Source organism: Cibotium barometz, chromosome 54, assembly GCF_041138505.1.
Source record: "Cibotium barometz isolate CiBa-2024 chromosome 54, ASM4113850v1, whole genome shotgun sequence".
Lineage (NCBI taxonomy): Eukaryota > Viridiplantae > Streptophyta > Polypodiopsida > Cyatheales > Cibotiaceae > Cibotium > Cibotium barometz.
Window position 1 is genome coordinate 35,055,225 of NC_141099.1, and position 60,997 is coordinate 35,116,221.

Sequence of the window (60,997 nt, forward strand, 5' to 3'; positions counted from 1 at the left end):
GAGACCAAGAGGAGGTTCCCGCAAGTGCGCGCAAGCGTAGAAAGTTCAAGCTCTTCAAGCCAATGAAGTCCCAACCTCGCCAACGCACTAACACAACACAGAGAGCTCCAAGGAGAAGGATGCGCCAAGGGCATAGGGCTCTACAAGAAATCAAGTTTTATCAGAGGAACACTGAGTTGGTGATAAGAAGAGCCCCTTTTGCTTGCACAGTGAAGGAGATTTTCCAACGATATAGAACAGAGTTCCGTGTGTAGGGGATTGCCCTTGAAGCATTGCAAGAAGCCTCTGAGGCTTACCTTGTTGGGATTTTTGTTGGGCTTTTTGAAGACACCAACCTCCTTGCAATACATGCAAAGAGGATTACCATATCTGCCAAGGACATGCAACTAGCTCGACGTATTCAAGGCGAGCGAGACACGATCTAGAGATCTTAGATGTTAACCTTTTTTTTGAAGCAACTCTTTTGTTTCAAACCCCCCTTTGTAACAAGCCTATCTGGCTTTCATTTGCAACCTTTTGATAATTAAAATTTTAAGTTTCTCTTACAATGTCTCGGTGTCATCATGTTTGTTTAACATGGAGTGTCTATCATGTGCCAGTTGTCACCCGAGGCATTAGAAATTCTCCTGGAGGACTGAGGAAGCTGTGCCAGAACAGTGCGAATTTGGCCTCTGCAATGGTGATGTAGGCTCAAAATTTGCACTGTTCTGGCACTTGCAAACTTTGTGAGAAATAGTAGTTTATAAGATAAAAACACCTTTAATCATGTGTAAAAATATAGTGTTTATCATCCACCAATGCATCCGAATTGCTCCTGGAGGACTAGGGAAGGTATGCCAGAGAATAGTGCTGCGAATTTAGGCTCTGCAGCGGCGGTGCAAGCTCAAAATTCGCACTGTTCTGGCACTGCTCCCTCAGCCACCCACTCAAGATCATTTTTGATGCATTTATAATGAAGTTAAGTACACTAATTGTGAGAAACAATAGTTTATAAGATAAAAACAGCTTTAATCATGTGTAAAACTACATTGTTTGTCATCCAATGCATCAGAATTGCTCGTGGGAGGACTGGGGAAGCTATGCCAGAACAGTGCAAATTTAGGCTCTGCAGCGGTGTAAAATTAATTGTTTGTCATCCAATGCATCAGAATTGCTCCTGGTGGAGGACTAGGGAAGCTATGCCAGAATAGTGCAAATTTAGGCTCTGCAGCGGGGCGGCGGTGCAAGCTCAAAATTCACACTGTTCTCGCACTGCTACCCCCAGCCACTCAGGATCATTTCTGATGCATTTATAATGAAGTTGAGTACATTAATTATAAAAACAATAATTTATAAAATAAAAATATCTTTAATCATGTATAAAAATACATTATTTGTCATCCAATGCATCAGAATTGCTCTTGGAGGGCTCGAGAAGCTATGCCAGCACAGTACGAATTTAAGCTCTACAGTAGCGGTGTAGGCTCAAAATTTGCACTGTTCTGGCACTGCTCTCCCAAAATCATTTTTGATGCATTTATAAATCAAGTGAGAAACAGTAATTTACAAGATAAAAATACCTTTAATCATGTGTAAAAATACATTATTTGTCATCCAATATATCAGAATTGCTCCTGAAGGGCTGGGGAAGCTATGCCAAAACAGTGCAAATTTGGGCTCTACAGCAGCGGTGCAGGCTCAAAATTTGCACTGTTCTGGCACTGCTCCCCCCAGGCTCCCAGGGTCATTTCTGATGCATTCACAAAAACATTGATGGTACAAACTAGAAAAAACAATGATATACTTGATGAAAATAAGTTTGCAAAAATTGTATTGTATTCATAAATAAGAAGTGATACATCATCTTTACAAAAGCTTTCTTACAATATTGAGCTTCCTTCTCTTGTTATTAGGGGCAGAGTGTGCTCTCAACGAGTGATTGGACTATTTCTTGAGGATCCTCTGAACTATACATTTGGTGCTCTGTGCGCCATAGAGGCTACACAGAGCACCTTAGAGAGGGCTTTCAAAAAGAAGAGAGTGAAGGCAGATTGAGAGGGGTGTAGTCCCTGCGGATAATGGCGATGCCATCCACAAGAAGTCGACCAAGATAGTGCGCCAACGTAGCATCATGTCCATGGACCTTGGCCTGGTCTCTGCTACCGCTGCCTCTCCCACCAAATGCGTCAATTTCAACCACCCTCTGCAATGAAAGGAAAAATCAAAATATTTTCCTATACATAATTACAAATGTTTCTAGGTTGTAAAAGGTTGATTATTACCTCTTCTCAATGTCTTCTTTTGCCAAAGTACTAGTGGGGGCGGAGAGGTCAATCGAGGACTTAGCCTCATCCTTTTTTGGTGCTTTGGTCTCCTCCATCACTCCAGCAGCAAGGGTATCCTTTTCAGCCTCTAGTTTGTCTTCTTGTAAGGTTGTGAATTCCTCCTCTGGAACTAGGGCTTGCTCTACGGTCTCAACCACAATTTCCTTGACCAAAGCAAATGTCTCTGCGATAGATTCTCCAAGGAGTAATATAGCACTATCTAGGTGAGGACCGAGGTTGGACGTATCAAGGTCCACCTCACATCGCGTGCACATAATGCCCAAGCATTCATCCATTCTCAAGCCAGCTGCCTTTTCAAGGTCATGACGAAATAAGTATTCTTCACCTTCTTCAACCACAATGGTGCTCAAGAGATTGATCTCAAGCTCTGGCAGCACCTTGCTCTCCTCGTGTGGGGAAGATGGCCCTGCATCTTCTACTACAGTGGGCTGTTCAGCTGTAGATTGTGCACCCTCTGAAAAGTGCTCTGATGCAAGCTGCTCTTCTACACCAACACTTGTTCCTACTGCCTTCACTTCCTTGTCATCCCTCAAATACCCTGCCACAACTGCAATGCAGGCATCTCTACCTCCTCATCCGAATCCTCATCTCGCTGATGAGGAACGCAAAAGTGGAGAGCCACGAGAGGAACCTAGTTCCTAAATTGCCCTTCCACAACCTCTTCACCTCTCCTGCTTATTGAAGGTATAGTAAGCTCTTGCGGGGATGCAGATGTCGATAAAGCGTTCAAGGCGCTCGATGTAGGGGCGGGCATATTGTTGAATGTACTTAAGTAGCTCAACAGGCACCCATCGATCATTGGGGCAATGGGGAAAGGAGATGAAGTGGGGAGCCAAGTATTGCTCCATGTATGCAATCTGCGTCTCATAATGTTGGGACGCAAGGGAGAGCGACTTTTCAAAGTCGACTTCACGAGAGAACATGACAAAGAGCTAGCTCTTGCCGCCCACGGGGTGGTGGAGAGGAACTCACAGAAGTTGTCAAAGTGGGTAGCCACGTGAATGCAAAGAGATAGTGTGAGCTCGTGCTTAGTTTCTATCACGTGAAAATGAGAAAGAAGACACCTTTGGCTACTTATAGTAGTTAAAATTTAAAGTTTGGCCTTTTCACACTAGACTGCTAGACAAAAAATTTACAGTTTGCAAAAATATTAAGATTTCCAATTAAATAAATATTGGTTAAAAAAGAGCCTGATACAAAATTACAAGCATGTCATCTAATCAAAAATTGTTATAATGTCTTCATTTTTTGCCCCTCTTGTGACATTTACTTCATGTTGATCTCCATCTCCTTGTTGACTTGAAAGCTTGTCATTGCCTTCACCTCGATCCTGAAACTCTTGCCCCTCACGTGCATCAAAATAGAGGCTATTTTCCCATATACTCAGTGAAAAGATGCAGGGGAGAAGAGAGCTTGAGCTCTTGCAAGCACACACACACACTCACAAAACCCTAAGAGAGAACACACAAAGTGAGAGGCTGAAAATCTTCTTCTTCTTCACTCAACACTCAACACACCATATACAAAGATAAGAGTACACACAATATGAAAGGTACTCAACCAAATACATACTAGGGTTCTCTATAGTGTAACCCAACTAAATGAGCTGGCGCTATAACTATGCCAGTCTCTAGAATGGCTGTCACACACAGCCTATCATCCCACTGGCCGCATATCACCCATGGTCTCACCAACCATGTCAGTGGTGTAAGTGTGGGGCCCATCCTTCAGGCGGGTCATCAATGTCCATTGCCTCACTAAATGAGCTCGATATCTCAACACTCCCCCTCGAGCTCAACTCCATCTCATGTACACCAAGCGAAGCCCTGAATCTGCGGAGCTTCTCTGTACCCAATGATTTGGTGAAAATGTCAGCTACCTAATCCTGTGTGCTGACATAAACAAGGTCAACGTCTCCTCCCAAGACCTTCTCTCTGACAAAATGGTAGTGGACCTCAATATGCTTCGTGCGAGCATGAAAAACTGGGTTCCTGGCCAACTCTATACTTCTAATTATGTTGTCACAGAAAATGACAACTTGTGTATCCACTGATAGACCCAAATCTGCAAGTAGCTTTCTCAACCAAGCTACCTCACATGCTGCCATAGCAGCACCTCTGTACCTCGGCCTCTGTACTGGATAGAGAAACCATAGGCTACTTCTTGCTACTCCAAGTCAGAGCAGCACTCCCCAAAGAAAACATGAAGCCACTAGTAGATCTTCTATCTACCAGCCCAATCAGCATCTGTGTATCCATGTACACATATCTCTGTCCCAGTTTCATAAAATAGTCCACAATGCAAAGTAGACCTACATATCTCAGTATGCATCTCAATGCATCCAAATACGGCTTCTGTGAGGAACCTGCATAAACTGACTCACCAACCCAATAGCATAGCTCAAATCTGGCCTGGTGATCGTCATGTAGATCAAGCTTCCTACTATGCACCTATACATAGTAGGATCCTCCAAAATCTCTCCTGAATCTGCACTCAACTTGCCATTCTAATCCAATGGCACTGAGATAGGCTTATAGCCTGTCATACCATACTTGGACAACATGTCCAAGCCGCCATACTGTCTCTGCAGTAATCCAATACCATGTGGTGACCTAATCACCTCAATGCCCAAGAAATATCTGAGCTCCCCCAGATCCTTCATCTCAAAATTCTGTCTAAGCAAGATCTTTATATCAAAGATCTCTACATCATGGTCCCCCGTAATGATCAAGTCATCTACATAGATGACAACAAGCACAACCCCTCTATCACTGTGTCTCACATACAGCGAGAAATCTGCCTTGGCTACATGAAAGCCAATAGTGACAAGATATTCAGAAATCTTGTCAAACCATGCTCTTGGTGCTTGTTTTAAGCCATACAAGGCTTTCTTCAACTTGCAAACATGCTCGGGGTGACTCACATCCTCATAACCAGGTGGCTGCAATATATACACCTCTTCCTGCAAATCCCCATGCAAGAATGTACTCTTTACATCCATCTAATGTAAAGACCATTGCTTTGATGCAGCCACTGCTATCACAACTCCTCTCATTGTTGCCATCTTGGCAACTGGGCTGAAAGTTTCCTCATAAAAATCAATGCCATATGTCTGCGCATATCCTTTGGCTATCAATCTAGCCTTGTACCTGCTTATGCTTCCATCATTGTTATGTTTTACTTTGTACACCCACTTGCATCCAATGGCTTTCTTGCCTTCAAGCAATTGCACTAAATCCCAAGTCTCATTTCCATATAGTGCATCCATCTCCTCATCCATAGCTTTCTCCCAACACACATTTCCAAGAGCCTCATCAATGCATGTGGGCTCCACAACCTGCACAACTTTTGCCATGTATGCATATAGTGATGTGCCACATAACCATCATAGGTAAACCTCTGCACAGGGTTCTTCACTCTCCCAGATCTTTGCAGCTTTGCATTCATGGCTTCCATAGCCTTCTTTACACCAGGTGTTCTCATAATAACTGGTATCCCAAGCTCCTCATCAAGGCTCATCTCTGAGCCACTAGACTCTCCATCAACATGAGAATGCCCTGCAGAAATGTCAGGCATACTAAGGGGCTCAACCATTTTCTCTTTGCCTTTATGTGATGTACTAATCACATTTGCAAGACTGGTATTATGACACGCAACCTGCCACCCCATGGTCTATCAACTTTCTCAGCTCATCTAGCACATGCACATATGTAATGCATCCAAAAACTTTTAAATGAGACAAATCAGGTTTTCAGCCAGTAAACCTCTCCTCTAGAGTTACATCATGTATGGCTGCAGTTGAAGTCTTGTTCATGATGTAAACTGCTATAGAAATAGCCTCAGCCCAATAGCTATGCGGCATATACTTCTCTTCCATCAATGCTCACGCAATCTGTAAGATTCTCTAGCCTTCGAGGTATACAGGAGTAAGAATCTCCCTTTTTTATCTTATAATTATTCCCTCTCTAAAATAAAAGAAAGATTCTGTTTAAAAAAGGAAGACCCTCTCCCTAGAATACTTCTCAGGAGTCACGCCTGTTTTAAGGATTCAGAAGAATGAGTTCAGAAGTGAAAATTGGTGTTTTGGATACCAAGGTTTTGGTTTTAGTCCGAGTACGGCCCAAAAGAAGTTCTTTATCTCTTGGGGAGTATAAGAAGTTATCCCCCAGATATTGTGAGCCGTATATCTGAATTCAATGAAAGTAAGTGACTTAGCCTACAAGCTTCTTTTACCTCCTCATCTCAAAGTTCTTAATGTATTTCATAGAAATATGTGCCAAACCCAAATCATGGAAAGATGGTAAAACTTCAGTGGTAAGATACCGTTGGCTTCTAAGTTACGCTAGCTCCTTCCTTTATATAAGTCGTAACTTTTACCTGTCGCTCACAGTAATCTTACTTCCATCGATCTCCCTTCTTCTTAATCTCCTTCATGGCTTGGCAACAAGAATTAGTTTTATCCATGATGATTTCTCACCTTCAAGACGCAAGCGAGTCTGTGTGAAGAAAGATTTTATAGAACAGTATGAGGGCTCACTTTTTCCTCACTTGGGAACTTCTGTAGCTCAGACCAAATGGTGGACCTATCAAGACATAACTAGGGTAACACCCTGGGAGGTAAGCAGCACTTTCGTAACAATGTCCGCTTGGCCATGGTTATTGAAGCCTTGGGTTTGGGTCCCTGATACTACTGCGTCATGAGATCAAGGCATTTTGGGTTTTCTGAGCGAGTCTTCTTACTGGCGTGTTTTCTTCCTCATCAGAAGATATGCCTTTACCCCATTTTTGGCTTGCCTCTCTCAGAGGTCCTTTTGTTAGATCGCCTCATACCACTGAGATAGGTGCGGCAATCACCAATAGAATTATTCCCATAGATGAGTTACCTTATACGTGCGCAGCTTGTGAGTGCTGCTTTTGTGATCATATGATGGACGGGCTTATGGAAGTGTAAAGAGTTCTTCTATCTTTGCTGTATATGTTCCAAGAATGAATAAAGTTTAAATCTTATTCTTGTCTTGACCCTTACTCTCTTTGAGACTTTTTTATTTGGTGGTTAATCTTAATTAAATCTTTCTCTAAGTCGCATGTTCGTGCATCTTGTGAAATTATCCCAAGTTTGCGAGATGAGGACATCTCGCGTTTTTCAAGTGGGAGAGAATGTAAGATTCCTCCCAGCCTCTCAAAATGTCCAGCATATTCCCCTGTAAAATCAATTCCCTCTTCAGAAATATAAGAGATCTCGTCTCTGCCTGTTTTGACATAGAGAGAGAAATATTCTAGAGAGAGAATATTCAGATTATGAATATTTTTGGATAGAAAAATAACTCATCTTATTAAAATAAGTTCCCCTGAAACAGAAATTCAAAAAGAACTTCCCAATGTGCAATTAGAATTAATTGAAAATGGATATGAAGGACCTTAGCCTAAGGGTCTAGATTTTCAGAAATTTTTGGATTATGGTCCAATTAAGGTTCCTATGGGCCAATAGCATCAATCCATGTGTAGGGAGGAGATAAATCCAATTTTGTAAAAGAAGATACCCAAAAATGAGTAAATGCTCACATAAGATGAAGAGTTGACTATGTACAAGGTTTATTAGTAAGAAACTATGAGTAATATCAAAAATATGAGATATTTTGGGTATCCAAAAATGAGTAAATGCTCACATAAGATGAAGAGTTGAAAATATACAAGGTTTATTAGTAAAAAAACTATGAGCAATATTAAAATATGAGATATTTTGGGTATCCAAAATTGAGTAAATGCTCACATAAGATGAAGAGTTGAAAATGTACAAGGTTTATTAGTAAAAAAACTATGAGCAATATTAAAAATATGAGATATTTTGGGTATAATGATTCCATTTTGACACATATGTAAGGAAGGGGAGTCCACTAAAAGAGGTGCATATTTCACATGCTTGAATGAGTTTTAAACTCAAAAATAATGTGATATTTTTATCTCTCCTCTCTCTTGAACCAAACCAAATCAAAATGGAACCAAACCGAATCAAAAAGTAACCAAATTAGGTCCAAATCTAGTACAAATTCAACCAAACTGAATTTAGAAAATTCTAGAATTCACTTAGCTTTGGTTAGAGCTTCCCTCTCCTATAAATAGAACATGAGTCCTTTGAAAAAAAGGAGAAGAATTTAACTATACTAGAGTTATGATGAAATAATGCTAATTTCTACTATTCTCTAAAATTCTCTCCAAATTGAAGAAATTGGAGCTTCCCTCTTTCTTCAATCCCCATTGGTGGCTCCATCAACATACTTAACCAATTGATTGGTTGGGGGCCTCTACCGTGAACAAAGAATCAAGCAATTTGTAAGGTAAGTGTGGTGAATTTTCATCTTTTCTATATTTTCTCAATGTTTCTCTCTTCTCAACCCCTCTCAAGCTTGAGAAGCTTAATTGAAATGGTTTTTTTTTAATGCTATTGAAGTAATTAATGAATGATAGTAAAGAATTACATAAATTTTTATTTATGCTTAATTCTAATGGTTTTTATGTAATATCTCTCTCACACTCAAGAAATGGTCATACTCATGACCTATTCTCAATCCAAATGAAGCTTTTCATAAAGTTTTTTCTTAATCCAAGATTAATCTATGCTTAAGACCAAATTAATGGCTTTCTCTATGCTTTTAGTTTATGTATTTCATGCATATTGATGATTCAATCCATTATGGATTAATCATCCAATTGGGGATCATTCTAATTATTTCCTTTATGATAAGCTTTATCCCTTAGAAAAAGTGAGATTTATCAGTCATAGCAACGGAGCTATGGCAAAATTTTTATAAAAATTACGCATAAAATAATTTCATTCAAAGCATGAAAAGAGGATTTCCTACCATATTCTAGGAATTATCATTCTAGATTAATTGAAAGATATTCATTGTAATCCTAGAGAAATTGATTTTTATATTATGCATAATAGATTTTCATGCATAGAGGTATGCATAGAAGATGATTATTTTATTATAAAAGAGTTACTTTTAGCATAATTGAAATTCATGCATAGAGGTATGCACAAGAGATGAATATTTTATCATAAAAGAGTTACTTTTAGCATAATTGAATTTCATGCATAGAGGTATGCATAAGAGATGAATATTTTATTATAAAAGTGTTACTTTTAGCATAATTGAATTTCATGCATAGAGGTATGCATAAGAGATGAATATTTTATTATAAAAGAGTTACTTTTAGCATAATTGAATTTCATGCATAGAGGTATGCATAAGAGATGAATATTTTATTATAAAAGTGTTACTTTTAGCATAATTGAATTTCATGTATAGAGGTATGCATAAGAGATGATTATTTTATTATAAAAGAGTTACTTTTAGCATAATTGAATTTCATGCATAGAGGTATGCATAAGAAATGAATATTTTATTATAAAAGTATTACTTTTAGCATAATTGAATTTCATGCATAGAGGTATGCATAAAAGATAATTATTTTATTATAAAAGTGTTACTTTTAGCATAATTGAATTTCATGCATAGAGGTATGCATAAGAGATGAATATTTTATTATAAAAGAGTTACTTTTAACATAATTGAATTTCATGCATAGAGGTATGCATAAGAGATGAATATTTTATTATAAAAGTGTTACTTTTAGCATAATTGAATTTCATGCATAGAGGTATGCATAAGAGATGATTATTTTATTATAAAAGTGTTACTTTTAGCATAATTGAATTTCATGCATAGAGGTATGCATAAAAGATATGGGAAGTGATAAGATGTGATAAGATGCATATGAGATGAGTTAAGAAGTGATAAGATGAGTTAAGAAGTGATAGGATGTGTATGGGATGAGGTAAGAAGTATATGTGATGGGATAAGATGTATATGGGTTGTGATAGGGTGAGAATATGGATGTAAAGGTGGATGTGTATGTATGGATGTATGCATGTAGATGTGAATGTGAATGTGGATGTATGGATGTAAATGAGGATGTGGATGTAGATGCATGGATGGAGATGTGGATGTATACATGTAGATGGAGATGTGGATGTATACATGTAGATGTAGATGTATAGATATGGATTTTAATGTGGAGGTGGATGTATGCATGTAGATGTAGATGTATGGATGTGAATGTGGATGTGGATGTGGATTATGCATGGAGATGTGGATGTATGCATGTAGATGTGGATGTATGAATGTGGATGTGGATGTATGCATGTAGATGTGAATGTACGCATATAGATGTGGATGTATGGATGTGAATGTGCATGTAGATGTGGATGTATGGATGAGGATGCATGAATGTGCATGTAGATGTGGATGTGAAAATAGATGCATGGATGTAGATGTGGATGTATGGATGTGAATGTGGATGTGGATATATGTATGGATGTGAATATATGATATGTGATGTGATGTGAAGGAATATATGATATGTGATGTGAAGGAATTTGAAGTGATGAGATGGAAAATGATGTGATGGGATGAGTACACATATAAATGGAATGTGGAATAAGTAATGTGGATTGATGAGGGATAATGTGGAAAAATAAGAGTTAATATAGAAACTGTATTTGTAAACTGTTTGTAAATGCTGTTTGTAAATGACTGTTTTATGTCAAGAATGCTGGGAAAGCATTTTGACCGTCTTGTGATTAAGGTCGTGGAGACCTAACTGATAAAGTTGCAACTGCTAAACGAAGAGTCAATGGAGGACGTCTCGCGTAGCAAGGTCGACCGAGGTCTTGACCAGCCTCGGTTCGATTAAAATGGTGAGCTTCCGCGCGGTACGGTGGATGAGGGACCAAGGAAGCGGCCTATGAGTGAAGCGCTAGGTCACCTGCGGCGGGCGGCGAAGGATCCTAGAGGGTGCTGACCATACGGTGCTCGGGCTCTGGGTCGCCTAGGATACCCACGCGTGCGTCGAGAAAGATATTGGAACAAGGAGTAAGAGTTGTTTTCTGAAACCGGGCATGGATCTGGTTGATTGACCTTGCTAGTCTTCAATGATGAGTCCATGGCTCTTTTTTATGGATCTGTTGGTTGATCTTGCTGATCTTCAACGAGAGTCCATCTTGATTTTTATAAGTGAATATATTGCCGAGTATTATGGGCTAGGAACTATTCAAAAGGCCCCTGAGTGGACAGGTGGTGAGCGTTCTAGTTGCCAATGATGCCATAGATACTCTGATGAAGGAATGATAGGAAAATTGAGAATCAACCAGATAATTTGGAAGACTGTGATCAGTGGTACTATGGTTTCATTAAAGGATTGTTTTAAAGTTAGCTGATGGTGTGCCTAATTTTATGTTTGCATGAACTTCCGGCTAGGGGGCCTTGGAACTCTTTTCCTTGGTACCCGGGACAAAACCTAACCAAATTCCAAATTGAATCCCAATCCAAAGTGCTCATGGTGATGGCGCCTATACAGTTCATCCCAGTGAAGTAGTTGAGAGCTCCAGTGGATGACCAGATGATGGCGGCATGGCTGTGACAGATGCGCCTATGGGAGTTCTCTATGTTGGATTGGGCAACAATCCTTGTGCATCCCCTGGCTATTTCGTTCACACAGGACCTAGATGTGGGTGATGAAGTACACATCTGAGAGGGGAGCGTCGGTTTACTGACAGAGGAGTGGGTGCACCACACCTTGTTCCTACCTTTCGATGGCACCACAGAGTGGCCCACACTTCTCCTGGGGGAGAAGATGGAGATAGTTTTTGGAGCCAAGTAGTAGGGGTCAGAGTACAAGCTTATGGGCTCCTCAGAGTACGCCAAGGGTATCGCTGGTTCTTGGAGAACAGTCGGTCATTTGAAAGTACACCTAAACCGCCAAAACTACACCTCATTTTTTATTCTACCAAAAAAACTCCAAAAATGCTAGTTTTTGCCCAAAAAACGTAAAATTTAGAATGAACCTCTTAAAAAATACAAAAAAAACTAAAATTTCATACTTAAATACTCAAAATTAACTTTTTGAACTTCAAAAAGTCATGCAAATTTGGACGTATAAAACCATCATTTTTATTGAAAATAAAATACATTATCAAAAAGTGACATCTAAAGATCTAGCATTCCTTGTTCAAAAGATCCTTCACTTCCTCCCATAAAATTTGTATGGTTTGTTGTCGAAGGTAACTAGATTTCTTTTGAGTGAAGCCATAAATAAGAATTTTCACATCATCTTGATTGATATTATGTGTCATGGTGACTGTCCTCTATTTTCTTTCCCTTTGGGCTTGCCTTAATTATCTCTAGGTATACTTTCTTGTCAGTGCATCATCTCCGCTTGTTTTGAACTAGTGAACATCAATTGACTATACCCTTTGATTCTCTTCTTGAATTTTGATGATCTTTGTGAATCAAAAGGGATATCCACTCTCATCATTTTCTGCTACGACAATAATTATAATCCCCATTGTGAGCTGATTAACATTTTCTTTCCACATTTTGTTCTCTTATTGGAGTCATTTGCTTGTTTTTCTTACACCAATATAAGCTTCTTGAGTCTCTCCATACATAAGTCTCTCTAGCTCTTCAATTAATTCTAGAGATTATTCTCTCTTCTTCGATAGCTTAGTGATGCACATGCCAAAGAAATGCTGCTTATTTCAAATTGCTCTGACACATTTTTCAAGTTCCAAAATCCACTCAAAATTTTACACTTTCATGTCAAAATAAATTTCACCTTAAAAAATCTTAAAAATTTGTTGTAAAACCATCATTTGTTACTACTACCAAATCAATGGAGACTTCAATTTGCATCAAAATTTCATAAATAAAAATGATTGTTTTTTAAAAACAAAGATTTTCACATCTTTAAATCAAATTCTTAAGATAACTTCTCTAAATTTGAATTGAATACTTTTAAAAAAAATATTATAACAAAAAAATCTCTTAAAATAATGCGGGGGACTAAATGTCATTAATTATACTTTTCACCATGTCCTTTTTATGATTATTGATTGCTTTTGATGAGATTTATGATGAATTTATAGTAATGAAGACATTTCCATCACACAAATAACCATGCTTTCCAAAAACTAAATGTGGTTTTTTTAATTTTTTCAAAGAGGACAAGATCTTGATCACAATTCTATTTTTTAAATAAGAAATTTGACTTTGTTAAGTGCTTGCTTTTCACAATTTGAAGATTTGCATGTTTTTTGGTTATTTAAAGAATGAAGGAAAGCAACAATGCTTAATTTGACCAAATTAAGCATGGTTGCTTTCTTACATGCTTTAAATAACAAAAAAAAATACAAATCTTTAATTGTGAAAAACAAGCACTTAAGCAGTGAGATTTCTTTTATGATCTCATCCTCTTTAAGAAAAGCACAAAAAACACATTTGCTTTTTGAAAAGCACGATTCCTTTTGTGATGAAGATGTCTTTTATAATATAAGTTTATCAAAAGCAATCATTAAATGAACATAGTCCCCCCCCTACACCCCTTTTTCCCCTCCCAAATATGTTACTAACCATCTCTTTCCTCCCAAAAGTGCCACATCTGTCACCAACCACCCATCTCCTCCTCTAAAAATTGAGAAGGTCTAGGGAAGAGTTGTATTCCAGAATAGAGTCCCTCCCCCTTCGCCCAACCCCCGGCCTTGCATCCCCTCCTTTTTCCCTCCAAAATGTGCCATTAACCACCCATCTCCTCCCAAACGTGCCACCAACCACCCATCTCCTCCTTGCTCCTCCTCTAAATTTTAGGAGGTGCAGGGCAGAGTTGTATTCCAGAATACAGCCATCCCCTTGAGCTCGAAAAAATGCAAGATTTGGAGTCACTATCTCATTTTGAGTTCCGAAAGCTGCCTCCTTCCTGTATTCCAGAATACATCCCTCTAGAGCTCGTATTTCAGAATACAGGAAGGAGGCGGCTTCCGAAACTCAAAATGAGATAGTGACTCCAAATCTTGCATTTTTTCGAGCTCTAAGGGAGGGTTGTATTCTGGAATACAACTCTGCCTGCACCTCCTAAAATTTAGAGGAGGAGCAAGGAGGAGATGGGTGGTTGGTGGGACGTTTGGGAGGAGATGGGTGGTTGGTGGCACATTTGAGAGGAAATGGGTGGTTAATGGCACATTTCAGAGGGAAAAGGGGAGGGGGAGGGGGGAGGAGGTGTGGGGATGCTTTTTTTTATTGGGGGGGCAGGGGGGGATGGAGGTACAGGACATAAATGGGAGGGGTGGGGGTGTGGGCGGAAGGGGCGGGGAATGGAGGGGGTGGAGCAAGTTGGGGGGGGGGATGGCAGGGCACGGTGGGGTTGCATAGCTTTTTGGGGGGGGGAGGGAGGGAGGTGAATTAAGTTGGGGGGGAAGGGGTGGAGAATGGAGAGGGTGGGACAAGTGGGGGGGCGAAGGGTCGGGGCGGGGCGGGGCGGGGCAGGGTGGGAATGCGGGGGTGCCGAGTTAGTGGGGGGGGAGGGGAGGGGAGGCAGTGTAGTGTTGGGAGGGAGCCGTGTGAGAGGGGAGCATGCCGGGGGCAGAGGGGGGTACAAGGAGCAGTTGGGGGGGCACAGGGGGAGAGGAGGTGCAGTGTGGATTGTGGGAGGAGGGGGTAGGGCGGTGGGGGTGATGTGGGGTGGGCAGAGGGAGCGCAGGGGGGGTTGGTGTGGTGGGGAGCAGGCAAGACTTTGATTTTTAATGAGTTCATAAATTTATATTACAAAAGATATATTCATCACAAAGGCAACTGATCTTTCCAAAAAGTAAATGTGCTTTTCATGATTTTCTCGAAGAGGATGAGATCAAATAAGAAATCTCAATTTGTTCAGTGCTTGCTTTCCATAATTAGTGATTTGCATGCTTTTTAGTTATTTTTAGCATGCAAAAAAGCAACCATGCTTAATTTGGCATGGTATGCTATAAATAACCAAAAAATACACAAATCTTTAATTGTGGAAAGCAATCACTTAACAAAGTCAAATTTCTTATCTGAAAATAGATTCTTCATTAGGATCTCGTCCTCTTAGAGAAAAGCAAAGAAAGCACATTTGCTTTTTGAAAAGCACTTTTTGCTTTTTGGAAAGCACGATTGTTTTTGTGATGAAAATCTCTTCTCTAATATAAATTTATCAAAGATCTTGTCAAAAGAGGTCATAAATAAAAAAACACGTGGTGAAAAGTATAATTGATGACGTTCACCCCCTGTCCCACATTATCTAAAGATATTTTTTTGTTATAACAATGTTTTTGTAGTATTTATATCTTAAGAAGATGTGAACATCTTTGTTTTTTAATTTTTAAAAAATAACAATCATTTTAATTCCTAAAATTTTGATTTAAATTGAACTCTCCATTGATTGGTAATAACAAATGATTGTTTTAGACCAAATTTGTAAGCTTTTTTAAGATGAAAATTAATATTTGTCATGAAAGTGACCAATTTTGAGTGGAGTTTGGAACTTAAAAAAGTGTCTGAGCCATTTGAAACAAAAATGTCACTAAAACTGTCTAAAATAAGGTTACTAATTTTTTCCCACATAAATTATTAATTTTTTTCACATTTTTAGGTGATTTTAGGTGTTTTTTTGGAGGGACCAAAACTACACCTCACGCCCTGTTGTATTTTGAAACGGTTATATGTTGGAGGCGATCTGGATGCATGCAAAAACTTATACAATTTCTGTTAAGTCTAAAGGATACTTGGATATAGTAGAGTCTAGGCTTGTGGCATGGGCCAAGGTGTTGAAGCTGAGGATCCGACAGGAAGCAGCTAGGGTTGCCGCGTAGATAGCCAGGAATGCCACTTGAAACTCCAAGCTGGGGTAGTTCCTTACAGTTATATTTCTAGACCTGAAGCACTTCGTGCCAAGCAGTAGATTGGCAGACCCAATTCCTGAGGTGGTAGTGGCAGCCACAATTAGCTCAGAACATCAGCAGCAGTGCAGGTGGAGGTTGGGACGCCGCTGCAATCCAAGGAGACCCTGCAGTCGTCCGTATACAGGAACAAGCTGCGACTAGCCGAGGTGCAGAAGCTGAGGCAGTAAAAGTCCCAGAAAGACCGGCCTCAATAACCCTTCTTGAATTAGGGAAAAGAAAGATTTCAGAGACAAGATCTTCTGCCTATAAAAAAGATGGAGTCTGTGCACCTTGCACCCGACACCGACAAAGGCAGAGGCCGCACAAACTATGGCAACAGTTCCGATGAGGCCTAAACAACCCGCAAGGGGGTTTCCTTTTGGGAAGCCTCAGATTTCACAGTACATGCAAAACATTTTTGGGCATGTGCCGAGTTTCTGACTAGAGCAGCAAAGCAGTGGCCTCTGCAGTGACATATGATAGAAAGGTCCAAGAACTCGAGGTTGAGTTGGCCCGAGTGTAGGCAGATAATGAGCGGCTACAAAACAGACGGGCACAAGCTATTCATTAGGAATTTTTTGGACCCAAAAAGGGCCTCCTAAGGATTCCTAATTTTAAGGGATTAGAGCTTAAAAAGCTGGGCTTAAGGGAGACAAAGGCTATGATGACCCCTATTTTTTACCTTGCCACATCAGCCATACACCCCTAGTTTCACTTTTTAAAGAGAATATTCTCATACTCTCTCTCTTACTTTTTGACTTTTCTCATACTTTCTCTCTTACTTTTTGAATTTTTTATCTTCACTCTCTATAAATTGAATCTATCTTATCAGTTTGAAATCTCCTTTCTCATTAACTCTCACCATATCTCCCTTCCACACATCAGCAAAACATTCTCGTATTTAGGTGGGCCCCAAAAAGTGAAAATTTTTTATTTTTTATTTTTTTACATTTTGAGGTGGAAAAAACACCACCCAACCAATATGTGTGATGAAAATAATTTTTTCCCTCCAAAAAGCTTGTAATTCAAGGGTCACGTCAGAAGCCTATCAAGAGCCAGTACATCCATAACTAACTGTCAGGTCCCCACAACCCCATAAACATATCTAACTGTCAGATCCCGAAATTGTGGGGATCCCAATAATTATTATTTTTTAATTTTTCTCATAAATGTAATTTATTGATGAAAAACTCCATGTTAGTATATTTGTATATCAAAAATATCATTTTCTACTTAAAAAAATGGATTTGTGTTAAACCTACAACAGCAAAGTTTTAACAGTCTCTCTCACTCACTCCCTCTCTCTCTCTCTCTCTCTCTCTCTCTCTCTCTCTCTCTCTCTCTCTCTCTCTCTCTCTCTCTCTCTCTCTTAGCTTCTTCCCCTGCTAAGCTATGGAGCCTTTGCAAGCTGTGTGTATAGCCCCTTGTGAAGCTAGAAAACTTAAGGTTGATTTACACATTCGTATTCCTGAAGAGTATGTATGGCAGCTCTAAAAAAACCCATCCTACTGATACACAATCCGTCCAAGCTCATAGGATAGCTAAGGAGAAAAATGTAGATCTTTGGGTTGATGGGCATCTCTATCCAGTTGACCCTCCATTAAGAGCAAACCCTCCTTTCCGCAATTTATCATTTTTATGCAATTTGTTGGTGAAGGAGAGCTTGGCTTGTTAGGATACTGCAGAAGATTGACTACAAGTGGAGCTTGGCAAACCCATATTCTCCAATCTCAATTGCAAGCATCACAATTCAGCCTTTTACAATGTCAAGAAGGACTTAAAACATCATCAGATAAAATGAAAGAGATCCTCGCACAGAATGTGGAGAAGGATGCAAAGATTCAAAGGCTAGAGGAACTTATCAAACGACTCAAAGAAACGCCAAATGGTGCTCGTGAATGCAAAAATACATTGGCTCTGGTATAGAATCTCTTGTGTTTAAAGGTGGAGCACGGAAGAAAAGGATTCGTATAACAAAGTAACATAAACTTTGAGTGATTTAAACAAAATAGTCATGATTTGTGTTCTCCCAGGAATTTTCTGCAAGAGGTGTGTGGTTCTAATGAAGAGGGATGGAAGGATATTCTCTCAATTATTACTGACCCTCATCATCCTAAAATACGCCAAGCTGTTGTCAGCAATGTAGTGAGTGAGATTACCACCTCCATCGATTCTTCATTAACTCAACATGCTTGTGATGCAGCTAGAATCAACATGAAAGACTACCAAGCAATCCGTCAGGTTTTTGTGAATACATCAGAATTGCTCCTGAAGGGCTGGGAAAGTTGTGCCAAAACAGTGCGAATTTGGGCTCCACAACAGCGATGCATGCTCAAAATTCGCACTGTTCTGGCACTACTCCTCCCCCAGGCTCCCAGGGTCATTTCTGATGCATTCACAAAAACATTGATGGTACAAACTAGAAAAAACAATGATATACTTGATGAAAATAAGTTTGCAAAAATTGTATTATTGTATTCATAATAAGAAATGATACATCATCTTTACATAAGCTTTCTTATAATATTGAGCTTCCTTCTCTTGTTATTAGACAGAGTGTGCTCAAGGAGTGATTGGGCTATTTTCTTGAGGATCCTCTATGCCTATGCTTTTGGCTATACCTATACGAGCAAGAAGCTTACCCCTAAATCCAAAACCAAAAACATCGAAGGCAAGGGATTTTTTAATCAAAACTATACATTTGGTGCTCTGTGCCATAGAGGCTACATAGAGCACCTTAGAGAGGGCTTTCAAAAAGAAGAGAGTGAAGGAAGATTGAGGGGTGTAGTCCCTGTGGATAATGGCAATGCCATCCACAGGAAGTCGACCAAGATAGTGCACCAACGCAGCATCATGTCCATGGACCATGGCCTGGTCTCTGCTACCGCCGCCTCTCCCAACAAATGCGTCAATTTCAACCACCCTCTGCAATCAAAGAAAAAATCAAAATATTTTCCTATACATAATTACAAATGTCTCTAGGTTGTAAAAGGTCAATTATTCTCTTGCTCAATGTCTTCTTTTGCCAAAGTGCTGGTGGGGGAAGAGAGGTCAATCGAGGACTTAGCCTCATCCTTTTTTGGTGCTTTGGTCTCGTCCATTATTCGAGCATCAGCAAGGGTATCCTTTTCAGCCTCTAGCTTGTCTTGTAAGGTTGTGAATTCCTCCTCTCGAACTAGGGCTTGCTCCGCTGTCTCAAATAACCACAGTTTCCTTCACCAAAGCAACTGTCTCTACAATAGATTCTCCAAGGGGTAATATAGCACTATCTAGGTGAGGACTGAGGTTGGACGTATCAAGGTCCACCTCACATCGCGTGCATATAATGCCCAAGCATTCATCCATTCTCAAGCCAGCTGTCTTTTCAAGGTCATGAAGAAATAAGTATTCTTCACCTTCCACCACAATGGTGCTCAAGAGATTGATCTCAAGCTCTGGCAGCACCTTGCTCTCCTCGTGTGGGGGGAAGATGGCCCCGCATCTTCTACTACAGTGGGCTGTTCAGCTCTGCAGATTGTGCACCCTCTGGAAAGTGCTCTAATGCAAGCTGCTCTTCTACACCAGCACTCGTTCCTACTGCCTTCACTTCCTTGTCATCCCTCAAATACCGTGCCAACTGCAATGCAGGCATCTCTACCTCCTCATCTGAATCCTCATCTCGCTGATGAGGAACACAAAAGTGGCGAGCCACGAGAGGAACCTAGTTCCTAAATTGCACTTCCCCAACCTCTTCACCTCCCTGCTTTTATTGAAGGTACAATAAGCTCCTACGGGGATGCAGAGGGTTAAAGCATATCACACTTTATAAAAATATTCAAGTTCAAGTCTAAGCTTGATAAATCAAAGCTTTCCAAAATAAATCAAAATGTGCACAAGCTATCACATGTATATACAAACCTTGTTTACAAAAACATGTGCCAACAAATAATATTGTGTGTATTCTCATTAATCTTTTAACTTCACCTATAAAATAACCAACAACAAATTAGTAAACAAATATTTTATAAGTATACAAACCATCACCATACACATGTTTACTAGGCGTAAGTAACCCAAGAATCACCCTTTCATACAAACCAATTGTAACAAACATTGGAGGCTCCAAACATACATCAATGTATACCAAACATATTAATATTTATAATGGCATCACCCATGATATTAACATGATTTGGCTTGACACAAAGCTAATCCAAGCATCCTCGAATTATCTAAGAGAGTAGAATAATATGTTTAATGAGATCTTAAAATATATTCTCATCGCATTCCCTCTTGCTTGAGTTTGCAATTTCCCTCAATTGTGGGTTTGTTTAAAAGAATGGAGGATCTCATGGAAACCACGAAAGTATTTGTCAGGCACCCATCTTGCATCTTCTCCTCACGAGGATGATTTTGGAAAGTTACCAAATATTTGATATATTGATTTTCAATACGAGTTGATATAATCTAATAATCAATGATAGAATACATGCCTATATGATAGAGCAACCACACTAAATGAGCTTGCGCATCTTTTGCATCCCATCGGAGTTGTTCCAAAGTAGGAGGAATGGGTGCCGGAGGTGCAATGCCACTAGAAGCATTATCACTACTCCCATTGATAGTGATAGTAGATCCCCTTGCTATGACAGCTGTAGCATCAGGTGCAGGACTAGCACAATACATAAACCCACAAGTTATTTTCTACTTATATATGTTTTATCACGTATGCAATCTTGGGATAGTTAGTGCCCTCAATGGTGGACAGCATGCCAAACAAATCACTAGTGTTTCTAGACACGTTTCTAGACACATTATGGGAAATTTGGACTCAAATTGGGCCCTTTTAGAATATGTACACATTCTCTCTCTACAAAAATGGGCTCATGGTAAAATTTTTGCAAATCAACTCAGAAGTGAGTGGAGTTTAGACATTTGGAATCTACTCTTCGAGACCTTTCCAATGATATATATCATAAGGGAAAATTTTGCATATTCAAGAATTCCCCAAATTTGGTGATGACATGGCATGTAATGTGCCACATCATCACCAAATTTGGAGACTTCTTGAATATGCAAAATTGACCGTCATGCTATATGTCATTAGAAAGGTCTCGAAGAGTAGATTCCAAATGTCCAAACTCCGCTCACTTTTGAGTTGATTTTTAAAAAAATCACCATGAGTCCATTTTTGTAGCGAGAGAATGTGTAAAAATCCTTAAAGGGCCCAATTGGAGTCCAAATTTCCCCTAATGTTATGCACAACAAGGCAAACTGAATCAAATTTAGTGCAAGCAAATTCTACAACTCAATCACATGACCACAAATGTCTGCTCAATATATATACATGTGCCAAACAATCTATACTACAGAAATATGTTACAAAAACAAATAATGCATTGCAAGAAACAAGGGCAAATGTGTCTAGAAAATGCAAAATGTCCTAATTCTTATGTGAAAACCTATAGAATTCCACAATGTGTGTACATAGACCCATAAAATGCCCAAAATTTGATAAAGACCTGTAAGCCTATAACCTGTAAAACATATATGGGGTCCTTCTGTGCCCAGGTACACAAATACTTAAGAAAAATATTATTTTTTCATACCTGAATAAGTTGGGACTTTGCATGTGATTAAACTAATCTATGGAACTACATTCCTGGGCATCATTATGTGTTTTAGCTCTGAATATTGCTAGATCAAAGCTTTGTTTTATTTTTTCTACATGGTAATTATTTGAGAAAAATGAAAGAGTGTTACTTTGAATTATGAATACACATGGTTATGAACATAGGTTCATTTTGGCCATGATCATCACTCTGTTTAGACTAAATTTGGTCATACTAAAGATACAATACAGATGGTTATGAGTTGCCCAGCCCATGGCACATAATAGATTCACAACTATCCTCTAAATCTCTATTGATAAAGTCTAACACCTTACCCTTCTCAACTTGAATCAAATGATCCTCTAAAATGTCTGTTTAGGTCAGATATGAATCTAAACAACCCTGTTCTTCAACCCTATCTCCGCAGCTGACCTTCTCTATCAACGTGCTGACCTAAACTGACCCCAGTTGACTCTTATATAACCATTACCTGATTGTAATAATCTGATTCAGTTAACTACTGCTACTGACCTCTGTCACATTCTTGTCCTCTACCCTTATATTTTCCTTCAGAACCAGCAATCTTGAATCCTAAAATCTCTACTCAGATCTCCTTAAATTTGTTTCCTTTGACACTCACAAACCTTCAAAAACTTCAAATCCTACAAAGATTGAACACTACAGTCTCTCACCTCACTTTAGCTGACCTTCAGCTATGATGACTGCAACAGTCCTATCTGGTTTAGTTGATTGATCTAACTAGGATCTTTCCACTTATGTATCCTCTAAGGCTTAAAAACCGTCCAAAACCTTGAATCTCGCAAAGATTCATCCTCATAACCCCTAAACCGACATCATCTATCTTCCAGGTGACTCTGTTAGTTATCCTTCAGACCACAAACTATTTGACTGACTTAGATTAACTTCTTACTGTCAAACTATTTGACTGACTTAGATTAACTTCTTATTGTCAAACTAGAACCAAAATAGCTTCCTCTCAATCCAAAAAGACTAACTCTATTCTTCCACACCCTCAGCTGACGGGTTCTGGCACTCACCTGACCATGTCATACACTGATGACTCTCAGCTAATGCTATCTAATTCAAACCTAAATCAACATACTTCAAATCTTCACTCACAAGTGTTTTTACAGTCTTATTGAGTTTTGACAGTCTATTTCAAATTATAACATCTTATTGAAACTTACAGGGTATAGCTCTAAGGGTGCTTCTCCTTAGAAATCGTATGCAAATTTTCTAGGTATATAGCAATTAATACTTTGCTATCATCATCTCACTTGGTCTACTCTTACTGAGAGGAAGTACACTCCCCTTTTATCTAATTTATTTGGTTCTATTCAAGCCCTCCTTCTATGTCTATAGAGCAGGATTTCAAGATTGATAGAGACATAGGCTGGCTCATAAAAATTTCATAATATTTGTAAGATATTAATGAACTTGCTAAATGGAGGTTTCTTTCAACATAAATTTAATAGTGAATGTTGGATAAACAGGTAACAACTGGATGTATCATTACATGCAGTGTTAAGTGCTACTTGGACTTACATAATTTAGCTTGGTTAGGCTTTTTTATTTTTAACTTGCAGAGATAGGGTGACATGTATAACATGTGGATAGGTCCACTAACACCTGTAATATGCATTCAAGCTAACAAATTCTTTTGTCTGTCTGTATGGATGCAAGTAACATGACCTACCTTCTCTTCTCTTCTTGCAGTTAATTTCAAAAAAGCTTCCCTTGCTATTTTAATTATATTTCCACTAGATGCAACTTGTCATCATTGACCCTAAAATGTCCACGAGAGAGAGAGAGAGAGAGAGAGAGAGAGAGAGAGAGAGAGAGAGAGAGAGAGAGAGAGAGAGAGAGAGAGAGGCACACAAGCGCACGTGCACGCACAGACACACACACACATAAAAAAACAAAGAAGCAAAAAGAGAAATGTGAGCTGCTGGAAAGGAGGTACTTAATAATGATATTAAAATGAGTGTACATGAGTATTGAAGTACCAAAAAATGTACTAGATGTACTAAGTGTCCTAGGACCAAAGCCCAACACATTGAGGTGTGTTCACAAGGGGGGAAATCCTTTTCTAGCCAAGGTAAAAAGTGCCTGTGAGTGAGACAGATCACAGCAGAAGTTCTCGAAGGATAAATGGCTAACACTCAAGAAAAAACATTTTTGAACCTTTTGTTAAGCGTTGCATATCTCCAAATGTAAGCATAAAAAATGATGCATACAAACTTCAAGATCACATTCTCATCTATTATAACAAAGTGTGTGTGGCATGCTCATCCTCTTGGATTGTAATTAGATGTGATACCCATTTTGGAAATGTTCCACATCATCTCTTATCAAGCATGTACATCAACAGCCCATTCATCTCAAACCCATTCATCTCAAGTATAAGAACCATGTCCTCTTCAAATTTGGGTAAAGAAATGGATCTTTTCTAGATTTTGACATGGAGGATGAGGGATACCACCATGGCTCTCACATTAGTGCCATCTGCACAAGGATAGCCCTTGTGTACATTGATGGCCCATTCATGTCAAGTTTTGCAAAAGATCTTTGCCAATTTACTAGTGGGGAGATGTAAGAATACCACTATGGTGCATCTTTAAATAAGAGTAATCACCCATTGTCTCCTCCACTGCTCTTATGATTAATGGATAATGTTGCAGCATCACCTTTGTTTTCAGCCTTCTCTAGAGTCTCTAGAGTATTCAAATCAATCTCTTCACTCCCTTCACCTTGCTCTTCTCACTACTAGAGCCATGTGATTCATATTTGTGCCCCTACTCCCTCACTTCATTCTCCCCATCAATTTCTTTGAACACATCCATAAGCCAAGGTCTTGATGCTCATTTTCCTAAGACAACGTCCATGGAAGTCCTATTTTGCTTCCAACAAGCCAAGTACATCTTTGTCCATAGTGCCCTTGTGAAAGGAACCATGCAATTCTTATTTGGCATTGTTCTCTAGCTGCATTGGAATAAGTTTATGAGATGAGCCAGCTTAGGAGAGTGCTGCAAAAAAAAAATGATTAATAAAGCATCAACATAGTAACTAACACCATTAGCAATCACATCTCCTTATTACTAATTATTGATGTGCTTTTTGTGTTGCTTTAAGTATGTGCACATTTCACTACTTTGCACTACTTGAAAGTGATTTAAGTAAAAGCAATCAATAGAGCTAAAAAAATAGTCTTAACACTTGATAAAATAATAAATGCATAATAAAAATTTTGACGCCTCATTCAAAAGGAGTTGGGTCAAAACATATTACAAAAAATAATTTTCAAAATAGACCATAAATCCAACGCTTATATGAGGTCCAACATTTGAGTACTGTGTAATACTAAAATTTTGTCAAAAGAAGCTTGAAACTAGTATAAAGTACCTTTGGACTACTTTGCATTGCTTTTTAGCATTCACAAACAATGTGTAGTTAGTACCAAAGTGCTCCCAAGACTAGTAGACAATTGAAAAGTAGTCAAAGTACACTAAACCATTATGTAGTGTGGTAGTGGACTACTTTGTAATGCTTTTTATCAAAAATAATGCTAAAAAGTAATCTATAAGCAGTTCAAATGTATTCCTTAGACTTCTAAGAAGCATGAAAGTAGTAAAAAGTACTTAAAACTAGTCTCATCAAAATTTTTGAACTACTTAGTACTGCTTCTTAGCATATCTATAGCTTAAAAGTAGCGCTCAAGAATATTCATAAGACGTATAGAAAGCAGTATATAGTGCTTATTAGTAGTCTCAATTGCTTTCTAGTTAAAGCACTAACAAAAAAATTTACTCCATAAGTAGCATGAAAGTATCCCTAAGATTATTAAAAAGTAGTGTAGATTGTTTGTTAGTATTCTGTATTGCTTTCTAGTAGAAAGACTAGCAATAAGTAGTCCATACTTAGCAATAAAGTACTTATAAGAGTGCTAGAAAGCAATGTAGACTACTTTTGTTAGTAGTCTATATTGCTTGTTAGTAGATAGACTAGCAAAGAGTATTCCATAAGTAGCATTAAAGCAGTCCTAAGGCTACTAGAAAGTAGCATAAATTATTAGTAAGTAGTTTATACTTCTTTTAAGCATACATACTACCAGAACACAGACCATAAGGAGTATTATAGTACTTCTAAGACTATTAGAAAGCAATATAGACCACTTAGACTTTTGAGAAATAGGTCATAAGTTGTCCAAAGTAGCCTTAAAATTGTTAGAAATCAGTATAGTGTACTAAGTAGTAGTCAAGATGTAAGTAGTGCTTGTAAGTAATGGGTGACAACATCATCGAGCGTGTTGAGGGGGTGTTGCATTGGAGAAATGGGTGATTAACTTACATGTAAATTCTTAATCCAGATTTGTCATTACGAAGATGCTTGTTTCTTTACATTGTGATTAAAGGAACATTCAGACTAATATAGTAAATTTACATTCTTATATATACTAGTTTTTCATTATTTATAAACTAACTACCTTATAGCACATCTTAACTATCTTATAGTGCTTGTAACTAATTTCTAAGAACTGCTTAGAAATTAGTTACAAGCACTATAAGAGTTAAGATGTGCTATAAGGTAGTTAAATGTCCTAAAATGTTAGAGAAGTAGTTTACAAATAATGAAAAACTAGTATATATAAGAATGTAAATTTACTATATCAATCACAATGTAAAGAAACAAGCATATTTGTAATGACAAATCTGGATTAAGAATTTACATGTAAGTTAATCACCCATTTCTCCAATGCAACACGCTCGATGATGTCGTCACACTAAGAGCAAGTTCCCTCAACATCTCCTTTTGAGTTTCTATTACAGCATAAGTTTGCATATGGCACACTAGGCACCAGTCCACTAGACCCTATTAAACACATTTTCTAATTTTTTGGCCTCTTGAACAAGATTAATCACCCTTAATGACAAAAACCAGTCCATTAAGAGAAATTAGTCAAATTCAAGGATTTTTTTATGGTTTTAAGAAATTTTTTGAAAGATTAAGCTACTCCTAATGCTTGCTAACACTCTAATCCAAACAATTTCAACAAAAAATACACAATTAAACTCAAATTAATGATCTTAGATTTATGCTTAAACTAAAGAGAGCTAACATTCACTAAGAATTGCATTGTTTGATGCAATGGATGCAAACTAAGCCTAATACAACTATGTGCAAGCCCTAAGAACATGAGAAACAACAAAAACAATAAATTTTCAAAAACAAAAAAGAGAGCTATTCTACACCAAATCTCACACAAATCACCATCAAATCCACATCTTTTTCATGGAAAACCATTAATCAATCTTTGCATAATCTAAGGTACAAAACAAACCCCTTGCGCAAAGTGCAATGTCAATTCATGGTTTGGGGGAGTACACTAATACACCTTGTGGTAGAAAGAGAACACTCCTCATACAAATAAAGTCTAAGTAACTTCAAGCGGATTTTCTCGTCGTTATCGTGCATGTGCATCCACACAAAGAACCACACACTAGCACTCACATCTTCATCAACCAAGCGACTGATGAAGATATCAATGGATTCTCTCGTTGTTATGCAAGTTGTGCATCCACACTAAGACCCATATGCTAGCACTGTAAACTAAGCATATACTCTTCATAAACTTCTCTTTTGTCATGATAACGTGGGTTTATCAAGGATATTCACACTTTAGCTAATTGTAAGTATCAAATAGTATAGGAAGCATGCCAATCTACCAACAATTGAAGGATGAATTTTGTTTGCTGATGATGAGCCAACAAATGTTCAAGATGTAGACGAGGTAATGCACGAAGACCCATGAACAATACATAAATGGGCAGGAAAGAAAACTTGATGCATCTCTTCATAGAAAAACTTAATCCGACTCACAACTTACAAGAGAACAAGCACAGATTGCATGTATGGATACTCTTTGTGATGCAAGGAGCTTGACTCTTGAATCATACTTGGGATCTTGTGGACTTGCCGAAAAGCAAGAAGCCTATTAAATCCAAGTGGGTATATAAAGTCAAAAGAAAGTCTCATGTTACATGCATAAGGCAAGACTTGTGGCAAAAGGTTATGTTCAATGGAAGAACATTGTTATATTTAACACTAAATGTAGATTACATGCTTGGCATTGGGAATAATAAAGAGAAGATGTATCTTTTAAAGCTAGGTTTGAAATGTTTGACCTTGATTTGTTGCACTACTATTTGGGCATTCAATTTGTGTAAATCAATGAAGGCGTTTACATGCTTCAAATCAAGTATGTGTAAAGTTCTTGCACAAAAATAGTTTTCAAGATTGTAAGCCGATTTTTACTTTGATCTGGTTAGGGCTTAAATTGAGCATGTATGATACTAGAGAGCCTTTTGACATAGGTGTGTGTGATGCAATAGTTAGTTTCCTTATCTTCAAAAGAGGCAACAAATGTAGAAACATATAGGTTTTGATTTCCCGATCAAGCAAGCTTAATAACCTAGGTAGAAAGCATTAGCAAGCAATGAAATGGATACTTCACTATCTTCAAGACGCTCTAAATTTTGACTTCAATTATGCCAAGGGAGATAACATGTGCAACATCAACTTGTAGCTTGCTGGCTACAATTATTTAGAGTGGGCTGGTGACTATCATTGAAAATGGTTTCTTCTTATGCACTTCATGCAAATCTTGGTTAAAAGCACCCCATTATGAGTGTCCAAAAACAACCACTACCATTCTCACTAAAAATTAGATTGCTATGTTGGTTGCACAAAATCCGGTATCTCATGCTCATACCACGCATATTGAGGTTCACTATAATGTCTCGAAGAGACTACATGCCTAAGGAGATCACTTTGACATATTGCCCTACGCATGGTAACAATGCAAATCTATTTATAAAAGCATTGCCTTCAAAGAATTTTATAGCTTCTAGCAAAGCTTTGGGCTGCCTCTCATGTAGATACCTTGTATAAATTTATGCTACCTTTATAGGGCGGATATAAAGACATGTAGTTGTGTAGTAGTGTATGTGAATACAAAGCATATGAAGGGTCTTAACCCCTAGACATTTGGTGTGAAAAGACAACTCATCTTCTAGGGTTTTGTAACTTCATATATATCATATGAATGGACTAGAGTGCATACTACTACTGTTCGCTTTTCAAAAGCTTTTGTGTTCACTTCTCCTCTATCTCTAAATCTGTGTTTTATTGTACTTCTACCTCGTCCCCTTCCTCCTCCTCCTTGGCATTGCCCTTCTTTTCCTAGTCAAGAATGCTCTACATGTGACGATCAAGTTTTTCCAAGGCCAAATTACCCTACTTGCTGCCCTTCTAGCTTAAGTACACTTTTCAATGGAGGACTCACTTGAAAGTTTACAAAGCACCAATGCATATATCTAAGGTACTTGAACTGCACCTATATCTTATCTAAAACAAGCACCCAAATAATAATTTTCATAAAAATACATAATTTTCAGAATTTGCCTAGTTTTAGAGAATTTTTTGTGACCATATACTATTGCTAATGATCTTTTAATAATTTCTAGGTGATTTAAAAAATTTTGAACACACAAGAATTGACTTTAAAATCAACCCTACTTGCGTAGTCATACAATGCCAACGACAAGATTCTCTCTTTCTCCACATTGATGAGAAGCTCACAAAACTAGCCCTTCCATGCCTTCATCTGTTTCAAATCACCAGAAACTTGATTGCTCTAACTTGCTTAGAAGAAGGGGTCTCAAATCAGGCTCTTTAAAGAAAAAACAGCTGTGCAAGAGCAACACAAGAATACAAATGCTATTTAGATGTCCATTATACCTATGCTACTGTTAGGGGAAGCACTGACTGTAACAAAAGAAAATGCAGCCAGAAACACAAGCCTGGGGCAATGTCAAGTATCCACTGACAAAAGTGGGTGACAGCATCACATTTGCGGAGTAAAATCATGCTTATCTCCTTGGGAAAGAAGACATGCAACTTGAAATTTTGCAGCTTTCACTCAAATGAGTTAAACATGGAAGATTTGAAGAGCACAACAACGAATAAGGTATCACAAAGGAATTCTGGAAATGAAGTGACACTGAATCCAAATTTGTCATGGACTGTGCTATAAAGACACTTCACAAGACATGCTTAAACTCCTATACTCATCGTATCACCCATAAAAGAAACCTACAGACAATAAACCACAAACCTCACCATAACCGAGTCGCACCGCCTTCGTGAGAACAATGGCAAAAAATAACCGTTTCAAAAGTGCACCAATATGATAAGGACCTGTCAAGAACCAGCTAAAACATAACAAAAGAAAAGCATTTCTCCTTTTCTTCTTTCTTGAGAGGGGAAGCCTTCTTGCTAGATGCCTGGTAGGAGACCAAAACTTCTTGCCCATTGGCTAAATAACCTAAGAGATGGCAGACTAGTCTAGCATGGTCTTTGCTCAAAGAATGGTGGAATATTTTATTTCTGAAGCCAGAATGTCAAGACTACTCAGACCTTTCCCTATCTGCTGCCAAAAACTCAACCAAAACTGTCTACTTCTGTTTTTGATAGAAGGTCACCAGGCGTAGGAGGTCTTTGTTTGGGATTTTGTCTGGATCCACAAAATAAAACTTGTTCTTCACAGCAAAGGTCACAAACGGTCTGTTGGTTTTGGGTGGCCGTATATCCTCAATTGGAATTGTTCTGCGTTCATATGTGGCCATCCAAGTCACCATTTCAACCTCAACTTCCTTAGCTCCCGGTATCCAGGTCATCTTGTGTACATATGGCCCTACAAACCAGTGTAAGGCAGCAGTTGTGGAGGCACTCAACATCATTACAGCACCTGCAACCCCACCTTTCAGAATGACAGAGAGATGAGGCGATGTGAGGAAAACGATTGCAGGGCCAGTCATCACTGAAAGACAGCAAGATGTGAGAGAAAGGAGCTTGACTTTCCGAAGAGTGTCAGAGAGTGGTCCTCGGTAAATTACTGGCTGCTGGACCTTGTTGGCTTTAGAGCTCGAATTCACCTGGGTGGCAGCTGCTGTGCCTGAAGCCCAGCTCTTCTGGTCTTTTGCAAACCAACCCTCTTGCATGGGCTGTTGTCCACACCATTGCCAGATGTGCCAGGGTGGGAACGCTTTCAAATCAGAGTGAATCCACCGTTTCCATGAACTGTTACAAATTGATAGCTGCTCCCGTGCAAAGAAGCCTCCCAACAGCCTCGCCTGCTGGGCAGCACACCTCCTCAGACTGTTTGAAGATACACCTTGCAAAATTTATAGAACAGGAATCATTTATACTGTTAATCAAGAGTCTTCTTTAGTGTTATATAGACAGACCATGTGAAAAGCTAACACCTCAGCCAAACATAGTGTATCGTCACATCATAAACTGGAAATAGCATCCATAAAATGCATTCCACACTTGTGACGCCACAAGCATGGTTGTAGTGTGCCATTTGCAAAAATGGTGCATGTCCCACTCAAATCAATGGTGGCAAAACCTCCCACAGGCGTAACTTCTTAAAACAGTGCAAGGGTCGAGGAAAATTCTAGACCTTGCATAATCGTCTAGCTCCAAGTTCATGTCAACAGGCGCTTTCCAACCTAGCAACTTGGCAAACAAGCATCAATGGACTTTGTAACACATGCTAGACCCCAGTTAAGATTAACTCTAAGGGGTTCTTTTGGCATCTTACTAGGCTAGCATCTGCATGAGCAGGAAACCAAGGACTTTGTGCCAGATTCTATATCCAAGTTTAGGTCTAGTCCAAGGTAAGTGCCTAACATTTTGCTTTGATACCTACACTACACATACTTCATTCCAAGTCCTCACAAGTTAGACAAATTCTTCCAGCTCGCTTGTGCTGTGAGGTACAATATATATATATATATATAGATATATACCATCACAAGGCCAGAAGAATCTGAACTTAAAAATAATCAAAATGAAGAGGAGACAAAATAAATCACTTCAAGAAGAGAAGAAAAATAGGAAAAATAAATAGAAAAGACACGCAAGAAATAATAATAACAATGACATGATCTAAATGCCTTTGTCCTGCATGTATAACGCTGGGCTGGCCTTCTTGCATAGGTACATTCTCATTTACAACTTCGGGAGGGGGGTGGGGAGGGCGCATGGGGGGCGCATGTGTTGGGGGTGGGGTAATTGGATTCTTGCAATTTCAGCCCAAAAGCCATGAAACGTTGACTTTCCATGCAAATTTTTAAAGCAAAAACAGCCTTTGCTGGAACCACAGATCTCCATTTTTTTTACACCACTTGTATTTTCACGGAACGCTTCCAAGCTCCTTGGTAGTATTCCAGCAATGTATGAAGCTTTTTCCACAAACATACGTCCTCGCTCTTTTTTGATAATGCTCACGTCACTGCCCTGGCGCAAAAAGATATTTGCTTATGTTTTGCCCAAATGCATCTTGCTACCAAGAGATCCTCCAACCCAATAATAAGCACCACAAACCTTAAGTCTCAAGTTTGGTTTTCAATCTTAGCAATCATAGTTGCAAGAGTTTCAATAAAAGAGTTCATAAACACATTTCATTATAAAATATGGTAGCAACTTTGAAGAGACAAGAAAGTGGACAGTTAATAATCAAATCAGCCTCCATTGCAACATGACAACTTGGAGAAACTGAAAAAGAATAAAAGCAATACAGCCAATAATAGTTTGCCTACATAACCTTGTACTCTTCCCCTGTCATTGTTAGGTTCTATGTGGAAAGAAACACTCACTTCATTCGGGTATCATTCGTCAAAAAAATGAATGCACCTACATGAGAGCACCTGTACATTGGCACTAAACTTAAGTGGTGTATGAGCATTTTGAAACTGACCGGCTTCTACCCTCCCCAGGAGGGTTGTTCCCAAACATTCCAGCTCTGTGAGGATTGTGTTTTCTAATTGCATATTGTTGATCTTTATATATTATCCAAAATACCGTGTTGCATCTTCATGACTTCACTTCCTTTAGTCAAAAGAGTGTACAACTAAATCTTGCAATCTTCTAGCTTATCCTTGACAAAGATCGTGTCAACAAGGTTTCTGATGAAACCAGACAAGTCAATCCATGAACAAGAGGATCATTACTTGTGCAATGCATACTGATGTATGTTTGAATTTCTTTTACTTTGTGTGCTGTTTTTCATGTGTGGACAATGCTTGGATTTATGGCATGTGATAGTCCATTGGCTCCAAACTACCTGGCCAGTACCTAGAATACCCAGTAGACGCGAATGATACGTACCTGTTTGTTGACTAGCTTCAGTCTAGTTTTTGCAAGATGTAAGTATGAATTTATTTTATCTAACACATGTGACAAGCCAAGTATGAATTTACTTTATCCAACACATTTGACACGCCATGAAGAACCATCAAGAAGACAGCTCGCTGAAGCTCCCCCCCCCCCCCCCCCCCCCTCGAGCTGCCTTCGCCCTTCCCCGCCTGCTCGCACCCCCCCTCCCCGCCTTCGAGCCTTCGCCTCTCCCCGCCTGCTCGCACCCCCCCCCCTCCGCGCCCCTGTGCTCTTCGCGCCCCGCGCCCATCACCCCTGCCCGCCTGCCCCTTCTCCTTCACGCCCCCCGCTTCCCCCTTCTTCTGCGTCCCACCCCCTGCCTGCCCCCCCCCCGCCCCCCTTTCGCGCTTTCCCCGCCCCCTTTCGCTCCCCGCTGCCCGTTTCCCGCCTCTTGTCTTCCGCCCCTTCCCCTCAGTCTTCCGCCCTCCTCTGTCTTCCGCCCCTCCCCCTCTGTCTTCCGCTTCTTCGTGCAGCTTGGTTCTTGCAGGACCCTCCGTCTTCACTTCACCCTCGACTCAGCTTCAGACTCTGATGGAGGTTCCTACCTCCCCACCTCAGAGGAACTCTTCCGCAGCCCCCTCGCCCGCCCCTGAGGATACCCCCAAAAGGCTTTCTCTTTCGCCAGAAGAGGAAGCGAGCCTCGCCGCAGAGGTGGAACGCCTCCAGGCACACTCCACCATTTGCCGTATAGTTGACACTCGCCCCAGTAGAGGGGAGATCCGGGATCTTCACCAGGCCCGCCTTCTTGCAGATGTGCACAAGATCCTAGACGTTCAGTTACTGGGCCGCGGACACTACCAGATTGAGTTCGAGACAGCCCAGAGCGTGGCCCAGGTCCTAGCCATGAGTCCCCTTGACATCAGGGGCGCTCGGGCCTTCTTCAGACATTGGAAACATGGTTTCGACCCAGCAGCGGCCGAGCAGGGAGAGCGCCTATTCCATGTCATAGTTTGTTTTCCTGGACTTCGCCGCGAGTTCCTTTCGCTCCTTTCTAGGATAGGATCATTGGTGGGCTCGGTGCTTGAGACTGGCCCCACAGCAGCTTCAATGGTGGCTAGAGCAGCTGGCCTTCCTTCGGTCAGAGTTTTGGTTCCTGACATCTCCTCCCTTCCGAAGGTCATTCAGTTACCTAGGATAGGGGGGGGGATGGATCGATCAGAGAGTGGAGTTTTCGGGGCTTCCGAACCAGTGTTTTATATGCAGGCAGGTTGGCCACTTGGCCAAGGCCTGCCCTCGCAGGAGACCCCGACCTTCACTGCAGCAACAGACCTCCGATGGCCCGCCCACAGATGCGGCTCGGCAGGCAGCCTCCGGGACACCTACTCAGCCCACAGCGACCTCTAATTGGCAGCCTAGACAGGGGCGCCGTAGAGGGAGACAGCCACAACAGCATGCCCAGAGACCGACGCAACAGCAGACACAACCTCAGCATCATTGGGTTCCACTGAGGAACAGCTTTGCTCCCCTCCAAGAGGAGACCCCAGCGCAGACTGAGGATCAGGAGATGCCAGCACCCCCCCCCCTTTTTTTCCTCCACCCCCCCTCCCCCGCCCCCCCTCCCCGCCTCGCTTCTACCCTCGCCTCCTCCCATTCCCGCTCCCGCATTTTCAGCATCTCCTTCCCCACCCCCCTCTCCCCCCCCTCCTCCCCCTCTGCTCGCCTCAGCTCCCCGGGAGGCACTGGCAGTACCCTGGCGCTCACCTGCAGTCTGGCGGGCACTGAGCACCGACCTCGCTCGTGCACCGCAGAGGAGACCTACCATGCCGATTCGTGCTTCACGGATATCCTCTATCCGCAGTCGACTGAGTAGTCTTGACACTAGACAACGCTCGGAGGCTTTCGACTACTCCTTTACACGCCTTTTTTGTAACACGCGGAAGCTCTGGGAGTCTTCTTTCAGCCCTAAACACTCTTGGAAACCTTCTGATGCAAAAACGCACCATCTGATGCAAAAACGCAGGTAGAGAGAGAGTAGAGAGAGAGAGAGAGAGAGAGAGAGAAGTGCTGGAAATTCAGTATATACTATGGTACAAAAAGGTACATGTCTGCAGCCCTAGGCTGCCTTCTAGAAAAGGTGGTAAAACACCCAAGATTCTGCCCTAGACTAGGATCCTACTGACTCAAACCCCTAGTGGGCTGAATGAGTTCTATGATGAGCATCATTGCTATTTATAGTCACTTGTATGGCTGGAGGAGCTGGCCGACTGCTGTCGGACCAGCCGACTGGCATTAAATCTTCATTAAAATATTGGGTGCTTGCAGCCGCCTTTACCAGGTACAGCCGACTCCATTTGTTCAGCCGACAGTCCCCTTATCTTGCAGCCGACAGCCTTCTGGTCTTCAGTTTGCTCTCCACGCCTGTCTCCAGTCTACACTGCCCAAGGTGCTCTGTGCTCTATCATTCTGGTTCTACCTATCTTCTACTGGTTCATGGTCTTTATCTGTTTGCCTATTCTGGATCTAGCCCTGAGAATGTCCATGGCATCTGTGATGCACATGACATCCCCCTCTGCTAAACTTGATGACGGGAATCCAACCTGCTCTTGGATGACTGTCATCATCCCAATCCTGTCCCGAAGTCCCTCTATCATCATCCATCCCTGGCAAACCCTTTTCTCTGAAAACCCCGCCTATTCTCCAAACCACTCTGTCTCTGATGAAGATCTATGCATCTGGTCTTCCTCTAGTCCACAATCCGTTCCTACCCTGACTCTGAACACCATCTTGGTCTTCATTCCTGGAACTAAGTCTGGCACTCTCACATCACCCTTGGAGGATCAACCTCCCTTGGGACCGTTACCTGAGAACCTATCTGGCTCACGGAACTGCCATCCCCATCTAGCATTGTGGAACACCACCAACAAACCTCCTGGGAGTTCTTCCCGATTTGTGTTCCCGCCTTGGGCTTCGAATCCGTGTACTTTCCTGTACCTTGGACCTGTACACCATCATATGGGACTGAATCAGTGTTTAGCTTTGCTGAGCCTGATGCTCTGATACCAATGTAACACGCGGAAGCTCTGGGAGTCTTCTTTCAGCCCTAAACACTCTTGGAAACCTTCTGATGCAAAAACGCACCATCTGATACCAATGTAACACGCGGAAGCTCTGGGAGTCTTCTTTCAGCCCTAAACACTCTTGGAAACCTTCTGATGCAAAAAAGGTACATGTCTGCAGCCCTAGGCTGCCTTCTAGAAAAGGTGGTAAAACACCCAAGATTCTGCCCTAGACTAGGATCCTACTGACTCAAGCCCCTAGTGGGCTGAATGAGTTCTATGATGAGCATCATTGCTATTTATAGTCACTTGTATGGCTGGAGGAGCTGGCCGACTGCTGTCGGACCAGCCGACTGGCATTAAATCTTCATTAAAATATTGGGTGCTTGCAGCCGCCTTTACCAGGTACAGCCGACTCCATTTGTTCAGCCGACAGTCCCCTTATCTTGCAGCCGACAGCCTTCTGGTCTTCCGTTTGCTCTCCACGCCTGTCTCCAGTCTACACTGCCCAAGGTGCTCTGTGCTCTATCATTCTGGTTCTACCTATCTTCTACTGGTTCATGGTCTTTATCTGTTTGCCTATTCTGGATCTAGCCCTGAGAATGTCCATGGCATCTGTGATGCACATGACATCCCCCTCTGCTAAACTTGATGACGGGAATCCAACCTGCTCTTGGATGACTGTCATCATCCCAATCCTGTCCCGAAGTCCCTCTGTCATCATCCATCCCTGGCAAACCCTTTTCTCTGAAAACCCCGCCTATTCTCCAAACCACTCTGTCTCTGATGAAGATCTATGCATCTGGTCTTCCTCTAGTCCACAATCCGTTCCTACCCTGACTCTGAACACCGTCTTGGTCTTCATTCCTGGAACTAAGTCTGGCACTCTCACATCACCCTTGGAGGATCAACCTACCTTGGGACCGTTACCTGAGAACCTATCTGGCTCACGGAACTGCCATCCCCATCTGGCATTGTGGAACACCACCAACAAACCTCCTGGGAGTTCTTCCCGATTTGTGTTCCCGCCTTGGGCTTCGAATCCGTGTACTTTCCTGTACCTTGGACCTGTACACCATCATATGGGACTGAATCAGTGTTTAGCTTTGCTGAGCCTGATGCACTGATACCAATGTAACACGCGGAAGCTCTGGGAGTCTTCTTTCAGCCCTAAACACTCTTGGAAACCTTCTGATGCAAAAACGCACCATCTAATGCAAAAAAGGTACATGTCTGCAGCCCTAGGCTGCCTTCTAGAAAAGGTGGTAAAACACCCAAGATTCTGCCCTAGACTAGGATCCTACTGACTCAAACCCCTAGTGGGCTGAATGAGTTCTATGATGAGCATCATTGCTATTTATAGTCACTTGTATGGCTGGAGGAGCTGGCCGACTGCTGTCGGACCAGCCGACTGGCATTAAATCTTCATTAAAATATTGGGTGCTTGCAGCCGCCTTTACCAGGTACAGCCGACTCCATTTGTTCAGCCGACAGTCCCCTTATCTTGCAGCCGACAGCCTTCTGGTCTTCAGTTTGCTCTCCACGCCTGTCTCCAGTCTACACTGCCCAAGGTGCTCTGTGCTCTATCATTCTGGTTCTACCTATCTTCTACTGGTTCATGGTCTTTATCTGTTTGCCTATTCTGGATCTAGCCCTGAGAATGTCCATGGCATCTGTGATGCACATGACATTTTTGGAGCGGAGGGCCCCCATGAGCCAGCACCCATCAGAGTTCATGTGGTGATACCTTGCAGACAGACTGTGTGGGCCCATGTGCAGAGGAGGGTCACAGATCGTATGCGCACAGTTTTGGGGGAGCCCCTTTCACAAGATGAGCTTGTTGAGGCTTTGAGGGTCCTTCCGCGTCATAGTTGCCCTGGGGAGGACGGATTGACGCCTGCTTTTTTTATGCGCTATTGGGACCTTTTGTTGGGGCCAAGCCTCCGCAGGGGTTTTCAGTATGTTTTGGGCACTGGGGTGATGCCACAGAGTTTTTCAGAGGGCTTGATCTTTCTTATCCCCAAGGGGGAGGGAGTATCAAATGATATTCGGCATTGGAGGCCTATTACAATCCTCAATACAGTCTACAAGGTCCTAGCAAAGGCCTTGAGTTTGAGGATCTAGCCCTTCCTTGGGGATTTGATTCATGCTACTCAGACAGGATTCGTCAAGGAGCGCAGTATCCTTGACAACATCTTCACCTTCTGGGAGGCGATGGCCCGAGCTAGATTTCTCGGTGAGGACTTGGTCGTTATGCTTCTCCATTTGGAGAAGGCATACGATAGAGTCGACTGGGGTTTTCTAGAGGGCACTATGCTTCGCCTGGGTTTTGAGCCAGACTGGATTCGAGGAGTGGCGGCTCTATATTCCACAGCTCGTAGCCAGGTGTTGATGGCAAGAGGACGGGGGCCGAGTTTTGAGTTGACCAGATCAGTCCGTCAGGGATGCCCTCTCGTCCCGTTCCTTTTTCTTTTCTTTGCAGAGGCTATGAGCATGTATCTGACAGCAGAGGAGGTTGGTTTGAGAGGACTCCAGCTTCCAGTCCGGGGAGAGGACCTGCTCGATTCTGAGTTTGCCGATGACACGGGATTGTTTCTGCATGGCCAGGAGGCCAATCTACAGAGGGCAGAGCAGTCGCTACAGGTTTTTGGTGTGGCTTCGGGAGCATTGATCAATTGGCGCAAGACGGTGGCTTTTTGGATCAGTAGCGCTACCGCTCCAGCATGGAGCCCAAACCCGGGTTTTAGATGGATTCCTCCTGGCACAGCAGTGCGGTATCTGGGATGCCAGATTGGACTTGATTTGTCACCTGAGCAGCAGATCACCCCGCTTCTTCTGAGCATTCGGAAGAAGCTTTTATATTGGAGTAGAGCTCGGCTATCCTTGGCTGGGCGGGTTGGTGGTGGCAAATCAGGTGCTTTTAGCGACTATGTGGTATATCACGTCTTGCTGGATTTTCTCGAGCTCATGCATCAGCCTGGTATAGAGGCTGATCAGGAACTTTCTTTGGTCTGGGCGGGATGGTCAGCCGGCCCGGGCTAAGGTTGCTTGGGCAATTATTACTCTTCCGCTGGCCCAAGGGGGCTTGGGCATTATAGATCCAGCTGATCAGAGTAGAGCCTTGTTGGGGAAGCTTATTGTTCGGGGGCTTCTTCCAGGCGATGAGCCTTGGAAGGAGTTTCTTTTTCAGCGGCTGCTGCTGCAGGCTAGAGCTCCCCCATTAAGGGGCACTTGGGCACCAGAGATTCGGTGGATCTTCACAGAGATGAGGAGGACAGGCCTCAGTAGAGGATGGGAGGACAGATTTGCCTTGAGTATCCTGCGAGCTTGGGAGCTGCTAAGACCGGGACTTTCTCAGAGACCTCCCACTTGTGATGAGGAGCGGGCCAGACAGCCACTCATCTGGAGCCCCGCGGTACGCACAGAGCAGGGTCATATGCTGGGGTCTCGGCCTCGTCTAGCCTGAGGACCATTGGCAGCAGGCCCAGCGCGCAGTTTTGGAGATTGGCAGGCCTTTTGCAGTCTCCCGGAGGAGATCCAGGCGGAGAGGCTGAGTCACTTCAGAGGGGGCTGATTATGAGGGATGACATTCAGGAGGCACTCACTAAGGAGTGGTTCACACCTTTCGAGCTAGCGGCCCCACGGTGGATGGGAGCCTTTACACAGTTGCAGATCCTGATTGCTATCAAAGCTTGCACTAAGGATGGTAGATGCCTCTACTATGAGATACAAGATGAGGGCAGACTTCAGAGAGTGGAGGCGGAGTCGCCTTTGGTTGCAGAGTGCATCTTTCAGAGGATACGGGTAGAGGCCGCCGCTTCTCGGAAGTGGCATATTGATCCAGACCCTGCAGATGTGGACTCTGATTGGCGCATATGGGCATATGTTGCGCGCCCCTTGGCCCGGATCCAGTGGGACCCTAGCGAGTACGAACGGCATGATCCTTATGCGTCCCCCCAGGCCACAGAGATCACCTTTTTCCAGTACACTGTTCGGTTGGGGAGGCATATTTTGACTGCGAGGAGGACGGTCTCTCCAGCTGCATCGGAGCATTGGCAGCTACAGGGACTCTCACAGGAGTTCCTGGAGGATTTTTGGACTAGGCTCTGGGCTAGCAGACAGGCACGCAGGATCTCGGCTTTCCAATTGCTCATTGCCCACAGGGGCTCTACAGTTGGCACCTGGCTTGTCTACAGTGGCCTTCCACCAGCCTACGTCCAATGCGGCCACCCATTGGAGACACAGCGACATTGCCTATGGGACTGTCCACAGGCGCAGCAGATTTGGCTGAGGATTCTGCGCATTTTGGCCCCCCTCTCTCCAGAGGGAATGTATACGTGGGGAGCCGCTGCTTGGTTGACTTCGTCAGGGCCAGCTCTGGGACGAGACGGAGCAGGACAGCCAGGCCATCAGATTCATTGGGGGCCAACCTTGCCTTGTTCCTTCACCGGATTTCTCGACAGCCGGCTGGACACCGAAGAGGGGTATACGATGGGAGCTCCTCAGTAGCCTCACCATGTCATGTGCATCACAGATGCCATGGACATTTCTAGGGCTAGATCCAGAAGAGGCAAGCAGATAAAGACTAGGAACCAGATAGAGTCAGACTGTGGAGCACAAGATGCAGTAGTGGACAGGTTGGACTTGGAGAAGCACCAAAGAGCTGTCGGCAGCAAACTGGAGTGGTCGGCTGAGCCAGCAGATAAGGGCAGCAGAGCAGGCGCCAAAGTCAGGACCAGTCGGCTGATTTAATAAGCATTTAATGCTTTTAGAACTGGCCGACCAGCAGTCGGCCAGTTTCCAGCAGCTCCTACCTTGTCCAAAGAGCCTATAAAAGGCATCAAGGGCTCATAGCATTACTCATTCTCTCCCACTAGGGGATTGGATCATAGGAGGTCCCATAGGGGACAGATTCTAGGGATAAGAACCTTTTTATGAAGGCAGCCCATGGCTGTAAAGATCTGTACCTTTTTTGTACATAGTATATACTGAAATTCCAGCACTTCTCTCTCTCTCTCTACCTGCGTTTTTGCATCAGATGGTGCGTTTTGCATCAGAAGGTCTTCAAGAGTGTTTAGGGCTGAAAGAAGACTACCCAGAGCTTCCGCGCGTTACATTGGTATCAGAGCATCAGGCCCAGCCAAGCTAAACACTGATTCAGTCCCAGATGATGGTGTACAGGTCCAAGGTACAGGAAAGTACACGGATTCGAAGCCCAAGGCGGGAACACAGAAGCGGGAAGAACTCCCAGGAGGTTTGTTGGTGGTGTTCCACAGTGCCAGATGGGGATGGCAGTTCCGTGAGCCAGATGGGTTCTAAGGGAACGGTCCCAAGGGAGGTTGATCCTCCAAGGGTGATGTGAGAGTGCCAGACTCAGCTCCAGGAACGAAGACCAAGACCGTGTTCAGAGCCAGGGGCAGGAATGGATTGTGGACTAGAGGAAGACCAGATGCATAGATCTTCATCAGAGACAGAGTGGTTTGGAGAACAGATCGGATTTTCAGAGAAAAAGGTTTGCCAGGGATGGATGATGACAGAGGGACTTCGGAACAGGATTGGGATGATGACAGTCATCCAAGAGCAGGTTGGATTCCCGTCATCAAGTTTAGCAGAGGGGGATGTCATGTGCATCACAGATGCCATGGACATTTCTAGGGCTAGATCCAGAAGAGGCAAGCAGATAAAGACTAGGAACCAGATAGAGTCAGACTGTGGAGCACAAGATGCAGTAGTGGACAGGTTGGACTTGGAGAAGCACCAAAGAGCTGTCGGCAGCAAACTGGAGTGGTCGGCTGAGCCAGCAGATAAGGGCAGCAGCAGGCGCCAAAGTCAGGACCAGTCGGCTGATTTAATAAGCATTTAATGCTTTTAGAACTGGCCAACCAGCAGTCGGCCAGTTTCCAGCAGCTCCTACCTTGTCCAAAGAGCCTATAAAAGGCATCAAGGGCTCATAGCATTACTCATTCTCTCCCACTAGGGGATTGGATCATAGGAGGTCCCATAGGGGACAGATTCTAGGGATAAGAACCTTTTTATGAAGGCAGCCCATGGCTGTAAAGATCTGTACCTTTTTTGTACATAGTATATACTGAAATTCCAGCACTTCTCTCTCTCTCTCTACCTGCGTTTTTGCATCAGATGGTGCGTTTTGCATCAGAAGGTCTCAAGAGTGTTTAGGGCTGAAAGAAGACTACCCAGAGCTTCCGCGCGTTACACACCATATGGTTCACCTGGAGAGCCCGTTGTTTCAAGGCCTTTGAGGGGAGACTGGAGCCACCAACAGAGATTGTTCGGGCTATCTGGCAAGAGTTGATTCACACCCTGCAAGGACAGTATGACCGCATCCGGAGCGACTCGGATCGAGCGATCTTGCGGCGCCAGGCCTTCCACACCACTTGGCGCAGCGGCCCTTTCTATACTCTACACGCGGGTACCCCTCGCTGGCACTACATGCCACCTGTTTGGATTTTCCCCCCTCCTATTGTATGGTATAGCCTCTCAGCTATTTGTACTTTTCTGCACCTAGGGAGAGTCTCCCTAGCTGCCTTGATTGGATCTCTGCTCTGCCTTCTTATGAGCAGGAGAGGGGTTTTGTAGCCCAGTGGGTTTTTATAATTAATGAAAGGATCTTTTCTCGAAAAGAAAAAAAAGAAGAACCATCAAGAACAAAGCTATTGGTCAAAGAAAAGGCATTGAGATGTTACTAGATGAGCAGATAACACCACAGATATAGGGAAAGACAAGATGCACAAGCTCACCAGATGGGGCTAGTACCTTGAAACATATGGATGTACATGATGTATTGGGAATATATGGATGTACTGGGAATATATGGATGTACTTGAAACACATGGATGTAAGTGCAAGATATGGATATGTTTGGAACACTTGCAGTCCGCTATTGAGGAGAGAATGTAAATATTTGGCCCTCCTAGCTCTATTTCACATGATGGAACACATGCTCAAACACATGGACTAGTTGATGAAAGCATGGGAATAGGGATCATGAAGTTGGCTCAAGAAAAAGCACCAATTTTGGACAAAAAGCAAGAAAAAACAAAAAGTCAAACTAAGTTGACCACGAGCTAAGGGCACCACTCCCAAGAGGAGACTGAGCTAGACCAAAAAGCTAAAAGCCGCTTTTTCAAAAAGCAGCTCTTAGGCCAAAAGCAAGGCCCTTAAGTTAGAAAAGCAAAGTTAAAGAACTTTGACAAAAGTGAGTAATATTTTATTATAAAGTGGAAAGCAAGCGAAAAAAGGCAAAAGCAAAAGCTTGGTTAAGCTTTTGGCAAAAAGCAGAGCCCTCTTCAAGTATAGAAACGCTTGAACCTCTCTTGTACCATCATGAAGGAGATTGTGGAGCGTGTGAAGACCATCTTCATCGTTATCATCACCATCATCAAGCTTTTGAAAGGCGCCCTCTTTTTGTGTAACTTGCACCTGTGCGCACTGCCTGCATCCACCAGAACTCTCATCTTCTCCTAGCGGGTTTTCAAGGCTGATCGCTTGCAAGGAAAGCGCACATGTGCTGATAGTTGATATCTGAGGCTCCCGGGCTGAAAAGCATCTTTCTTACATGCTGTTTTTGACTGAAGCACTGACCCATAGGGCTGGACAGAGCTGTAAACAGCCACCTATGGTAGCGTGCACACCTACATAGGTTGGTCGCATGTTTGTACAAGTTTCAAGACATCATCATTGATTCTATGGGCTGCCCAGATGCTGAAAACACGGAATACAGGTCTGGACAGCAGGTATATAAGAAAAGCAACAAGGTTTATCGCGTGCTTTTATGGTGCTTTCCATCTCATAACTTATATAGGGGTCGCCCTCTATTGGACAAGTGGATTCAGAGATGTTTTGGACAGTTTGGTCGTGGAAGCAGTTTGCTTTTGTGGACCAAGGGTGTTTTCCATATCCATATGTTACTTCGGAGAGTTCTATCGCAAAAAGAAAATTGCTTTTATGGCTCAAGGTTGCTTTTGTTGGTAGTCATCTCTTGTCTATACCATATTACACTGTAGGGAGTGAGGGCCAGTGTTGCGGGTGTGCCCGCCCAGTGTGAGTGTTTTTCCATTTTTCCCCATTGTCCATTTTATTCTTTATGTGGGGGGCTGTTTTCTTTTTCCCTGGTCGGCTGTAGTAGATTGCTGCCAGGAGGGCCCGATTGTTGCTGGCCGACCAGGTGGTGCTGGTCGTGGGTAGGCATTTTGCTGGCCGACTAAGCCAAGCCTAGTCGTGGGCTTCCACAAGGGATGTCGGCCCAATTCCCACTAGCCAACCGGCTGCCCCTTCTTGTATATATACCACACTTGCCCCCCACACCAATTTGTATCGGATATTGTATATACAGCAGAGTTTATACAGCGCTTCTCTCTCCGGCACTTCTGCGTTTCTTTTCTCTCAGTTGTTTGTCTCATTTCCGCTGCTCATTCCGACATGGTATAGAGCTCCAGGTGGCTTGAAGCTTTGGAGACAGTGAGACCATTCAGGACTGCTGCGTTTGGTGGTGATTGGAGTGTTTTCGGGCCATACGGGACGTGGAGAAGCAGGTAGAAGGTGGCCATCATGGTACAGCTCGTACAGTGGCTGGTACAGTAGGTACACCAAGTACAAGTGCTGGTACAATGGTTGGTACAACAGGTACAACAAGTACAAGTACAAGTGCTAGTACAGCCTTCAAGAGAGAGAGAAAGAGAGTAGCCATCATTAGGGCAGCCTGTAACGGTGGTAGAGGCTAGTGTGCAGCAAGAAGAGCCTTTATTAATGAAGAGAGAGGGCTCCAATTTATAGATTTGGGGCTCCCATGAGCTAAAATGGCAAGAGAAGGCTACAATGACAAGTGGAGAGCCACACAATAGCTGAAGTGACAAGTGTGAGGCCACTTGTCTCACTTTGATCCACTTTCTAACAAGTGTCAGGCCACTTGTCTCACTTTGGTCCACTTTCTTGCCACATGTCCCAATCTAAGATATGGGTCCTTCCATAAACTTTACCTCTAAAAATATCCCAACTAGTAGACATTCTGTCATAGGCACTTTGCCAACTCTTGGTATCTGCTCAATTCCAGATGTAATGACACGAACAGAATTTCCATCGGAGTCGGGCCAAAAATAGCAACTCTCCTAAATTTTAGGAGTGTGGTCCTTTGATATTCTAGGATAATCCCCCATTCCCAAAGCTTGTACTTTCCAAATATTTAGACATCCTGGAGTCCACCAGACCCCTTTCATACTAGAAAATGTCCCGACTGGTGACATCGAGTCTAGTGGTATGAATCGAAGTCACTTGTCCCTTCCTGCTCAAAGCATCAGCCACTGGATTGGCCTTTCCTGGAAGGTACTCAGTCATACCACCGAATTGCTGGAATATCTGACTCCAACGGTGTTGTCGATCACTCCACTGTGCACTTGGCATTGTCTGAATCTAGCTTAATGCCTAATGGTCAGTGCGAACCTCCAAGTCACGACCATAAAGAAAATGTTTCCAATGTTTCAAGGCCTATATAACTACTAGGAGTTCACATCATAGACTGAGTAATTTTTTTCTGCAGGCAGTAACTTACGAGACATGTTACCAGATGATCATTCTGTTGTAACACACCGCCAATTGCGATGTTACTCGCATCGGTGATCACCTGAAATGGTTCGTCCCACGAGGCAAGTGTTAAACAAGGGCGCTTCTGATAAAGCCACCTTGAGGTTCTTGAATGCCTCCAACGCCCATGGAGTCATTCGAATCTTTTGCCTTCTTGTCTTCACACCCTTTAGCAGATCAGTGAGATCCGCCGAGAGATCAGAAAACTTGTCTATGTGGGTGGAGTATGCCTGGCATATACCCACAAAGGATCTGATGTCGTAGGCTGTCTGAGGTACTTCCCAGTTGACAATCTCGGCCACTTTAGCTGGATCAAGTCGAATGCCTTCTGCACTAATTATGTATCCCAAGTAATGCACCTGGAACAAATAAAATTCCGACTTCTTTTCATTGACGTGGAGCTCGTTGCTTTCCAGCAACTTAAGAACTTTCTCCACATCGATGTCATGCTGCTCAACCATAGCTGAAAATACCAGTATGTCGTCTGTGGACTCGTTCTATACGGAAGGCTGTCTTGGGGATGACCCCCTCCACAATCCGCACCTGGTGGTACCCACTCTTTAAATCAAGTTTCGAGAACACCTTTGCTCCATTCAGCCCCTCGAGAATATAATCAATACGAGGCATCGGGAATCTGCTCTTGATAGTCAGCTTGTTGAGTCCACGATAATCGACACACAAACGGAAAGACCCATCTTTCTTCTTGACAAATAAAATCGGTGCTACAAATGGCGACACGCGGAGTCGGATGAAGCCAGATTGCAGCAATTCTTGGAGTTGGCGGTCCAACTCCGATTCCATTGCCTTGGAAAGGCGATACGGAAACTTGCTCGGGGGTTCCGAGCTTGGGAGGAGGTCAATCTTGTGGTCCTCCAGTCTAGACACAGGAGCTGGGGAGGGAGGCTGTCCCGAAGAAAAATCTTCTCGAACTTTTCATGGAGAGCCAAGTACTTCTCGGAAGCACTGGCCACCGTCTGGGCTGTCTGGATGTATATCATTGCACACTATGCACCTTTCCTGACTGCTCGCTTAGCCTGCAAGTGGCTTATGAGCGGAAAGTTCGGAATTCCTAGCTCACACTTAATGGTCACTGGGGCGTTTGACACATTCCCATTGATCTGGAGCGTGTGCTTGTCCCACTTGACATCTGGAAGAAACTTGTGAAACCACTGAATACCCAAAATTATGTCTGCTCCTACAAGAGGGGCAACCATAAAATCACGCACAAATTCTGTGTCCTGAATAACTAACTTAGCACCTAGAGCTTCATACTTGACGCTCGTTGTCATGCCTGTGCTAAAACCCTTATCCTGTTTGTCCACCGAAGTCAGATCGAAACGGACACGCCTAGAAGCCTGTTCCGTGACCACATCCTCCGTGCTGCCGCTGTCAAACAAGACGACGACTCTCTGGCCACCTATGTAGCCAAAGGACTTGAGCAATTCATCGCGCTCATACTCCTGGTCATGGGCGCCCTTCTGCTTATCTTCGAGCTCTCGGCTAATAATTGCTCCAACTGAAGCACCGGGATTTGAAGAACTAGGGGCAGCCACCACTGGGGTCTGTGTGGGAACTGAGCTCACCACGGAAGCTGTGGAGGCAGCGGCGGCGGGCTTTGGAGGCTTCTTAGAACACTCCCGAGAAGTATGTCCTTTTGTATGACAAAAGAAACATCTACCCTCCTTCTTGTACTGAGAAAGCTCCTCAACACTCAACTTGCCACCTGTCTTGCCTGCCTCTGCTTTTTGGTCTGAAGTAAGTTTAGACGCATTGTTCGAGTTCTTGGAGCCAAAGGCTCCCGGGATCTGTCCTGGGGAAGACCCCGTCTGGTTCTGGGCTTTGTCCCCCGAGGCGGTAGCCTTGGGAGAAGCTGGCTGGGAAGTCTTGGGCTTGCCACCATTATGTTTCATTTCTGCACTCTGCGCAAGCGAGAGTGCATCTTCGAAGGTGGCTGGCCTAAACATACGCACCACCCATTGGATTTGCGTGTCAAGACCATACAAAAACTGCCCTTTCTTGTCCGAATCAGATAAGCCTAATTGCAAACATAAAGTTGAAATTCTATTACCAAACTGAAGGACTAGTTGCGCGTTTTGATGTGCTCCCCTGAACTCGTCTTCGAGTCGCTCAAGGTAGCGGGGCAGTAGAAACCACTGCTTAAGGTCGCGGACAAACTCGTCCCACACATAAGCTGCCATACCTAATCTGGTGTGGGCATGAGCCCACTGAGTCCACCAAGGAATAGCCTCACCTTCCAAGTACCAACTGGCTAAGATCACTCTGTCAGTATCTATCTTTCTAACTGCGACAAAGTAAGCTTCAAACTGATGCAACCATGAATAGAGAGTTGTGGGATCGAGTTTACCATTATACTTACTGAAGTTCATTTTCTCGAGAAAATGATTCGAGGGCGCCGTCGGTGTCAATCTGGCGTCCAAAGCTGCTAGGTAACGCTCGTGTTCCACGCGTCGCATGGCTTCGTCTTCACATTTTCGGATCTCCAATGCACACATCTACAACTCAAGCAAAGAGCTCGACTGCGGTCGTGACCCTGCGAGAGGGTCCCTGTGTCGAGGATCTGGAATCTGGGATACGGAAGGAGAGGGAGGAGAAGATGGAAAACGCGACGCTGGAGAACGGGTACGTTCTTCCAGAGCCTCAATCTGCGCCTTCTGCTCTTCCAACTTGGTCGTCTGGTCTGCGCGATTGCCCGCATCATCTGCTGGAACATCTCTGCAACACTCAAGCTTGGTGTCCTAGTTGGGTTGCCTGGTGCACTCTGGTCCCATGGTTCTTGGTCTCTCTCGTCGTCGAAGCTCGCCATAGCAGGGAAACGCACTTCCTTTCCGGAGCGCAATCTGACCATCCACTGTGTGTGTGGGAGACGTCCGGAGGCTTCCGGAGGCTGAAAACCAACCGTCCTTCGAGGGACACGAGTCACTCCGAAAGGGGTAGTCCACCAGCGTCTGAAAACCAACCACACGAGCGAGAAAAAATTATGGTTTCTTTGTTGAATCTCTACACTTGAAGTAGGCTCTGATACCACTGTAACATGCGGAAGCTTCGGAGAAGATCGGTAACTTCAATGCTCAGAAATCAGCACTCCTTTCGCGACGGAATTAACGCACAAAACTGAATGAAGATGTGCAGAAAATAGAGAGAGAGAGAGAAAGAAAGAAAGAAAGATTTTATTAACGTCTTCCAAAAGACCAAACTCGGCCTATGAGACAAATCGGAGTACCTGTATGGGGTATCCTCTGTCATAAAAATACTGAATAAAAAAAGCTGAATCTGGGTGTGCAGGGGATGGAGCTCTACTACTAGGAGAATGCAAAGCTATATGCATGGAGTATACAATCATGATATGCAACCTAGCTAGCTCCATCCTGTACCATACTGGGGGTATAAAATGGTATACATCAGTGAAGGGGGTGTCCACAGCTCTCTGAAGAGAGAGGGAGAGACCGTGTCTCCAAGACACGAGTGAGGCTTACGGATCACGAACTACAGATCGGTGGAGAAGGGATCCCGGGAGAGGACACAGTATTGGGTCCCAAATACCCTCTGTAGGGCCCCCACCATGGATGGTGCATTTGCTTTATTAGAATGATGTAAATCTGAAAAGAAAATACAAAAATCTTGACCTTTCTTGGCTGAGAAATCTCTGCCCTTGACCTGCAGTCCTCCACCCCTTTGCTTTAGCAACTTCTTGGCTGTCCTAGCCCTTGTATGCACAACTGAATTATGGCTCACCTATTTATACTCTTCCACAACAGCAGTCGGCCAGCATCATATCCAGGCGGCCAGCAATAAATTGTCCCACGACTGAATATTCAGCATTTAATGCTATAAAATTCACATAAAAAACTGCGCTTCTTTCCCTAGTTGGCTGGGCATCATGCGCCCGAAACACAAGGGCTGGGCACTGATTTTGCAAGTACACTAGGGCTAGGCAGCCTGTATGGGCTGCCCCATACCTGCCCTACAGCTATATAAATGCTTCATGTACTGTCGGCTGCCCCTGGCATGCCCCTGGAGCTGTCCTACAACCCCTCCATGGCTGGTGGGTTCAGCCAGGGCCTTCGTGGCCCTCATGGGGGTGGTTTCACACTATCCCCATGCCCACACTAAGACTTGGGGTAGCCCTATGGGCTGGCCCCTATTCCTAAAAATCCGGTACCATACCAGATACACCGAATCACTGACATCATTCCAGAGGGAGACTCACAGCGCGGACTGGCACTGTTTCATGTGCAAGACAGTGCACACCTGACCTTGGACTCCTATGCAGGACAATGCACACCTAACCTCGGACGGCTGAGATGCATCCCTGGCTGACTCGTCCCGGACTGGGCTCACATGGGACCAGTTTACCATCCCGGTCCTGCACCTTTTGTACAAATATGTCGACGTGGCATCCAAGTGCGGGATGCACTTGACATTGTCCCTCTTTCTCCCATTTCATCTCATTCTTTTGCATCCACTTGAGGTCATTAGCAGCTGCTTCTGCTGCTTATCATTGTACAACACCTACGGGCTTCCCTCGTGCTCAGTTTTCAGCAATTCTAGCATTTACAGGTCTTGTACCTGGGCCTACATCTATGTTTTCTATTTGCTTCACTTTCTTTCAGCATCATGCTGCAATGCAATTGCGTCCCAACTGTGGAGAAATGATATCCTTCAAACTACCTATGTCAAACAATATCGAAAACTGATGGGTCTCGTTGCGCCCTCAGGCAGTAGCAACGTGGAGGAAGTCTAGTTTGTGTGGGTAGCAGGGGAGAAGGGATTTACTATATTTTGTCCACAAAACAGGTTGACTGCCTTTACAGCTGGCCAACCAACAATCTCAACATATATATAAGCATGAAGTTATTCATTCATGGAATCATTCAGTTCCTTCAGCATTCCTTCATCTAGTCATCGTAGAAACATGTAGAAAGGGGCTCGAAGGTCGGGGTTGACCAAGGCGTAACACATGTACAAGCAACCATGCAACCTTTTTGTACCATATAAATAAAGAAAACCCTGACACCAATCTCTCTCTTCTCTCCCTCCTCTATCTTAATTATCTCAGTAATTAGCATCAATGTTCTTAATCAAGCTTAGGACCGTGGATCAATACAGCAAGACTTCCGCGCATCCAACACTTCTCACCTAGAAGCATAGTTGTCACAGTACGAAAATACGATACCGTACGGGAATTTTTGGTTCGATATGAAATTTTCGGATACCGAACGATAAAAAACGGTTTTTTTTTTCACTTACAACCTATGGAGCTTCAAGCTTGAATGTGAGGGAAGGTTGGGAGGGGAGGAGTCTACAGTGCTTAAGGAACCAAAACATGGATATGTGTCTCTCCCAGTTGGATCTCCCGACTGTCTCCAAAAAAGAACCTGGATGGGTAATGCAATACCAAAGGTCTCCAGTGTAGCGTTTATGACTAAGGGACCGTCCTTGCACAAATACGAGCAGTGCATCTAGGGTGATAGGTTTAGGGCCTCCTCTCTAGATCAAAATGGCCATGTCCAAATCTTCTCCCTCGTACATAACTTGAGAATCTAACTGTCTAGCCTACCTATACCAGGGATCTCCAAGTGATCTAGCAAGATTCTCTCATCCTACCAATCAAGTGTACACTACCAGTCCACCTTGCCAGATTTTTTAGGTCTCTCAACAACCCCATATGGAATACTGAGTGGACACAAAAGTTGTGAAGTATTGTGGGCATTTGGGATCTTCGTTAAGCAAGGTTTCTATATTTTTTTAAAGCATTTGGAATTTTTTTTTCCAAAAAGTTTTTTTTTGGGGGGGGGGGGAACTCGTACTGTACGATATTGTACCGTATCATACCGTACGAACCGTACGGTATGAATCGATTCGTACAAGTACGAGAAACAACTAGCCTAGAAGAGATCAAACTTGTCCACCTCAAAAGGTGACCCCCACAAAGCTTCCACTTGAGGACGTGGCCCCTAGGTAGCTTCCCAATAAACTTCTCCTGTTGAAAAGGTGACCCCTAGGAAGCTTCTCACTTGAGGAGGTTACCACTAGAGGGAGGTGCCACCCAAGGAGGGGCCCTATAAAAGGACACCCTAGGCTTCCTCCACCAAAAGTTGCAGAGTTGCAATGTTGTAAGTTGCAAGTGCATGGAGCAAGTTGAGAGCTCATCACTTAGCAATGCCTCTACCTTGTTAACCACTCTACCTCCTAGCATTTTCTAGTAGCCATCTAAGCTTGTCTCACACAAGTGCGCGGTGTGGAATGCTGCCATCTTTGTATTCGTGCTTTGTGCATTGAAAATACATCATTCTCTCTACCTTGTCTACTACTTTTGAATAGGCTGCTTATTTTCGCATCAAGATCCTCGTTGTGTGTGTGTTCTATGTTTTCTCCACACTAAAAAGTCTTCTCTTTCACTAGTGCGGCTTTTCCAACCTAGTATCAGAGCCTTGGCTAGTTCTTACCTCTAAATGTAACTTCTTTGCTCTTTGCAGTTGACCCTAGGATCTTAAGAAATGGATATGGAAGCAAATGATAGACCACTACCACCATAGTTGTTACGAGGTGCGCCTCTAACAGTTCGAGGCGTACGACTGCCTGATCGAGGCGTCCACCCAAAAAAAAAAAAAAGTTAGTTTGAGTCTTTAGACAGGGGCTTTAAGGGCCCAAGGCAGCCCCTCTCACACACTCTCTCTCCCTCATTCTCTCCCTCCCTCCCTTAAGCCTTTCTCAAGACCCAAAGTTCAAACTTCAAACTTCAAACACAGTAGGATGATGATGTTTTTTATACCCACTTTTGGAGCTATCTCTATACTCCACCGGTTCATTTCAGTTCATTTCATTTTACTTTGTACCCTTGAATCTTGATGATGTATCCAAATGATGAGGATGGACTATTTTGGTCTCATAGGTCATTTTGTCCTTTTGCAGACGTTTAATACAGCTTTCTTTCTTTCACACACACTCTCTCTCGCTCTCTCATACACACCCTCTCTCTCCCTCCCTCAAGGCTGCATACATACACACCCTAGTCTCTCTCTCTCTCAACTTTCACTATATATCTATCTATCACTATATATACATATATATATATATATATAACAGACGCCTCTAACACGCCTCTAACGTCTCTAAAAAATACAAGTCTTTCGAGGCACGTACAATACCCGCCTCGTACCAAACGCCTCTGACGCCTCTAACAATCATGACTACCACCACAATTGGCTAACAACGAAAAGCTAGATGGAACAAATTACGACGACAGGAAGCTGAAAATGAGGAAAGCCCTTGACTCCTTCAATTTGCTAGATATGGTGCTTGGCAACGACATGAAGCCGACAACCATTGAAGATGATGACGGTAACAATGTTCCAAATTCAGCTCTTCTTCTTGCTTGGAAGCAACAACAAGCCGATTCTCTTTACGCACTCACAAGTAACATCTCAAATGGTGTGTTATCTTCAATACAACATCTAGATTGTGCTTTTCATATTTGGTTTGCTTTAAAAAATAAATATGAGACTGACAATCCACCTAGAAAGACAAGACTTGAGACAAGCTCAAGTCGCAAGAAGCTTTGGAAAGAGGTCATCTCACATCCTTCTCTTAGGAAAATCAAGGATCATGACCAGATAATCTTGATTAGTGAGAGCATCACCAAGGAAGGTCTGGCATCAAGGTGTGTCCAAAATTTGTTCACAAAGCACGACAACATGGAGACTATTTTTTAAAGAAGAAATCAACCCAAGCTTGTCACTTCTAGGGAGTTCAGCAGCATAATCCTTGGGGAGGAGACTAGGTTCAAATTGGAGAGTGATGGAGAGACAGCTCTGCCTGCCAAAGCAAAGGAAGGAGGTGAAGACTTGACATCCTTTCTCATCAAGAAGAGGCATGTTGCAATGGAGTGCAGCAAGACGCATCGACATGCTAAGAGCAACACCCCAAAGACAAGTCTACCAACAACGCAACTTCATCGCCAACACGAGTGGAGCTATTTCCGGCTATCAATGAAGGCATGGCGGAATCAGCTTATGTGTTGATGGGCAATGATGCATCGATCATGGAGCGGCATCAACATCGACTTGGCATTGGGGGGGATACCTATCTCTTTTCGGGAATCCATTGAGGGTGGGTATTGGAGATCATTGTCCACCCTCACTCTACATTTGTATGGATATAGCTAGCTCATGTTTGTAAGGCCCCCTTTATGAGGACAATCCATGTTTGAGCAGCTATGCACATCAGCCTGGTTTAGGCACTAGACAGTGGCCTTTGTGGTTGGATGGTTTTGGCAGGTTTGGGACACAACCAGATAGGCTAATCATGGGAGCCAGCCATTGAGGAGTTAACGGCATGGATCCAGGTAGCTGTGCATTGAAGCTAGGCCCTTGCCTAGCCTAGACTTATGGGGCCTAACCAGAGGCCCGGGATGAGCAGGTGCGAGAAGCTCCATGGGAACCTTCTCTAACTAGCGGGCTACATAAGCAAGCTAGCAACCCCACAGCACCAACAAGCTTCCAAACCCAACCATCATGGCGAGACCTCAGTCTTTCTCCAATCGGTTCAATTACACTCCACGCAACTCTAACCCCGGTTGAGCACCCAATCGTGAGGGCCGCAATCGTGGACGAGATCCCACCCGCAAGCTGCGTCGAGAGTTTCAATCCCATCAAACTTCTAGTAACAGTGCCCAAACACTAGGCCTGTGTACCATCTGCAATGGAAACCACAGATGGTTTGAGTGTCCAAAAAGGCCTCATGCTCACAACTCTACCCCGGAAGCCTCATCATCAGTTGAACCTATTGCAAATTTTCAAAGCAAAGGCAAGCATGTGGTGAATCTATTGCATGCTACAATGACAGTAGTGCATGCCCTTTCAATTCCTATGGAGGATTATGTTAAAGATTCTTCGAGTATGGATTCAAATGATTAAGAGCATTTGAATGCAGTATCTCCAATTGATGGTTCTTCGATGGAGAAGCCTCAACATGAAAGTGCTTTCGCCATTGGTACTTCATGAGCAAGTACTATTGAAGACAAAGTTTTTGAAGTAGATTTTCTGCAAGCAAATGACTATGCTTTCTTCCATTCCTTGCTAGATGAAGACGCGGTGTGAATGGCATCAATTTGGAGTTGAAAATGAAACCCATGTGTGGACAACCCCAAGTGTGAAGGGGACACAGATTTAAAATTTAAAAAGGTTCTATAACCTCTGGTGGCCAAAAATTAAAGTTAAAAAGGTTTTAAAACCTTGGGAGGCCCCTTCATAGGGTGAGAGGCTATGGATGGTTGTGGCAGTCCTGATCATGGGAGAAGACTTCTGTATGTAGGACTCAATGTGTGAGTCTTTTGAGGTGAACAATGGCTGGACTTGTTTGTGGATGCCGAGTGGATATGAAGCCATGATGCAGGGTATTTGCAGGCTTCAGGAGTTCTACTATGACGGCTGAGTTCCCAGCCTTATTGTAAACAAAGCTCTTATAATCAATTAAAGAAATACCGCAAGGGGCGCCACTGCGTTTTGGGACCAATCGGTGTCCGTGTACTGTTTGCAGGAGCACTCTAGCTCCCCCTGTTTGTTTTCCTTTTCTAGGTCCTCAATGGCGTTGAAGTGTTTTATGTGCGAGTGTTTGTTTCACTGCGCGTCAGATTTCTGAAGGCCGATTTCAAGGTTCCGTTTGCCGGGACATCGTCGACTTTCTCAAGGAGGCGAGCCCGTGGTTGTCACATCAAAAGCTTCAACATGAGGAAAGTGAAAAGGAAGTGCAGGAGAGTGCAGGGTTGTGTGTCTCTGCCTATATGAGGTGAAGAGCAAGAGCTGAAGATGAAGCTCAGGAGAAAAGACACCAAGGACAAGAAGTAGTCAACCAAGAGAACAAGAAGCAGTTGAAGTGTTATGGTGCAAAACATTCGACAGTTTGTCACCGGTCGTTACTTCATAGAGGCTTCATGGGTTCGGAAGACAGTTTCTTTATATGTTTAGCAGTGGTGATCTACTATGCTTCATGGAGGACTTGTGCTTACCACTTGGGTGGAGTGCAAGCAGGTTCTGGGTGCCTGAGGATGTATCAGATGAGACTCAGACGGAAGCAGAGGAACTTGACGAGGTTCTTATTCCCGAGCAGATACTGGCACATAAGGAAAGAAAGGTACAGGGTAAAGTTTCCCGTCGCTATCCTGTGAAGTTCAAGAGCTGTTCACTGATGGATGCGAAGTGGATGGAGGAGGGTGACTTAGTAGATTCACCTCAGGATTTGCAGCTTTATCTTGATGCCTTTGAGTTGGAGTCGACTCTTGTTACGGCTCATTCAGGTTCAACAGAGCATAGGTCTGGAGCATTGCCTGATGCTCAAGAGGGGGGTAGCACCTCCGCTCCCTTGTTACAGACAGGCTCAGTTGTCATCTAGGAGTCGCTTGGTGACATCTTTGTATTCACCCGAAGGTACTGAGGCTGATAGTACATCTGCTTATGGGACTTCTATGATATTGTGTACTAGTCACATGAGATGGTACAGTTGGGTATGGTTCACAGTCGGCCGCCCCTTGAACTATAACTGCAACTATGGATAACTCTATGGAGGGCATAAGTCTCGCGAGCAGTCCTAGAGTTGGTTTGGTTCATGGCTATATGGATTGAACTCTATTTGTGCATGTATGCATACACTTTCTGAGGTATTATTGTATTCTGGTGCCATTAGATCCTGGTACCATTGAGAATACATTGGGTAATACTCTGGATTGTGTCGTGAGATGCATGTATGTTGGTATGATACATCAAATACTTTATTATGTTCATGGATGTATCACTGGGTGTGGCTCCTACGAGATGGCCATGTGCAGAGTGGGTAAAGAATCAAGAGGGACATACGTGAGAAGTACTTAGTGGATGTACAGTTTAGATGCATTGAGTGCAATGCTTTTCTCTTCGCAAGTGGCAGGCTGCAGGTCCTTTTGTGCGAAGGCACATACAGGGCTACAGGAGGCGGACAGAGCTGGTGCAAAGACTGACGACTAATTGTCAAATCCCCACGGATCTCCTCGTGAACATCCTTGGTACGAGACTCGAAACCTACAAACAAACGAACAAACAAACAAGGGGGTGCAAGCCTAACTCACCTCCCAACCATGACAGCCGTGGGCGAGCCCACTGTCTTGGTTGTCCCCATCGAGCCACGAGCTGAGCTAACTAGGATGACGTACCGACCAATCTCCTCCTCACGACGTCCCATACCGCCACGAAGCTGCCCTCACGGGCCTCGAGACTGTTGCCGGCCTCGACTGCGTACAGCAGGTGCACGTCTGCACTAGATCCATGCTCCAAGACCATAGAGCTCTCACAAACTCGCGAGACTCTCTACATCCCAATAACTAACCTTGGCCACCCTTTTATAGGCTCTTGGCCGATCATCGGGCGTCCACACTTGGGCGCCCGCCCGTCCATACTTGGATGCCCGTCCGTTAGTATATCCCTAACTCAGCTCGCCAATCAACCTGCCTAGTTCCAAGCTTCCCCAAGCCTCGAAACTAGTCTTGCGTGCGTGTAGCATAGTCACAAGGGACGGGGGACGGGGACGGGGACGGGGACGGGACGGGAACAGCCATAAGTAGGGAACGGGGACGAGGGAGAGAACGGCACTCAAAAAATACTTTTTTTTTTATTTTTCTACTCTGCACTTATTCTACTTTGGAAGTACATCAAAATGAGCACAAATTTACACTAAAATGGTAAGATTTTGAGTCATATTAATAATTAAGTAGATACAAAATGAGCCTGGGGTATCTGTCTAGTGGGAGCTCCCATAATCTGTGCCAGTATGTCATTGTTTGGAAAATAGCCTCTGTCACAATCGATGCAATCCCTGTCTTCGCCCGCACAATCTCATGTGGCAGTGATGGCTTACTTCTAATCATACATGAGATCATCATCACTAGTGGCCTCTCCATCGGCTTCCACCCATCATATACATCCTCTTTGTCTATCTCAGCTTGCTCCTCCCTCCGTCTCCTCCTGTGGTATAAACTAGGACCCCAGATGGGAGCTCTATATAGTAGTGCAGGTGTGACTAGTGTGTCAAATAGCCAGAGTTTTATGCACGGCTATGCAACCGCTATAGCTGCCATCCGCATAGAGAAACACAGCCTGGTAAAAGTGATCCCAAGGTATACATAAGAGGTCACATGCTCCACTGGCTCCCCACTATATGTAAATTGTTGTGTAGATCTGCGTATCCACTTCGAGGAGGTGTTAAAGATCACAACCTTGGTCTTCCCAAGGTTTATGGTGAGGTCTCGATCCTCGCAAAAAGCCTATAATGCATCCAAGTGTCTGTGCAGCCCCTCTAGTGAGTCAAAGAGAGGGAAAGATGAATCGGTAATAACACTAATGATGAAGTCCACGCAAGGTAGTGGACGCTACCATAGGTGTAGGACTGAAGAACAATGTGTGCAAGATGCTAACAAGTGAGAATGGGCGCCCACACAATGCAAAGGGGACCACCCATTAACACAAGACGGAAAAAAATGATTGGTTGCAAAGTGCCAACTAGAGAGAACTATCCACCAAAAGAAGAAAGCATGCCAAATACCAAACACGAGAAGACTAGCATTCCATACATTTGTGCTTATGTGTATTGTTGAGCAAGTCACTCAGTGGCCATGTAAATTGAATGGTTACAAGTTGGCAAGTAGACTAAGGCAGCACCACCTTCAATCACGGCTATAAAGGAAGACCATGGGCAGTCAGTAAAGAGCATGTCTAAGCAAGAGGCTCTCATCTTCATCCAAGCAAGTACATCTAGAGCACATGTGAGATTTGAAGAGGCAACCACAACAACAAGTAGGGCAAGTTCACAACAACATTTCACACTTTAGGCATATGCAAGAGTCATCTTATAGGGGTACGAGGTAGCATGGTAGCATCTTTGAGACTGCAATGGCTTGGCTGGCTCGGTCCATTTACACTTATGACTTACTCTTAAGTTATCACACACATCGCTCGTAGAAGACCTCGCCTAGTGGCCTACAAGACAACTACAAGGATGGGACAACATTGCGGAGGTAAGGATGTAGGCAAGAGGAGGTGCCTTTAAGGGCTGATCTACATCTTTTTAGAGCAGCCATGCAAAACTATTTTGAGAAGTTTGTAATCCAAGGCCGCAATCTGTCATTCCACCTGTTGTTTTGGAAATACTACAATCACCATATCTACAAAGGCCAGTGTAATTTTAGCATATGTCGACAATGGCAACAATGTGGAAAGTTTCTCGATTTTCGGCCGCCTCCTTTGCAACTCAATGCACTTACAAATGGAATTTGTAGAAGTCTAATGAAGCAAAGGCAGCAAGCCAAGTGGCATATAACTAGTTGATCAAGGCGGCGAAACGCTTTTTGGATTTTGCTTCCAGCAAGTTAGGAGGGTAGAACCCAGAGCGACTGGTGGACAACACTGGCTTCTTCATGATGGTCATAAAACCTCCTCGTAACTCACTCACACACTTGCTGAGAACTCCTCATAACTCACTAACACACTTGCTGAGAACTATTCCTCTTCTCAACAAGTATGTGAGTGAGTTACGAGGAGGTTTTACAACCGTCATGAAGAAGCCAATGTTGTCTACCAACCGCTCTATTGCTATGCAAGGTTCTACCCCTGCTAACTTGCTGGAAGCACAATCCAGAAAGCGCACCGTCACCTTGATCAACCAGTCATATCCCACTTGGCTTGCTGCCTCTACCTCATTAGACTTCTGCAAAGAACCCTGCATAACAACAAAGCGTCTGGTACACAACACTGGCTTCTTCATGACGGTCGTAAAACCTCCTTGTAACTCACTTACACACTTGCTAAGAACTCCTCGTAACTCACTTACGCTGTCAGTGTTAAGGATCGGCCGCCTTTAGGCTCTTTTTGGCCTCCTCGTACATTCACATTTTTCACTTGAATCCATCATCCACATGATCTACAAATACTCTGCACCTTAGCCAACCAACAATGATCAACCTCTTCTCCTTCTTTTTTTTAAATGCGCAATTCCTAGTTCATGAGAGGACTCCTCTTAGGGGCTCACATGCCCTTTCACAAACACCACACCCCACACACACCTGCAGGCAACATTACAAAATAGCATCATTTGGGGTAGCCAGCAAGGTTTGAACCCATAACCTCGGGCATATCAACCAAACACCTTAACAACTAAGCTACCACCCGATGATATCATCAACTTTTTCATCACAAACCTCAAATTTTCATCTTCCAAGCTTCATAAGATATGACTCAACATCTTCCACAATGGCACATTATAACAAAACTCTCAACATCTATCAAGCTCTTAGATTTGAGGCTTGAACCTTCTAATTGGAAAGTCCATTATTTCACCGTTCACATACCACTTGCAATAAAGAAGCAAATACTCTCCATCAAGCAAGGGGAGGCCCTTCAACAAGTATTGAGACTCCTAATCCTTCTCTCTCCTCGCTCTTTACACTTGAGTCATCTTTTACCCTCACAAATAGAGGCTTTTGTTCCTCTCCTCAGCTCCACCGTTCTTACAGTTAAAAAGGGTCACACTTTAACTAGCAATTGTACGCTATATTTCTTACACCTCGACATCGACCTTTGTGTGCCTCTGTGCGGTTTCCGCGAGATTAAGACCACAATGAGAAGCGCCAAAATCTGACAAGGCTTGCGATCCGCATCTCTCTCTCTCTCTCTCGCTCTCTCTCTCTCACACACACACACACAAACACACACAAAGACCACAATGAGAAGCGCCCAAACCAACCTGCTCTGACAAGGCTTGCGATCCGCATAGCTTGGGCTGAGACTAGAAGTAGAGTCCTGCCCTTGGAGTTTATAGCTCTCTGCGTTGGTTTTTGTAGGGTTCAAAGTTTTTTTTAAGACATTATAATTGTTGAGATATATAAGAGGGGTCTTTTTGTATGCGAACATATGGGGCTTACTACAAATGACTTCAAAGTTTTTTTTAAGACATTATAATTGTTGAGATATATAAGAGGGGTCTTTTTGTATGCGAACATATGGGGCTTAGTACAAATGAATTGCAAACTCATATTTATAATCACATAAAAATGACTCGGGGCTTTACTAAAAATGACTTTTTGTATGCGAACATATGGGGCTTACTAAAAATGACTTGCAAACTCATATTTATAATCACGTAAAAAGAAAAGGGTTAAACTCCCTATTGTATGATATTTCAATTAAGTTTTAGTTTTAGAAACTATAGAATAAATACCACGCAACATGGAGAATAGAGCCGTGTTTGAGCCTTGGAGTCTGCTCTCTCTCTCTCTCTCTCTCTCACACACACACACACACTTGGTATTGGCTTACATAGGGTGCAAAAGAGTTCTTTACTTTTGAAAATTGT

At 43.2% G+C, this 60,997-nt stretch overlaps 1 protein-coding gene across 3 annotated transcripts; it reads right to left on the minus strand.

Moving 5' to 3' along the window:
- Window positions 1–29,929: 29,929 nt before the first annotated feature.
- On the minus strand, window positions 29,930–60,532 carry LOC147608085 (uncharacterized). 3 transcript variants are annotated; one of them, XM_086790017.1, is made up of 3 exons: window positions 60,389–60,448; window positions 31,255–32,088; window positions 29,930–30,963 (listed from the first exon to the last, which is right to left on the minus strand). In XM_086790017.1, the coding sequence occupies exons 2-3, from the start codon at window positions 31,259–31,261 to the stop codon at window positions 30,245–30,247; spliced, it is 726 nt and encodes a 241-aa protein (XP_086646143.1). In that variant the 5' UTR covers window positions 31,262–32,088; window positions 60,389–60,448; the 3' UTR covers window positions 29,930–30,244. The 3 variants fall into 3 exon arrangements, with proteins under 3 accessions (XP_086646143.1, XP_086646142.1, XP_086646141.1); XM_086790016.1 differs by having other exon boundaries at window positions 31,255–32,093; XM_086790015.1 differs by lacking the exon at window positions 31,255–32,088 and having other exon boundaries at window positions 60,389–60,532.
- Between the last annotated feature and the right edge of the window lie 465 nt (window positions 60,533–60,997).

Bases quoted from the DNA above. Each gene is read 5' to 3' on its own strand.
- LOC147608085 (XM_086790015.1), bottom strand. From the start codon at position 60,416: ATGCGGATCGCAAGCCTTGTCAGAGCAG. The intron at 30,964-60,388 runs GTTGGTTTGGGC...AAATTTTGCAAG, and splicing joins CGCAAGCCTTGTCAGAGCAG to GTGTATCTTCAAACAGTCTG.